Genomic DNA, 59,427 nt, shown 5'->3' with positions numbered 1-59,427 from the left:
TATTTTCAACACACGTGAGGTACCAAAGCCTAACAAGAAGCAAGGTTATCACATTGGCTAGGGGACATCAGTGCGGAGAGCTATCTTCCCATGCACAAATCCAGAAGCTCCTTATAAAGAAATCAACAGTATGCCCTCTAGTTTATACGAGTCTCCAGACACCAAAAAAACTTCAAGAGAAACAAGATTAGTGGGAGTCATTTAAATTTCAAAGACTTTAATATCTGTAAAGACGTTTTGGCATAAAGCCTGAAAATACACTTAAATGGTTTGTAAACTTGCTTGGCCTGTAACACTTGTTTGACGGCAGCAACCCAGCCTGTGAGGCAGGACCAAAGAGATACTGAAAATGAAAACCATCAGCCGAACACTAAGGCCTCTGGACAACCTCCTTCGAGTCCATTAATCCCAATAATTTGCCAACATTTTCCATTAATTTACCAACAAACATGACAGTTTGTTGGTGCACTGACCATGAACTGTAGTGCAGCTCTGCTTGTCTTACTAGCAACAGTGTGAGAGCCATCTGGAATAAATGGAATTTTACTCTTGAAATAGCTACCAACAATTTTCATTGCATCTTTACTAATTCAGAAAAGTGCAACACACTGAACAATTAAGATGTTACGTAAAATAACTTCCCTTTATTCAAATTAAATTATCATTTCTTTACTGTGTTCTACATTCTACAGATAAAACTTCTGTGCAAAATAGTTTATAAAATACGACAAAAGGCTTTTATTGTAAAAATAAAGTTTCTAGATATACAATTACTTTGCACTATTGACAAATATTGTACAGTATTTGACAATCAGTTTTAATATGTCACATTACTTAAATATATGAAGTCATGTAAACCAATGATCTTACTGATAAGCATTCCATTATTGGTACTTCAGCTTCTTGTGACTGGAACACTATTCTTTTCCCACACCTTACCCTAAGTACTGGTTTCGCTTACACACTCTCTATTCACCTTTGTGCACTTTAATAATGAAACTGGGCCTTGGAACAACTCAAGTTCCAGTGAAGGATAGAGCATGCACAATCAAATGGGAGGAAGTGAACACTAACTGGAATATGTGGTCTTAGTCTGGTAAATTAAAACAATTCCCCTAAAAGGTTGTGAATCGGTAACATGAACCCTCATTGATCCAACTCGCTTTCATTCTGCAAGGTCTTCATAGCTAAGCCCCACAGGGTCATACTGGAAAAGAATGGTCCCTCATTACTCCTATATGCAGTAGAAGATGCACGATTGCCCAGTGGGTCACCACAATGACCATCCAGGGTTGTCATTGATGAACGAATCATAGAAATATTATCAGACTGTAGAGGTTCTTCTGCAGGTGATACATCTACCTCTGTGTAAGTGAAAGGTGGCTGAGGAGTTTGTTGTGTCTGAGGTTTTGGGAGTTCAGCAGGATCCAGACTCAATTTCTGCTGGATTGTAGACTCCTGGTGTTGAATCATTGACCGCAACTTGCAATAAGATCCTGCAGAACTATCAAATTCATTAGCTGAATTTCCAGCTGGACGAACAGGAAATTTAACAGATACTGGTAACAAAGTAACAGACATTTCTTGGGCAAATGAGTCGGAACCCTGAGATTTCTCAAGATCAGAAGTTTCAATTGCCTGAGTAAATTCCTCTAGAGTATTTGATCCCTCATCACTGGACTTGCAGTGCATTTTCTTGTGCCGCCGCAGAACAGCAGAACGAGTGAAGCATTTGTTACAGGTCTCGCAGGTATAGGGCTTTTCTCCTGTATGAGTCCGCACATGTCTGCGTAGGTCACCAGACCCTGCAAAACACTTTCCTGAGAGACAGAAGTAATACTTTTAGATTTTGTTCCTCTCAATGTCAGTGCCATGAACATGTTTGATTAGAGGGAATATCAAGAGTTAAAACTACAGATCAATTCCTATTGTGTCATGTTCTCTGTCTACAACAGTCTCAGACTTCTTCCTTCTATTTTTAAAACTCAATTATTTGTACTTTTCTTCTTCTTGACCCAACTTGCTCTCCTGTATTTCCATATCCTTCCGTTTACAGTCTATAGTCTCAGAAATCCCCTCTAGCACTGGAATGCTGTGACAAGCGTTAGTAGCAACCGCTTTTCTCAGTTTGTCTCTGTCTTTGCTGAACTGAATCCCTTTGATCCCTACAGTAGCAGTCTGAGGAACATGGCATGTTGATGACATTTCAAAATACATTTTTCATAAAAGAACTGCACTACCTCAAATACACCTTACAATAATTCCCTCAGTACAGAGGTACTATTGTCAGATACTACAGGGATGGGTACTGTTATAAAAACTTAGCTGCATTGATAATGTAAACATAAAACCCATTTTGGCTATAGAATAATTTTCAGTGTTGCAATTTTATTATTGCTAGGAGCATTCAGGTACCATGAAAAACTATCAACTTCTTAACATGCAGTATTTACATATTTTCAAAATAAACAGAAGCCAGAGGTAAAATAACTCTTATAAAATTATAGACAGCAATATAGTAAGTGACTGAAATTGGACAAAGATACCAATGTCATAGTGCACCAGGAGAAAAGGATGTTTCTAATTTCTAAAATTGCTACCTTAATTATACACAGTGATTCTGAGATTTTACATTCTTCAAAATAGTATAATTTGATTTTATATAGTTTTGTCCATTTTAATGATTGTTTTAATGCTGTACTTTATGTGGACAGGTACCATGAAAATAAAATGTGTTATTTGAAAGCTTAGGAAATTGCAATTGATCTACTAGCCAGTCATTTAAATATATTCTTATTTTTTTGCCATTAAACTTTTGCATACAACTGTTTATATTAATCTCTAATTTTACAAAGCCCAGGATTTTCTGCATAGCCAATTATGCTACACTATCACTGGGTCAGCAGGTGTTGAATTTTTGCATATGGTGGACTATTTCTTAAGAGATGGATCCTCTTGTGGGTCATTTTTGCGCTCAGTCTAGATTTCACACCTTCTCTGTGGAAACCAGATGAACTGGCTAAAAGAAAAACTAATCAGAACAATATTAAAGTTTAAAGTAAGCCTATTTTAATGTGATGGGAGAAACTGCTTGTTTACGCTTACTCTAATTTGTATCTGCTGTTTGTTTCCTCTGACTGGGTGAAAGGCTTTACATTAGTTAAGACTCACCTTGTTGCCTCAAGACCCCCATGTCAAGACATACTCTAGTTAGGTGTTTTTATCCTGTGTGTTTGCTATCCCTCTCCAATGTTGGTGTTCTTTGAACATGACTGAACTTACACCAAAAGCAACAATAGTCACAGGCAGATAATTAAATACCATTGCAGGATGCTGAAAGGTGCTTGGGGTGTGAGAGATTAGATGATCAATAAAACCTCTGTAAACTCACAAGCAAAGATGAATCGCTATCAAAGACAGCAGCTTTGCAGACCACCAGGAAGTGGGATCCATCTGATACAATTTGAGAACTAATATTCTCAGCTATGACCCAGTTATGCTTTATAATTCAAAAGAGCCTTCCCTTTACAAATTAAAGTGAAGGACTAAAGGTTGCTTCCAGCTTTCACTAGGATTCAGTGAGAGCTCATTTGAATGTTGCAACCAAATGTTTAGGACAAAAGCACTAAGGCTGCTATTTCAACATACTTCTTTTGGAGGGAGGCTAAGCATGTCCTGGTGATAAGCAGAAAGTAAATCAAACCTCTGAAACAGCTATGATCAGTATTGCTGTTGAAAACCAGACTATAGGGTCTAGAAAGAAGATTCACCACTTTAAACAACATTCACTCTTCCAGATTCCTTTCTGTATTCTCCATTCAAAATTCACTTGTGATCTCATTTGTGCTCAGCCTAGCACTGTTTTAGGCTTAAAGAAAAAATAACTACCGCATAGGTGATAACAACAGGGCACTTCGTTGAAAAAGTAACATTTGTACCATCAATAATGTTAAAGTCCTATGTATGAGATGGTGTAAACAAGTAATAAAACCAAGCTGAAAACGATTTTAACCATCTGCTATGCCAAATAGAAGAGATCCAGGAAAGGGTATTTCAATCCAGTTTTACTTTGTCTATTTCCAAGTCATCAGTGAATAAGGTGAATTTCCACTAGCTTTTAAAAATAAATATGTATGTATTGTAAACCTTACTTACCACATGCTGAACAGCTGTATGGTCTTTCTCCTGTGTGCCTAATTCTGTGCTTTACTAACTTCCGTTGCATGTTAAATGACTTTCCACACTCATCGCAGGTGAATACTTTATCTGCTGTATGGGTCTTTTTGTGTTCCTTTAAGTTACTAAAGTTACTAAACCCTGGAAGAATGTAACAGACACTAAGATTAAGACGACTACTCACATTTCAATCATAAACCCTAAAGACAGAAAAAATTAATTCTAGCATACCTCTGCCACAGATATCACACAGATGAGGTTTTTCTCCAGAATGAATAATAATGTGACGCTGTACATCACCAGAAGCAGCAAACCTGGAACAGAATTTGGAAACTCAGTTAAAGTGTTTCTACATACCTACTACCTTCCATAGCTGTGTATCATATAGGGAGCAGCTGTTATGAATGCTTCATCAGCCTAGCAAATTCTAGAATGCTTAGAGGACTGTAGTCTGAAATATTAAAAACTCCTAACACTAGATGCTATTAAGGGGACATTGTCAGGTTCAAAATATTTTTTAAACAAACATAATGCCTTAAATTTCAAACATCTATTTTTAACAATCAAATTTATTTTTTGCCATTAATACTATTTCCTTAATTTTTGTATTTTGCCCAGCTTGAACAAAAATAGACAAGCCAGTTACAAGTTTGTGTATTTTCTGTCATGTGCTGAATGCAGCAATATTTGTGTTATAAAGACTTCAAGGAAATATTTAAAAAACTCAAATAAAAATAATGAAGACCTATCTATTGACAATAGCTTTTGTAAAATTTAACAAAACCCTAATCATTCTGAGTCTAAATCATGACAATGTATAGCTTTAAAGAAAAAGCACAGAACTGTGCGTACTTTGAGTCAACATTTCCAAAAGTTGTGTTACGTTAAATAGTTTAATTAGACATTGAATATTTTTAGTTAATTAAAAAGTTGCCAATGAACAGAAATCCAAATAAGACCATAAAGACTCACCAGAAGTGCTGATTTATGGGATACGGCACTAAAAATATATTTGCGTAAAGTAATTTAACCCATCATTCTGTACTTGCTTTTAATAAGCAATTCCTAATGTTAATCTCTTGTCATTTACCAGTATCCAATAAAGGCAGAAGTGCACAAAGAGTGATGGGCAAATAGATAATAGAAGCCTATGGTGGTATAAATCAACAGTCTACTCCTGATACCTAACCCTTGGCCTCTGAGTTGTTATAAGGGTTAAGAAAATGTTTTATTAATACAATCTTAAAACACTGACATACTAACTGTATAGGAGATTAACAACTGTACTAACCTTTTCCCACAGATTTCACAAATATATGGTTTTTCACCAGAGTGCCGACGTAAATGAGTCTGAAGGTTACCTGCCTGAAAAGATGGGAATAAATGGTTTAAAGAGGCCAGAACTAGCTAGTTGGTGTCTGTAGATGAAGAGGTGTAAAGAACAGAATCCAGAAGCTGGCTTTCAGTTCCTAATTTTAAAACGGTCAAGGTTATGCACCATTTGGAGAATGAAGAATTATGCTGTTTGATCAAGAAATACTGTTGTCTACACTAATAGCCAGCTATCTATCTATGCAGCTATAAATTGACAACAGCAAATTGGGAAACAGAAAAAAGAGCAAATTAAAAAAAAAAGAAAACAGAAGCCCAGATTCAAACAATTTGGAAACAAGCTACATCTGAAAGACTGATCCTGTTAAGTGTGAAAACCTAGAACAACAACCAGGATTACGGTCATGGGGAGATGCTTACTTACCAGTAATTAGATTTGTCTTAGTCTCCTTCTCTTCCCTATCCTACAAATAAAACACCACTACATCATGATGTATGACTTCACCTACCAGGAGGCAAAGAAAAATGGTCAGTTATTATCTACATATAATGTACTCAAGTCTGGGGGGAGGGATAGCTCAGTGGTTTGAGCACTGGCCTGCTAAACCCGGGGTTCTGAGTTCAATCCTTGAGGGGGCCATTTGGGATCAGGGCAAAAATTGGGGATTGGTCCTGCTCGGAGCAGGGGGTTGGACTAGATGACCTCCTGAGGTCCCTTCCAACCCTGGTATTCTATGATTCTATGAAAAGCCACAAATATTTACCCCCAACAAAAGGAGAAAGTAGGATAAGGAAGAGGAGAAGACTATGAACAAAACAAATTACTGGTAAGTAATTTTTCCTTGTACATCTTCCATCTTCCCTGTCCTGCAAGAGTCATGTTGGCATATCAAGCAAGGCAGATAAGAAGCCCAGAAGCATGAAGCACACTTCTTCCTAATAACTCTTTGGCCTAGGCTAAACCTAAAACTTAGGTCAACCTAACTACATCGCCCAGGGTGGGAAAAATTCACAGCATAGTTAAGCTGACCTAAGTCCTGGTGTAGAACCATTAGGTCGAGGGAAGACTTTCTGGAGGGATGGATTAACTACAGCAACAGAAAAACCCCTTATGTGCTGGAGCAAGTGTCTATACTGCAATGCTACAGCACCAAACCTGCAGGGCCATAGCTGTGTCACTGTAGCTGTAGTGTAGACACAGCCTTAGTAGTGAAGATCAGTGATGGCTCTGAATAGGTAATCAACTGTATATGCAAGACATAGACATGTTGGAGGGAGGAGCCCCAAACATTGTCCAGGAATGTTTTACTTGAGCCCAAGCTCCCTTGTTAACACTTGGCAGCCTTTTTGCAATTCTAGAACTGTTAAGGAAAGCAACTGCTTTGGCTTTATTTAAATATAGCTCGAGTAGGAAATGTAAGATACATCTCTCTTATTAAGTGTACAGAGATTCTGGATAATGACCTTTATTCAGTAACCTCCCCAGATAAGGAAAGATCAGAGAAACTGACCTCAAGGCACACACTCCTGACTCTCTCTCCTTGAAATCCTCATAGGCAATGATAGTAACTCTTGACAACCAAAGTTTATGGATATAACGTAAGGTGGTGAAAGGAACTATCAGGGGATTAAACAACAAAGAAAAGATGAAACTGATTACAAAGAACCCATACAAATGAAAAATGACCATGGATTGCACCCTGAAACAGCTTGCTTTTAACCATTTCAAAGTCTTTCAGAAAGAAATCAGATTGACCCTTATACTCTCAGTCAAAGAGTCAGAAGGCTGAAATCTATAACAGGAAAGGGAACTAGGACAGATGTTCTGGAGACTCACAGAGTCTATGAGCAGATCTCTGGAGCTCTGAGAACAATGGGCATCTCGACTAAGATAACTTCTCCTATGCATAACTTGACCATGTAGAACTGGGGTTTGGGAGAAGGGAGATTCTCCATGCAGAGGCACAACTTGGGAAGCTTGAAGTACACACATCACAGAAACGGCATAACCTCTGTTTCTGTTGTACCACAGAACAAACAGGAATATAGGGATTGTCTGCACTTGAAAGTCATTTCAGATTAAGGCAGAGTGTGAATTTAAAGCGCAATAGCTATTCTGGAATAGTTTCCCATTTGGACATTCTTATTTTAGAATAAAAGTATCCAGGGGGAGCTACTGAGGAATAGCTATTCTGGTTAATTTCCCTATGCAAATAAATCCATAATCCTTGACCCATCCCCTAAGGATGCCAGGACAATGAACTTATTATTACAAATTCTGATACCTTTGTTACAGGGGTAACGTGAAGCCTGGAGGAGGAAGATAACACTAACAAGGTCAGCTCCCAGACTGCTGCGCTGGGCATCACAGAATGGGGAAGAGATGGCCAGCCCTCTGTGGAGATAGAGGTGGTTAGGGACTATTTAGAAAAGCTGGACGTGCACAAGTCCATGGGGCCGGACGAGTTGCATCCGAGAGTGCTGAAGGAATTGGCGGCTGTGATTGCAGAGCCCTTGGCCATTATCTTTGAAAACTCGTGGCGAACGGGGGAAGTCCTGGATGACTGGAAAAAGGCTAATGTAGTGCCAATCTTTAAAAAAGGGAAGAAGGAGGATCCTGGGAACTACAGGCCAGTCAGCCTCACCTCAGTCCCTGGAAAAATCATGGAGCAGGTCCTCAAAGAATCAATCCTGAAGCACTTACATGAGAGGAAAGTGATCAGGAACAGTCAGCATGGATTCACCAAGGGAAGGTCATGCCTGACTAATCTAATCGCCTTTTATGATGAGATTACTGGTTCTGTGGATGAAGGGAAAGCAGTGGATGTATTGTTTCTTGACTTTAGCAAAGCTTTTGACACGGTCTCCCACAGTATTCTTGTCAGCAAGTTAAGGAAGTATGGGCTGGATGAATGCACTATAAGGTGGGTAGAAAGCTGGCTAGATTGTCGGGCTCAACGGGTAGTGATCAATGGCTCCATGTCTAGTTGGCAGCCGGTGTCAAGTGGAGTGCCCCAGGGGTTGGTCCTGGGGCCGGTTTTGTTCAATATCTTCATAAATGATCTGGAGGATGGTGTGGATTGCACTCTCAGCAAATTTGCGGATGATACTAAACTGGGAGGAGTGGTAGATACGCTGGAGGGGAGGGATAGGATACAGAAGGACCTAGACAAATTGGAGGATTGGGCCAAAAGAAACCTGATGAGGTTCAATAAGGATAAGTGCAGGGTCCTGCACTTAGGATGGAAGAATCCAATGCACCGCTACAGACTAGGGACCGAATGGCTAGGCAGCAGTTCTGCGGAAAAGGACCTAGGGGTGACAGTGGACGAGAAGCTGGATATGAGTCAGCAGTGTGCCCTTGTTGCCAAGAAGGCCAATGGCATTTTGGGATGTATAAGTAGGGGCATAGCGAGCAGATCGAGGGACGTGATCGTTCCCCTCTATTCGACACTGGTGAGGCCTCATCTGGAGTACTGTGTCCAGTTTTGGGCCCCACACTACAAGAAGGATGTGGATAAATTGGAGAGAGTCCAGCGAAGGGCAACAAAAATGATTAGGGGTCTAGAGCACATGACTTATGAGGAGAGGCTGAGGGAGCTGGGATTGTTTAGTCTGCAGAAGAGAAGAATGAGGGGGGATTTGATAGCTGCTTTCAACTACCTGAAAGGGGGTTCCAAAGAGGATGGCTCTAGACTGTTCTCAATGGTAGCAGATGACAGAACGAGGAGTAATGGTCTCAAGTTGCAATGGGGGAGGTTTAGATTGGATATTAGGAAAAACTTTTTCACTAAGAGGGTGGTGAAACACTGGAATGCGTTACCTAGGGAGGTGGTAGAATCTCCTTCCTTAGAGGTTTTTAAGGTCAGGCTTGACAAAGCCCTGGCTGGGATGATTTAACTGGGAATTGGTCCTGCTTCGAGCAGGGGGTTGGACTAGATGACCTTCTGGGGTCCCTTCCAACCCTGATATTCTATGATTCTATGATTCTAAGATAGAAGTACAGTAGAACACCAGAGTTATGAACAGAGCGGTCAACCACACACTTCATTTGGAACCAGAAGTACACAATCAGGCAGCAGCAGAGACCAAAAGAAAAAAGAAAAAAAGAAGAGCAAATACAGTACAGTACTGTGTTAAATGTAAACTACTAAAAAAATAATGGGAAAGTTTAAAAAAAAAAAGATTTGACAAGGTAAGGAAACTGTTTCTGTGCTTGTTTCATTTAAATTAAGATAGTTAAAAGCAGCATTTTTCTTCTGCATAGCAAAGTTTCAAAGCTGTATTAAGTGAATGTTCAGTTGTAAACTTTTGAAAGAACCATAACATTTTGTTCAGAGTTACGGACAACCTCCATTTCTAAGGTGTTCATAACTCTGAGGTTCTACTGTATATCATTGTCCTATCACCTTTGGCCTGATCCCTGGGCTTTAATTCTGCAAAGGAATAATATTGACTGGCTAGGAAGATGAGGGATAGGCGGAGACTGGGCCTTTCAGTGAAAGGGAGAGATATTAAAGATAATGGGATGGGATTTCTGAGCCTGACTGATCCTGGTTGCATTCCACACATTAACTCAGAAGAAGAAAAGGACGGTTGATTTGATCCTTTTACAAATCTTTGTGACCAAAACAATCTCAGGCTCAGGTGGCATGTCTTAGGGAGCAGACACTCACACAAAATGTCCTGAAAGAGACTCTGCCGAGAAAGGTACAGAAGAGACCTGCAATGTTATCCTTGATTGCAGAGAAGAGGTGTGGCAAAAAATCATGCAGGAAAGCAGCTGGTATACTGATAGTGAGGGGAAGACATATGCTGGGAGGCAAAGGGCCCTTTCTTCTCTCCAAAAGTCAAGGTTAGTGTAAAGTAGGTTCCTTTTGCTCATTTTCTTCCTATATCCAATCTCAATTTTTACTATTTTAATCTTCCATTTATTTCTAAGTACAAAAAACAATACTGATCCAGCATCTGCTATGCACTTGGAACTGCCATAGACGTCAATAGGAGTCCATGAACTGGACCGATGTAAGACTGGGCCCAAAAGCACAGCAGATGAAGGCTAGAGAGAACAGTGCTGTAGTCTCCCATACTTATAGGCTGTGACAACAGAGGAAAGTGGGAGGAACTAGTCATTATAAAGGCAGAAGTAAATTTTCTTTGCACCTTACTTCTTGGTAGGTGGAGTCTTACAACATGTGGTTATGGTATTGTATTTGCAGAATGGAGAGAGGAGAGAGATATGATAAGAAGACTGATACCTGGAATTTCACTATTTCACCCTTCATTTGCTAATATTCATCAGTACATTAAGCCAAGAACAACAGAATTTTAATCACTGCTTTTGTAAGTCACAACACGTTTTTGAGATGTTAACATAAGGAAAGAATAGGGAGGGAGGTAAATTCCACTTTATGAATAGGAAACTAGTTGTAGCACTTGGATTGCATTGTGGACATTATATTTTGCAAACATGCATACCCTGTATTATAATTAGTCTATCAGCACCTTCAGGAGATTAAGATAGGAGAGAAAAACTGTTTAAGAGTAGTTAAAATGAGAAATCATAGTTTGCAGTACCTTTTGTCGACAGATGGAAAATTAAAAGAATTCATTAAAAACAAAGTCTGTTACATGAAAAATGTTTTAAGTTTGTCATAGCTGTGATACATACTTTATTTACTGTTTCCTCTCCCCTCCCACAAATCCCCCTTCAATAACTTAAACTAGCCTTGCAAAATGCTACTCCGCTTGCCTGAAGCAAGAAACGTTTTATGGTAAAATAAACCAACCATTTTTTCTTATCCTCATCAACATGAAGGGCAGCAATACGTTCTTGCAGCTAGGCTGGTATATCTTCACAACAATTTTGAAAAGCTGCTTTTAATGGTTATACCCCTTCTGATACTTAGAATTTCAGTCTTCAACCAAAAAAAAAAAGTTTTTTCTATGGCTAATATGCACTCAAAGCTGTCCAAAATGACTGGACAAGCACAATTGAACACTGAATGTAGGGCCGGACCTCACACTTCAGTTATTAAATCTATCCCAGTATAAAACATGCACTTTACTGTTTCTCTCTCTCTCCCACCTCCTGCTCATCCCCCTCTTGTAAAGTGTAAGTATTCTGATATAAATATAGGGTATCTTATGACCAAATAAAATATGGAATAGAGTAAAACTGTGAGTACAGATAATAAATTACAATGAAAAGGTGGAGTCCTAAATTTTCAGAAGTGGTCTCCAGTATTGCTGATGCAGTTTTAGGGACAAAACAAACTGTATCCTTTTTAACAGCCTCCCTGATTGTACCTGTAAGTCAAGTAGTTAGGAGCCTGATATGTGCAAATGCAAGTGAATTTAACAGTACCTGCAACTTTGCAATTTAAATATTGGAAGTCAAGTTCAGGCGCAGATAAAATTCAAGGCCAGAATACCAGGAGGGAAAAAATCTGACTTTTATTTCCTAAGTAAACTTAAACTGGATTATTGTGTCAGGCTTTGGAACCATTTGAATTTCAGTTAAAAAGAAATTAGTCTGATTGTATTTATGCAATTATCAGCTACTCAATGTTTCGTATTTGGACCTCTGGAGAGGTCTGCATTGCTACATTTGGTGTATAGGAAGACTATAGGGTTTGCAACAAATTATATATCTGACTAAGAGGTATTTGCTTTAGAGCAGTGGTTCTCAACCTGTGGCCCAGTCAGCACAGAGCTGCAACCCATTTGACAATCTCAGGCCCAAACAGGTAGTATTGGATGCAGCCCACATAACACATTATGGGCCACATATGCGACCCATGATGGTAAATAGGTTGAGAACCATTGCTTTAGAGTATGTAAAAATAATAGTATGCAAGACTGACTCCACTGTTCCTATAAACACCACTCAAACTGTATTTCTAGATGAGGTACATATATATTTTAGGCCCCACATTGTTATAATTTGGCAGTGAATGTACTCTAGATTTTAAATATGCAGAGGACTTTTTTAAAAAAAATCTACATAACTAAGCACCCAATTGCTGAGAAAAAAGCATGAAAATTAAAGACAGATTGAGGGAGAGGTGATAGAACTGCTACATAAAAGTAAAAAGGCAGAAAACATCTTAAAGAAACCTAGAAAACTGTAATTTGTATTTTCAAAAGCCACCAAAGGTGGCTAAATCCTAAATTTAGGATTGTAACATTGGACAAAGCCATGTCATTTATATCACTGCAAACAGAACTAAGTTTACTTTTAGAATCAAAACATGGATGCATTTAGTTTAACTGTAAGTATCATAAAATAAAATATTCCCACCTGTGAGAAGTGTTTCCCACAAATGTTACATTCAAAAGGTTTCTCACCTAAAAGGAGAAAAGACAGAACATAGCATATCTAATAGTTTCAACAGAATACAAACGCTTTAAATTGGTATACTTTCCTCTAAAAGATATAATTTAGATACAACTTAAAGCCAAAAGGACACTTACCGAAGTAATTTAAAGAGAAAATTAAATAGGTATTGTGTTTCTGTCATTTACCTCTTAAAGGAGAATCTCTTTGAAATATAATTTATATTTCACAAACAAATTAGTAGTAAAAAATGGACACGAATAGAAATGTTCTTAACATTTACACTTTCTTCCTTGCAGCATAGGGGTGAGAATGAGAATTATAAATGCTTGAAGGAAATGTGGTAACTGTCAAATTAAGACAAAATTAAAAGGAGCACATCAGTTTTACACTTTTACACACACACACACACACACACACACACAACCCTGACCTACAGACTGAAGCTAATCATTCACAGAGAAATCAAGTGTGTGTGAGGTCTTGTACTCTCTCTTTGCAAGATTCTGTTCACTTGACAAATCAGCTCCGATTGGTCAGAGACCCTGGAAGCAATCTACAGCCAGTGACTTCTCACTAAAAATAAACTGCATTTAACTGCCTTTACTTTTGCCCTCTAACCCTTCACACTTAGTTGTCCTTTATAATAGGATCTGACAACTGACTTGAGCATTTTGGTCAATAAAGAGCTTTGATGTTTCTCAACCAGGTATAAACTGATATTTCAGTCTCTCTCAAAATTATTTTGTGTAAGAAGCTTGACAAATAGGGAAATCAGTCCAATACACTGTACTTTTTGAAATGTAATCCCATTACACTGATATTTAGCCACATTCTTCAGTTTTCTAGTCCAGAAACCTAGTTATCAGTTTGAATCAATGTATTCTCTTTTCCACCTATTCCATAGAATCACAGAATAGACTCATAGAATATCAGGGTTGGAAGGGACCTCAGGAGGTCATCTAATCCAGTCCCCTGCTCAAAGCAGGACCAATCCCCAACTAAATCATCCCAGCCAGGGCTTTGAAAAGCCTGACCTTAAAAACTTCTATAAGGACATTTAGTCACTAAATAGTTCTGCCATAGTTCTCCGTTTTAAAGGGTTTCCTAATTTTAGATAATGGGTAGTTTTCAAGACTGCATCTGTGATTTAGGAGCCTAAATCCCATTTTCAAAGTGACTAGGGCCAGATTATTAAAGATATTTAGCTGCCTAAAGATGCACTTAGGCATTTAGGGCTAGGCTTTTTAGGTGCCTAGAAAATCACTGTGATCCACAAAGCCTGGGTTAGGTGACTAGGCTCTCTATACAATGAATGGGGATAGATGCCTCAGAATGTGATTCACAATAAGCAGCATGCTAGGCAGCGTGGGGCAGCTCCTCCCCCAAGCAAGCCAGTGGGAGAAGGCAAGAGGAGGAGTGTTTGCTAAATCCTGCCAATCTCACAGAAACAGGCACTTAAGACTGGGCTGCTGGGAAGCTCTTCCCTTTGCTTGGGATTCTCAGCTGCAAACCCTCTCTTGAGATTAGGTACCTATGCTATTTTAGGAAGAAGCCCAGAGAGGGGAGGACTACATCCCTCATTATTTTTAACCCAGTGGATAGAGTACTCATCTGGGATATAGGAGAGCCTGCTTCAAGTCCCCTCCTCCACCTGAGGAGGAGAAGGGATCTGAACAGAGTTCTGCCACCTTTCAGGTCAGTGCCCTAACCACTGGGCTATAGGATATTCTGATGTACGGCCCCCTCAGTCTCAACTGCTGAAGCTGTTCCATTGTGGATAAATAATGAAAGCATCACTGATGGAAAAGGGGGAAAATAGGAGGGAGAGAGCATTAATATGACTGTGTATCCTAGTGGTTATAGCATTCACCTCTGAGACCCAGGATCCAATCCCTCTGCACCAATGACTTTTTAAAATTTATTTTTACACAATGGAACAGTTTCAGCAGGAGAGATTGAGGGAGCCACACATCTTTCATAGCCCTGAGAAGTAACAGACCCCCATTAAAATTCCTACTCCCCTCAGGTCGAGGGGGGGACTTGAACCAGGGGTCTCTGACACCCCAGTGAATACCCTAAAATTTATGAGGGAGGTCCTTCCTCCACCCACGGCTGTTTTGTGTAAGCTCACCTATTGTGTCCCGATCTAGTAGGTGAGTTCTGAGCACTTTTACCAGATTGGGCTCTGCAGGCAAATCCAGGAGAAGAATGCCTATTTTCCTCTGGTTTGAGACTAGCCCTGTGGCTCAGGCATCCAAATGCCTGGAGTGAGGCAGTAGCGCACATGCTCAGAAGCAGAAACACAGGTGCCTATGAAACTTTTAATTAAAAAAATTAGGCACTGAGCGAGTTTAGGTACCTCAGGTTTAGATGGCAACTGGGCAGGGGTTTGTGAGTCCCAGTGAGACCTGATTCCGGGATTCAAGCAACTAAAGTGGCCGTTAGTAACCCAGGTCCCTTTGTGAATCTCGCCCTTTCTGGAATTTTCAGAAGTGCCCAGGAACCTGACTTCCAGGGATTTCAATGAGCGTTAGTCATCTTGGCACTTCTGAAAATCCCACTAAGTACCTACACACCTTTAAAGGTCTAGCCCTTTGGTACCAGGGAATTGAAGACTCATTGAAAGTCAAAGGACTAAGGGACTTTTGAAACTTTCACCCTATACCTGGTTTCTGAACCATCACTGAAGTGGAAAAATAGTCTGTTATCCTTGTCTATCACTTCCCTAATTTTGCAGAACATCAGTCATACCGTCTGTGACCCTGAGAACCCGTCAATGGCAACTGGCAAAGGGCTCATTCACTGTTCTGTAACAATAACCCAGGACAGGCCTAACAAACTCACTACACCCAACAAACTGATTTCATAGTATTTATCCAAAGAGGGTCAAGGGAGGTATCTAATAAAAGCTTATGTCATACTGATCTTCATAATGATTGAGAGATAATATGTACGGATGACATTTAAGGAGCTGTGTGTATATACACAAGAAAATATATTTTAAAGTCTGAGTCAAAGCACGGTTGACAAGCAGATTTTGACCAGACAAAGGATGTACATTCAATCATTTGCCTTGGTTCACATGTAAAATAAGTATTGTATGTCAACACAATGGAAGCCCATCTGCATACAACATCATGGATGTGAATGCAACATGGAGCCAGTGCATCAGGGAATAAACCACAAAGGTCATCCTGACTCCGGGGATAAAACAATGAATATTGGGGATATAGAAGGCAAAAGGACCTTTTTCATCCTTCACAGAGGAAGTTAAAAGGGCAGCACGTTTTGCATTTATTAAAGGGAAATCCCAACCATGTTGGTTGGAGATGCTGTGAGCTTGCTTAGGGTGAGATTAACTATGTTAGACAAGAGTTTTAGCCTGTTGAAAGTTTAGACTTTGCGAAGCATGAAGTTATACTTTTTGTTTTATATGTAACCATTCTGTTTCCATTTGTTATCCTTACTCACTAGCTCTTAAATCTTACCCTTTGATAATAAACTTACTATTTTCACTATATCTCAGCATTGTGATATTATATTTGAGCTGATCTGCAGTTGAATCAAACAAGCTGATACGTGCACTGTTCCTTAGGGGGTAGCTTACCTTGTAATTTCTGAGAGCGTCAAATGGTTAAGGGCTGGATGCTGCAGGGGAATGCTTCAAGGGGATTTGGGGATTGGGATGCACCTACCGTAAACCTACAAGGCAAAGTAAGCGCTGGGAGAGCCCTGAAGAGATTGTTTCTGTGGCTCACAGACTGGTCGTGTCAAGGGAATTGATGTCCAGTTAAGTACAAGAAAATCTTCCTATCATTTTGAATACCCTGCTTCTAACACCCAAAAAGCTACACTGATTGTTAGCAGAGCTGTTGTATCTGACCTTGGTTGTCAAGAGGGCACTAAGAAACTACCTCTCTCCCTAGATACCCAGACTATAGAGGGATTTGTAGATTAATGTACCAACACCTAATGCCCTGAGTTGTACACACAAACAAATAGGAAGCAACCCATTACATGGAGCACAGGTGTAGTATGTTCAACAGAATTCACATCATTAAATAGATTGAGTCATAGAATACACATGACATAGGAAGATACTTAATAGGGTAAGCAAACAGACAGTATCAAATTCTCTTCCCTTTACACCCTGGTGTGTGTCCTCTTCCTTTGCCTTTCTGTTTAGTATACCTCCTACTGCTTTAGCCACCCACATGTCCTTGCTTTGTCTGTCTCAATTTCCTATTCCTGTGCGGCTATATCTCATTCCCAGCACCCCATTAACAGTTAAATGGGACAGAGCACTGAAGAATTACATGATGTACTTCCCACCTCCTCTCCCTCTTTTTAAAACTACATAACAGGAGAATGCTGCAGAAGTCAGACGATGCCATCCCACCCAGTAGCCTGCAGTAGCTATTTGAATTGACTACGAAAATACAACAATCTCTAGACAAATGTCACATGGAAGCATAAGCACAATTCTGCTATCTGGTGTTCTATTCATTTCTCGGGTTATTTTGAAAAACAAGAATTGGAGGAGCAAGGTTTCTGAAAACAACATGGAATTCCTGTGCACAACTTCAACTCCCGCACGTGAATTGCAGTGTACAGGACAGAACAGAAAACCTAATGGGATCAGTCTTGTTACATTTTATATAGTCAAGCTGAATATGTGTGCAGCTGAAACTGCAGTTAAAAACAGTATAGACTAGCTTGACTGCAGTTGGATTGTGTGTGAATACATGGATTTCAAACAGGAGTGGGACAGTAACACCATAAAGATTGCACGCAATGAATGTAAATAACCATGTAAATTTATTATTGCAACCCTGTCCTCCTTGGACCTCCCCCTGTTCAGTGTTCCTCACTGCATTGTGTCTAAAATGAAATTGTAAGATGTCAACCAGAGATCACGTTTTGTTTGCTCTATAAAGAACACAGGTCTCGCTGAATAAATAATAGTGTATTTCATGGAATGCTGAATTTACAATATACATTTTTCCACAAACAGTTTAAAGTGGTTTAGTAGATTGGTATGCCATATATTTTTTCTGCCCAGAGAAACCTATAAAGAATTAAAATCTAGTGTTTGGGAAACATCATTTTAAAAAAATACTCATGTGAGTGAGAGCTGTAACATGAACAACCGGAAAACCTCACAAAAACTGAATGAGACCTTTTGGAGTAGACCCTATGATGGAGAAAGTTCAAATTCTGTGCAATCTAACAATTTATGGAAATCTAAATTCCCATTACTAAAGACTATGATTTATAAAAGAAATGAATGCATGTTAAAACAAGGGCCGCATTTTCTTTGACTTTTGCGCAGAAAATGCACATTCACTTGTCAGATGATATTTATTTGGCGAGATGAACCCTTATGCATTTGTAAATTATGTCATTGGCTATTGGAATATAAAGGAAAAGGAGGGGCAGAAAACATCCATTAGCTGAGTCCCCACGAAAGACACCGTGGTAAATGATGGAAATTAATGGTATTGCTTGAATAGCTAAGCCAGTGGTCACCAACTGATCAATAGCGATTGACTGGTCAATCCATGCCCCTGCAGCGGGGGTGGGGGGGTGGGGGAGGCTCCACACTGCTCCTGCCTGCAAGCACCGCCCCCGCAGCTCCCATTGGCTAAGAACGGGGAGCTGTGGCCAATGGGAGCTGCAGGGGCGGCGCCTGCAGAGAGGGGCAGCACGCGGAGCCACGTGCCTCTCCCAGGGGCCGCAGAGGCACGTTGGCCCCTTCTGGGAGCGACATGGCTACGTGGTGCACTACTGGCTGGTGGGGGGGTGCGTGTGGGTGTGGCTTGGCTCATGATGGGGAGGAGGTGCCGATGTGCCTGAGTGGGGCTGGGGCAGGTAGGGAGCCTGCCTTAGCCCCACTGTGCCACCAACCGGGAGCCGCCTGAGATAAGTGCCCCCCCCTTCCGGCACCCTATACCCTATCCCTGAGCCCCCTCCCAGAACCAGCACCCCATACCGCCTCCTGCACCCCAACACTCTGCCCCAGCCCAGAGCCCCCTCCTGCACCCCAACTCCCTCCCAGAGCTTGCACCCCAGGCTCAGTCCAGAGCCCCCTCCCACACTGTGAGCCCCTCGGCCCCAGCCCAGAGCCCAAACCCCAAATCCCTGCCCAGTGAAAGTGAGTGAGGGTAGGGAAGAGCGAGCAACAGGAGAGAGGGGGATGGAGTGAGTGGAGCGGGGCTTCAGGGAAGGGGGGGGTATATCCTGGATTGCCCTTAAATTCAAAAAGTGATCTTTGAGTAAAAAGATTGGAGACCACTGAGCTAAGCTAAAGTTTTATAAAAGGTTTTTTGAATGAATTTACTGTAGTTCTACAACTTTATTTGTTGGGGACATTAAACATTCAGAGTGATGAGCTAAAAAGTTAGAGTGGGTTTATTTTTCACTGTGACAAAGAAATACTAAGCTGTGTTTTCTGTTTTTAGAAATCACTCTGTGCTCAATTTTAAAATGAAGTTATCTGAATGGATATTAGAAGTGTACAGTTAAATTGTTTAAACTCCCTCATTTTCTTTACAAAGTACATATGTCCACTAGGACCATAGTATCCACTAGAAATCTCGATAAACACTGTAACTATCTACCACAGTGTGTTTGGCAGTGTGCAAAAGAGAGGAAAAGTTCCTACCCCATATGATTTACAATGGTCTCAATTCAGTGTGAAATACTACAGAAAAAGGTACGTCTGCTGGAATTTACAGATTCTTTAACTACAAGTTTTCCCTCACCCACATCCATTTGTACTGACTTTTCTCCATACATCTATGCTTTGGGGGAGTTATACACTCTGGGTATAGAGCGCAAAAGGTGTCTCCTTTAAATGTGAGAAAAAATATGACGTTTACATTTAAATATTACAAAGTGTGCTTTTGAAGAAAACTTTAGAAAATTTAGTTGAGAGAATGAAGAATAAATTGAATCTAGAAGCGTTTCTCTATTCACTTAATATATTCCTGTAACTGTCTTTTTCCCTACATCGCTTCCCATAGAAAGTACATTTTTGAAAGTGAATCCCTATGAAACAACTGTCTTTGAACCAGGAGGAGGTCTGGATGTCATTTTCCTTTTTATCTCGTTATTAAATATTTGGTCTGCAAGCAGTAAATAACTGTACCTGTATGAGACCTTTTATGGAGCTCCAAATTGCTTGGATGTTTAAAAGCCTTTCCACATAATTCACAAGTATATTGCCTCTGTGACTGAAGAATCTGTGATTGCTCATCTTGTTCTGAAGGACCTTGAGGTCTTTCCATTTCAACAGTTTGTTCAAAACTCTCTGAACTCACAAGATCTTCGGTTTCTTTTTCTTCAACAGCATTAATATTTGTCATCTCCATGGTACTTTCATTTACACATTCAATTACCCTTGTTATACTGTTGTCATCTCTCTTAGGTTCAGACAATTGTTCTGCAGACTTCTGTGACCTTAGAAAATTCAGTTTTTTAAGGTGTATTGCCTTTTTTAACCGCATCTGTTTGGTAGGCTGCAAAGACGTGCTTTCCAAATCTTGGTCTGGAGCAGATTCATTCAAGGATTGAACCAGAAAGTTGGAGGGTAAGTGGTCAGAGGATTCTAAAATACATTCAGATTGATTGACAGTACAAGAATTGCTCTCTACTGTACTTAGTTCAGTAGATGTATTGAAAGCAAAGGATTGTTCTGTTATTCTCTCATGGTTGGAACACGCATTCTGCTTGTAGAACTGCTTGCTATAAAAGTTGCGCAGTTTATAATAATAATTTGGCTGTTTAAATGGAAGCTCTGTGCAATTACCATCTAGGGAGTCCTGTGTCTGTTTCTGTACATCACCTGAGGAAGTATGAAGATTAATAGATTGTGATCCATGGGAATGGTGGTCATCCAACACTTTACTCGCTTGTGCATCTGATGAGCATTCATGCAGTAAGTTAGTACCATAACTTTCATTCACACAGTTAGTCTCTGTAGCCAAAGTACTTTGCAAGGAGAACACACTACTGCAAGGCATGCTGGTAGGAGGCTCTACAGCTGTGGAGGATTTTAAAAAAGTGTGGCAAATGTTCAGCACATTTTGCACTTGCAGACATTGTGCAATATCCAACATAGCTTGTACATTGTCCTGGCTAAGATCAAGGTGCGAAGTGTACATGAAGTCCAAGATCTGGCCTATGCCACCTACGTTTTTAATGTCCAAGTGAAAGACATCATTCTTCTGGCCTGGAGAATTCTGAAATAGGGTCCTGATGAAATAAAGCATAACCCTTTATAATATACAAGCACATACACTGCTAGTTTGAAGAGCGTTTTTATAAAATATCTATCAAACACAATATCCTAACCAATGTTCCCTGTAATTTTTGACAGGCCGTGTGCGCAAAAAATTTCTTCTGTGCAAATTTTTCACAGGATGTGTGCGCAAAAAATTTCTTCTGTGCAAATTGTGCTTCTGTGCAAATTTTTGTGTGCGCAGTGTTTTGCCGTGTGCGCGTTTAGGATCTGTGTGCGCGTGCACACGCGCACAGCTTAGAGGGAACAGCGATCCTAACGCAATGTGAATCAATAACTCGATATGCAACATGCGGCTGAGAGACAGTTGCTCTGGTACTTATGATAAGACTTTTGAAACTGCTTGTAATTAGCCTAACTCTGCTTCCTTTGAAGCAAATGGGAGTTTTACTGTTGACTTCAACAGGAGCAGTTATGCCACTGTTGAGTGCTTTTGAAAATCTCACCCTACATTTGTAATATCTTATGTGCTTTAAATATCAACCTTAATGTTGATGTTAGTGGACTGTTTGTGCAGAAGTCGATAGATTGAGAAGGGGCCTTCCCCTTCCCTCCTGGCAAATAGAATGGGGAGCAAGAAAGGAAGCTCTACATTTAGCTAATCAAAATGAAAATAAAGATGGAACCCCACAGTTCGGAAAATCAAGGTGCTCCCCCTTCCAGCAACTAAGCCTTTCCCTCAGGATCTGCCAGTGAATCTCACTGGGGCTCATCCTTCTTAGAGCTCTGCCTAACAGGTAGGTTTAAGTGGCTGGTAAAATTTTCAAGCTGTGGCCATATCCATAGAATAAAATCACTTTATATGCATACTACCGAAGCCTACTGTAATTCTGTTTTTATTTTATTTGTGCTACGATGTTGAAAGGATCCTAAAGTAATTGGGAACCCAATGCCCATTGAAATTCAATGGGAGTTGGGCACCTAACTCCCTTAAATTCAAACTTGATGGCCAAAACTCTTTGGGCATGAGTCAAAGTTTATTTTTACAAAGTTACAGTTTATTACTGACAGTGCTTATGACACTATAACAGGTGGAGAAGCATCTGAACGTCAACTTTCCTTCCCCTCATAAAGTCACTATAAACTACCTTCTCCCAGTTATTGTTTTTATATATGTATTATTGGTAGCACAAGCTTTAGAGATGGTGAGAGAAGAAACAGGGTAAAAAAAACCCCAAAACCATACCAGACGATTCACTGACAGGCAAGGAAAATTTTGTTGCCCAGCATCCCAAGACAAGTGAATATTAGATGTTGCTTGCTGCAAGGGCTACTGACACACTTTAAAAAGTTTCAGATGCATTGACTAGCACATCAAGAAATTTCAGTGTGTGACTCTGTTCCAGATACAGATTCGGAAAGGCTAAAAAAAGAAAACTGTCCTCCAGCTCAGTTTCCTTTTAAGCACCAAGCAGCAAAAGGGGATGATCTGGTTGTCTGACACACTAAATCTCTCACCTGGCTCTGCTCACCACACTGCAATCCCATACTGCACTTTGGAAGGTCTAAATTAGCTGTTACCATTCAAGAAAGAGATCTTGGGAGTCACTGTGGATAGTTCTCTGAAAACATCCACTCAATGTGCAGTGGCAGTCAAAAAGCGAACAGAATGTTGGGAATCATTAAGAAAGGGATAGAGAATAAGACAGAAAATATATTGCCTCTATATAAATCCATGGTATGCCCACATCTTGAGTACTGCCTGCAGATGTGGTCGCCCCATCTCAAAAAAGATACAATGGAATGGAAAAGAGCAACACAAATGATTAGGAGTATGGAATGGCTTCCATATGGGGAGAGATTAATAAGACTGGGACTTTTCAGCTTGGAAAAGAGATGACGAAGGGGGGATATGATAGAGGTCTATAAAATCATGACCGGTGGGGAGAAAGTAAATAAGGAAGCATTATTTACTCCTTCTCATAACACAAGAACTAGGGGTCACCAAATGAAATTAATAGGCAGCAGGTTTAAAACAAACAAAAGGAAATATTTCTCCACACAACGCACAATCAACCTGTGGAAATCTTTGCCAGAGGATGCTGTGAAGGCCAAGACTATAACAGTGTTCAAAAAAGAAATAGATAAACTTATGGAGGATAGGTCCATCAATAGCTATTAGCCAGGATTGGCAGGGATGTGTCCCTAGCCTCTGTTTGCCAGAAGCTGGGAATGAGCAACAGGGAATAGACCACTTGATGATTACCTGTTCATTCCCTCAGGGGCACCTGGCATTGGCCACTGTTGGAAGACAGGATACTGAGCTAGATGGACCTTTGGTCTGACCCAGTATGGCCATTCTTATGAGGAGTATGCATTACTATTACAGTAACTCCTCACTTAACGTTGTAGTTATGTTCCTGAAAAATGAGACTTTATGCGAAACAATGTTAAGCGAATCCAATTTCCCCATAAGAATTAATGTAAATGGTGGGGTTAGGTTCCAGGGACATTTTTTCCCCAGACAAAAGATATTATATACATAATACAGTATAAGTTTTAAACAATTTTAAACAAACAGTTTAATATTGTACATAGCAATGAATGATGGTAAAGCTTGGCTGAGGTGGTACAGTAAGAAGTTGGAATATTTCCCAGGGAATGCCTTTCTGCTAAATGATGAACTAGCACTCGGCTGAGCCCTCAAGGGTCAATATGCTGTTGTTAATGTAGCCTCACACTCTACAAGGCAGCATGGACTGAGGCAGGAAACACAATAGATGCAGGGCAGTAGCTGCAAACACTTCCCTGCAAAAACTGAACATGATGATGAACCCACGCTATCCAGGTGGAGCGCACCACTCCCTCCTCCTGACAGCACATGCACGGCTGCACAGGCGCTGACTTTCCAAAGTGCTCGGGGGTGCGTGCATGAGTGAGAGAGAGAGAGAGAGACATGCATTGCCCCTGTAAGTACACTGAGTATGTTGCCCTTTTAAGTAGATCAGCCAGTTCAGACCGGAAGCAACAGCTTCCTGCAAGCTCCCCCAGTTCTGTCCCCAAGCCCTGTGACTGTCCCCTCCTCCACTTTGTGGAGAGGGGGTACGGAGCGGGGGAGGGGGCAGAACAGGGGAACATCCTGACATCAGCACCCCTCTCCCACCCTCCCTCAACAAGCTCCCAGGAGCAGCCCCAAGGCAGAGGGCAGGTCAGGAGCACCACGGCAGTGGGGGGAGGGCCACCTGAACTGCTGCTGGGCAGCTGCTGAGCCACATACCTTACAGGGAATTTAGGGGAGCTGCTGGCGGGGGGAGGAGGGGGGGGGGGTTCTAATCCCCACGAGGAGGGGTTGCTCTTCTAGAGAATCCTGCAAGCAGTGGACAAAGCAGGCAGCTGCCAAACAAGGTTACAAGGGAGCATTGCACAACTTTAAACAAGCATGTTCCCTAACTGATCAGCAACGTAACAACGGGACAACGTTAAGTGAGGAGTTACTGTACTATTTATTTGTACTGCAGTATTGGCAAGAGCCTCTAACCAGAGACTGGGGCCCCACTATGCTTGGCACTGTAAGTATATAATGAAGAGAGGATCTCAAAGAGCTTACTGGCCAAATATGTACAATTACAAAATAAATTAGGCAGACCATATTTTCTAATTAGACCAAATGTGAGATACAGATTATCTCTGGACAAGTAATCCAAGGTCCCCATAACTTTTAATTCCAGCCAGTGACTAGGCATTACTACTTTGTAACTAGCATAAAAGTTCTCTCCTCAGAGATTAAGACATCAGTTATATAGTATCCTGTTAATTCAATAAAAATATATTCCCAACTACATACCTGAAATACTGACTGAAAGCAGCCAATACATTTTTATGTGCTTTGAAGCAGACGCCTTTGACTACCAACATGCAGTCACAGAGAAGGCCTTGAATGCGCTGTTCATGTAGCTGCTGGAGAAGATGACAACTATGACTAGCAACAGTGTCCATGCTAGAATACCAGTTGATTACCTAAAATACAATAAGATAAAAATACTCTTGGGATTAAGTTTTAAATTAAATATTGTATTTGCAGAACAAATTTAAAATGACATTAAAAATTAATGTATTACTACTATTTTCCCTACCTCGCAAGGGAAACAGAGCTAATGCAGATGTCTAATAATATTTGCAAAAAGAAAAGGAGGACTTGTGGCACCTTAGAGACTAACCAATTTATTTGAGCATAAGCTTTCGTGAGCTACAGCTGAAGCTGTAGCTGTAGCTCACGAAAGCTTATGCTCAAATAAATTGGTTAGTCTCTAAGGTGCCACAAGTCCTCCTTTTCTTTTTGCGAATACAGACTAACACGGCTGTTACTCTGAAACCTAATAATATTTGGGCCATTTAAAGACAAATGAAAAAACTGTAGGTGATTAACGGCTGTAGCAGTACAGACACAGAAAGTTTTATTAAAGTCAATATTTCCTATTACAATGAGATTTTGCACAAATATCTAGTAATGGAGATGCTGCAAATAAACTGAACTTTGTAATCATACATTTTCTTTATTCACTTAAATATGTATTAGACTTTAGCAAGCAGAACACAGAACATCCACAAACTTAAAAGTAAATAGGCATTTTGTATTGGAAAAACTCAGTTTCTTAATTCTCCAAACACAGAATAGAAAATCCTGAAAAGACCAAATATATTTATATATATATCATTTCACTTATAGTTCTCAGATAGGTAAATTATAATAGTATTAGACAAATTCAGGACTCTCATTTGTACTGGGAAAAAAGTTTACATCATATTTAAAGTCTCTTCAAGCTGTTCACAAGACTGACCTGGAACAGAAAATATCTAACATTTGTTCCCAAATGAACAACTGTATATAATCTATGCTTTAACTTAATTTTTGCCCACGGGAAAGGAGAGGGAATCTCCCCCTTTCGCATGTTTTAAAAGTAGGAGAGGAGAAAAAATCCAATCTTTTAGGGGCTTCTCCTCATTACTGGATCTCGCAGTGAAAATTAATTGGGTCACCCACCAAAATAAATTTGCATATACGCCGCATCCGACAATTAAATTAGTTATCCATCACGTTCTCAGGACTACTAGGGGGCACCATCCTGGGACTTTTTTGACATGTCTCCTTTTAATGCATCCTAATTATATGCAGCTTCTCATCTGCTATTACAGGGATGGCCAAACTTACTGACCCTCCAAACCACATATGATAATCTTCAAGAGTTTGAGAGACAGGCACGCTTGCAAGGGCTCAGGGCTACAGCCCTGCAGCAGAGTGGGGGGGCTAGGGTCTTCTGCCCTGTGGGGATGGGGGATGTTGGAGCTTCAGCCCATGGGAGGCACCTCCCAGGGCTCGGGGTTTCAGTCCCGTTCCTTCTGTAGCCTCCAGCCCCAGCAGGTGTGCCCCGGGGGGGTTGAAGCCTTCAGCGCCAGCAGGCACCTCCCATGGGGCTGAAGCCCCTAGACTCCCCTCCCTGTTGGGCAAAAGCCCCTAGCCCCACCAAAGGACAGAAACCCCGAGCTCCCCCTCTTCCCCAGTCTGGTAGGCAGAGAAGGGGGACAGCATGAGGAACTACCCGAGCAGGACATTAAGTGTAAAAGAGTCGCGGTTTGGCCACCCCTGTGCTATTAAGAGGTATTACTTCATTGCACCTTTTGTTAAAATTCCTATAAGGATTCACCAAGTCACTAAAACTTACAAATGGTTCACTGAAAACCCCTTAAGCCTATAATAGTTCCTAAAACCTCTCCCTGCTCCAAAGGATCTTATAGTTTATTAAAGCAATCTGTGACCTTGGTGTGTGTGTGTTTAAGGACAGTGAGTGCAAGTGCCTCACTCCCCCAGGGGAAGGGAACCCAAAGGTTCTGCAAGCCACTGCCTTACCAGGAGTAATTTCAGCAGCATACTAGGCTTTGTTTTTCTTTTAAATGTTCATTAAAAGTCTCCATGAAGTCTGAACGTGGAAGGAAACAGCCTCAGGTATAACACAGGGGAAGGCAGACAGGGAAAGGGTTTGCTCCAATGTTAGCAGATAAGGAATATAAGAGGGACACTATCATCATGTGAATTCTCCCTTTAGCACTAGCTACAGGTTTAACATCAGTGTGTAGAAGTGAGGGAGGATCTGGTGTAATGTTAGTGGGTGTGGGGAGGAGGGTATACAAGGTTTATGCTAACCCCAATATTACCCCTAGCTACAAGTATACTATGAGGGGGAAGGACGTCACTCGCCTAATGTTAGTGAGTGGGGTAGAAAGATATGCAGTGGTTGTGCTAACCCCCAGATTAGCCCTACTTAGAGGGCTAACGTGAATGTGGGTGGGTGAGAAGGGCTGGTCTAATGTTGGAGGAGGGGGGACACGCAGGGGTTAGCTCCACATTAGCCCTCACTACACGTATAACGTGTAGGGAGTTGGTCTAATGTTGGTGTGCAGAGAACAATATATATACATGCTATATACCCCCAAGTCAGCCCTAGTTACACATATAATGTAGGGGACTGGTGTAATGTTGGGGACGAAGAAGGGAACATGCAGGAGTTATATACTAATCCCCAGATCAGCCCTAGTTACAGATATAACATGGGGGGCTGGTGCAATCTTGGAGGGGGTTATACTGACCCCAATATTACCCCCAGCTACAGGTATAACACAACGAGGAGTCCTTGTGGCACCTTAGAGACTAACAAATTTATTTGGGCATCCGCTCTCGTGGGCAGGACGGATGCTGCTCCAGCGCTGCCGGGTACGGGCAGCAGACTCCAGGGGCTAACTGCGGAAGCACTGACCCTGAGGAGCGCGGCCGGGCGGGGCCTGGCCCCGGCACCGGAGTAAGGCTCCCAGCACGTGAGGACGGGGATCTGCTCCTTTCCCTAGGGGGCCGCTCTAAGGTCTCCTCCCACCCAACCTTCCTACCGGCTCCGCCGGCTTCTCTCCTCCATCACCGCGGCCGCCCCATGCCACCTTGATCCCGATCGGGCCACTACCCTCCCGTCCCGGCACTTCCGGTGAAAGCACTTCCGCTTCCCCGTGGAGGAACCGGGGAGAAGACTGGAGGTGGCATGCGAGCCGGGAGGGAAGACGGCAGCGGGGACACCGAGGCGCACGTGCAGCGGGGGAAGGGAAACATGGTGACACCATCCGGAGCGCAGGCGCAGTTGGGGCGCGGCCGTACCTCTTGCTCAGTGGCGGCCGACTTGGGGGAGGCGAGGTGGTAGCCGCAGCACGTGCCGGGTGCGGGATTGGTCGTTGGAGGCGGTGGCGCAGCATTTAAAGTGAGTGGAGGGGGACTCGCCTCGGCCTGCGTGGTTCGGAGCGCCTCAGGCGCCTAGGCCGCGGTCTGAGGGGCGCTTGCCGGGCATGGGAAGCAGCTGCGAGCTCCGCGTCAGGCTGGGGCCTCCCCCGCATGGAAGCCGGCTGGAGCAGGCCGAGCCCCGGCTGTGAGGGGTGTGGCGGGGTCTGTGGCGCTCCGGGAGCCGCGCGCTGGCGGCACGAGCCCCTCAGAGGGGGGCGGGGGGAATAATGGCAGGGACTGGGAGGCGCGCGCTCTGCCGGGGGCCCCGCGGGGATCGGCCCGGCGTTCCCGCCACGTGGGCCGTGACCCATCCACTCTTCGCCTTCCTGCGCTGTACGATGGAGGCGGGACCGGTCGTGGTCGCGCTGTCGCTGCGAGGTGAGCGCAGCCTAGCCTACGGCTGGGAGTAGATCGCCGGCGGTAATGCTCAAGCCTGGGGTAGGCTTGAAACAGGGTGGCCTAGCTCCCTCGCAAGTCTGCCCTACAGCGCTATGTCGGTGCGGCAGCACGTCTGGTGAAGACGCGATATACCGATGGGAGAGAGTTCTTCCCGCAGCGTAACTACTCCACCTTCGCAAGAAGCGGAAGGTACATGGATGGGAGAGTGTCTCCTGACAGCCTAGCCCGGGTGTGGACAGTGTGAATCTTGCACCGCTGGGGGGGAGGGCTCTTCACACTGCAGAGGACTTGTCTAAATTTGCAATTTACAGCGCTGCAACTTTCTTGCTCGGAGGTGTGGGAAAAACACCCCAATGAGCGCAGCAAATTTCAGCGCTGCAAAGTGCCAGTGTAGACAGCGCTGGTAGCTATGTCCCCTCGTGGAGGTGCTTTTTTTAAAGCGTGGTAGTGCTTTAGCATTGCCAATGTAGACCAGCCCTGAATCGATCTTAATTATATTGATTTAGACTGTAGTGCACACCACCTGCCCTCAAGGTGTGATCATTTTTGTGCCCTGAAAGCTGTAGTAGGTCAACCTAACCCCCAGTGTAGATGAATTTAGGTCAACCGAATTCTTCTTAGCTACATTGAAAAACCCTTTGTGCCAATGTAGGAAGCATCAACACCACAGCACTGTAGCTGTGCTGCTGTGGTGTAGACATGCCCTAAATGAAAGAAATGGGTTCTACAAAAGGATCTGAAGAAGACCAAGGATGCCTGGCATGAGAGAGCCCTTCGTGAGAGCCAAATATGGGAGCGGATTTTTAAAAAGGCATGAAGGCAAGACTGGGAGAACTAAAATGAGAAAAGTGAGGTGGAGAGCAAGGGATGGTCAAGGCAGAGGGATAAAAACTTAAATTTTGAGTGAAAAGACTTTGATCTTTATGTAAAATGTGACCGGGAAATTGTGATAACAGCAGAAAGTCATGATGTAGTCAAAATGCCAGGAGAAGATGGTTTTTATCAGTACAAAGTTGCATAGATTAGAGTCCATGACTTTCCACTGTTCGGAATAGGGGAGGTTAAATTAATTCAGGTGTGAGACAATACCATGGTGTCTGAACCAGGATTTTAGCAGCAGAGACAAAGAGGAAGGGCATATTTCAGAAATCTTACAAAGAGAGAACAGCAAGATTTGGCAAGCACTTTAATGTGAGGAGAGAAGGAAAGGCAGGAATCTGAGGTAGTCTGAGTTTGTGACGTGCAGTTTTCAACCGAAAAACATCAAAATAATTATTTGAGTTGTGTATATACAAAGAAATATTTTTGCAATTAAAAATGAATGTTACATAAAAGCGCAATTAACGTGTGAATCTTATTCACATTTAAGTCTGTTTGATAGATTTGCTGTTGGTAGATTGATCCACGTGCACTTAATTTGTGTGGGTTGCTTATGTTTTTCTTAAATATAATTCTCATGCTTTTTCAGAGTTATGATATGAATTGCATTTTTTTTGTAGATTTCAATTTGAAAAAGAAGCAGTTGTAAGCACCTTTTGAGAAGAAACTATTTTGATCACTTCATCAAAATGGTAGTTTTTACCTGCAGTGCATGTGGAGAGTCTGTGAAGAAAGGGCAAGTTGAAAAACATGTAAACATTTGCAGAAACTGCCAGTGCCTTTCTTGCATGGATTGTGGCAAAGATTTCTGGTATGTTAATGATCTTGCACAATCAGCAGTGACCATAGAAAAGCTTCCTAGGATATGTTGGAGTTAAATTATTTTGTGAGGTATTCAGGGTTTCATTTAAAACCAAAAAAAAAAACCCAGACCAACAACTCTAGCTGTAACGTTGCGCAAATACCCTTTAAGTGTGAACCAAAACATGTGCTGTCCTGAGTTGGCAGTTGGTAGACCAGTGGTTTTCAAACTGTGGGCTGCTACCCAGTACTGGGTCACAGAATGTAAAGCACTGGGTTGCAGCGGCTCTGGTCAGCATTGCTAACCAGGCGGTTAAAAGTCCCGTCGGCGGTGCTGTCCAGCTAAGGCAGGCTAGTCCATACCTGTTCTGACACCGCGCTGTGCCCCGTAAGTGGCCAGCAGCAGGTCCAGCTCCTAGGTGGGGGGCATGAGGCTCCATGCGCTGCCCCCCGCCGCACTGGCTCTGCACTCCCATTGACCAAGGGCGGCGCCTGAGGTGAGAGCTGTGCTGAGCTGCTTGCACGCCTCTACCTAGGAGCAGGACCTGCTGCTGGCCGCTTCCGGGGCGCAGCGCAGTCCATGGCGCCAGGACAGGCAGGAACCCTACTGTGCTGCTGACTGGTAGCTGCCCAAGGTAAGCCTGTACCCCAATCCCCTGGGTCAGCTCTGAGCCCCCCAAACCAGGAGCCCCCTCCTGCACCCCAAACCCCTCATCCCTGGCCCCACCCCGGAACCAGCACCTAGAGCCCTGACCCCCTCCTGCACTCCAACCCACTGCCCCAGCCCTAAGCCCCCGGAGCCCTCTCCTGCACACCAAACCCCTGGTCCCACTGTGCACCCCAACCCTCTGCCCCAGCCCTGAGCCCCTTCCACGCTCCAAACCCCTCCTCTCCAGCTCCGCTGCGTCACGGGCATCAACAATTTTCTTCTACTGGATTGCCAGAAACAAAGTTTGAAAACCACTGTGGTAAACCATTCCAGTGGTTCTACTGCATAGCTTCTCCGAAGTAGTAGCAGAGTGAAAAGATTAATTTCACAGTTTCTCTTCAGAGCCTTAAATGCAGCCATGAAACTGACAAGAAATTATGCTAAAAACATATAAACACAACAGGGGCAGTTCTATTCTGATTGGTTCTAATTGTGGGGTAAGAGGGCCCAAAAATGAAGGCTTGGAAGGGAGAGAATAGCTCTCTGCAGGTTGAAGTGGGTTAGTTATTATATTGCTCCCTCATCTTTGGTATTTTGTTTGCTTTCCTTTTGTTAGTAATTTAAGTGTTACGGCATGTAGGTGCGCATTAAAACTTTTCAATCCCTATTATATGCTATAAACATCAAAGTTACCATTGTTACTCGTTGCAGCTATGAATTATAGTACTTTGAGCTTTTGATTATGGCAAAAATGTTGCTGATTGTTGCAGAATCAGTGTGACTGGAATACTTTTTACCAAAATTGCAGCAGCTCTCCCTGTAACTACCCAGATTCTTCAAAAATCCCCACTACAGTCTACCTTTCCAAATGCAAAAGTAGAAATTTTATCTAAATTAACAGGAAATAAAATTGTAGGTACAGACCAGTAGGCTCACTAGTGGTAGGATTATGTTTACATTATCAGCCCTATTTTTCAGTTATCAATAACTTGATCAGAAAAATGTCCTTAGACAGAACTTGGTAAACAATTCTGAAGTCCAGGAACCAGTTTCTTTAGAAGTGTTGTTTTTAATCTGTTTTTCCATTTTAGCACTAGTAGCCGCTACAGAATTCAGGCCCCATTCCACTTTGCTGAAGGGGGAAGAATGGCCCAATAGTTAGGGCATTAACCTAGAACGTGAACTGAAGCCAAGTCTCCCTTGCTCCTCCACAGACTTCCTGTGTAAACTTGGCCAAGTCACTTAGCCCGTCTCGGTTCCCAATCTGTAAAACAAGGATTAAATAATACGTCACAACCTCACAAGAGTGTTAAAGATTGTGAGGCACTCAGATGCTATGGTAGTGGGAGCCATATAGGTTCCTTAGATCTGAGCAGTGAGTGGTGCTCTCTAAATGGTTTTTAAACTCTGCCGAAGAGCAGAAAAATATTAATACTCTTCTTTAGAAATAGCTTTTCCACAATATGAGCAAAGGTAAATGTTAAATATAACAATTATATATGTAATTAGAGATGTATACTACTTTATACGTTTATATTTATTAAAGACCTAATTCTGCATTCTTTGCAAATCTTAACATCCATTGAAGTCAAGTGATATTTATCAAGCTCTAGACTGGCAGGAATTCAAGCAGTCCTAAAATACACATGTACTTTACTTCACTCATGTGAATAGTTCCACTGACTTCAATGGGGCCACTAACACAAGCAGAAGTGTACACATTTGTAAGCGTTAATAGGATTGGAAGCTAAATTTGTATTGTACAATTACAACTCAAGTTTCCCTGCTTATGAAGGTTGCCTTGTTTGAGAGACTGACTGTGACCTGTTAACTTTTGTTAATTGAAATGGAACACTGTTTACCGATTTTAAGTGTGGCTTATTAATGTTTAAGGGGTGATGATTATAAGAGCCATGTGAAATGTATAAGTGAAGATCAGAAATATGGTGGCAAGGGTTATGAAGCCAAAACTAACAAAGGAGATGTTAAACAACAGGAGTGGATCCAGGTAATACTTTAAAAAATATATGTATTTAATGTTTTCTTTCTGATAACTCAACTTCATTTCAGAAAACTTTATATACTAAAACATATGAATTCATATTGGGGAAAATAAATGTACAGATGCTTTATTTTAAATAGCAATGCATGTTCTGGAAAAAATGGCCTCAAATGAAGAGAAGAGCAGACAAGCCTGACACTCTAACATTAATGCATCTCACCAGCTGAGGCATCAGAACTTCAGGTGCTGTCCTTGCTCCTGTGCTGGACATTGTAAATGTTAACATGCTCTTCCCCTGCAGGGAGTGTGTCCATCTATTGTGACCCTGCTTGCTTTTTAGGGAGCTGAATCTGATTTTCTCTAGTGGGGTGGTTGCTGTAAATTGAGGAAAAGGAGAAAAAAGTGACAACCAAAAATTGAGAGGATTCTTGAGGTTTCTAAGAGGGTTTTAGAGATCTCTTTATCTCAGCCTTGAATGAATGTATGAAGTAGAGAATTGTAAGTATTTATGTAAATAATCCCATTGTCTCTCTCATATTCATTTATATATATATATATATATATATATATATATATATATATATATATATATATATATATATAATATATATATATATATAATAAAAAAATTGAGATTGTATTGTAATCAGTAATACAGGTCTTGAACTGGATTTGTAACCTTGTTTCTTCCACCTCTATAGCAACATCATTGACAATGGTCATTTGAATTACTTCAAAAATTATCAACCGTAAACTAAGGGCTTGTCTATGCAAACATTTAATTCTCAGCAATGCAAAATGTGAATCTACTCAACAATAACCTGCTGTGCACTACGGGTATGTCTACATTGCACCTGGGAGTATACTTCCTAGCAGGGGCAGATGAATGTGTGCACTAACTCTACTTGAGCTAGCATGCTAAAAACAGGAGCATGGCTGCAGCAGTTCAGGCTAGCTACCCAAGTACAATCACAGCCTGAGCTGCTGCCCTTCCCAGAGTGGCCACACTGCTCTTTTTCCACTCTGAGGAAGCACACAGCCTTCTACAATGTAGACTTCACATAGGCTAAGTATTTGTGTGGACCATGCTGACATGTACTAACAGTTCCTTAAGTATGTTCTGATCTCCCCTGCTTTGCAACAGAAGTAGATCAAAGCACACTAAGAAACTGTGAGCAGGCACTTAGTATGTGGCAGGGTACATTCACACCCTAGCTTGTTGCAAGCTAAGTGTTTGTGTAGACAAGCCTTAAAACCACTATCCTGCAGAGCACTGAAACTAGTACCTAACTTTAAGTATTTATGTAATCCCATTTACTTGAATGGGATTACAGATATCATTGAAGTTATTTTAGTATTTGAGTGAATAGCTAGAACAGGGCCTGAATTCTGTAGTGGATGGTAGTGTGAAGATGGGCACTAGATTGTACCACATACTTACTGTTTAAGTTACAAAAAAGTAGCATAGCTTTACAGTGCCTCCCTGTTTATCTGGTGGTCCCGAGAGATGCACAAAACCTTTGGGGAAGAACCCATGAGCTGTCTAGTGTCTATTGGTTATGCTTTGACAAACCTGCACACTGGGTTTCCAAATTAAAAGACCACTACTCCCCTTCTTTTAAGAGGCTGTGAAATTCTGGAGTGCTTTATGAAGAAACAATCAGCTAGCATTCTCTTCTAGTACAACTCACAGGGTATAACTAAACTTTAGTGTAACAAAGTTCTCCGGTGTTATGCTACTTGTCCTACTTCTAGATATTTTAAATTTGAGATGATGGCTGAGCTGATTTTTTTTCTTTCTCTCTCACCAGTGCATGATCTGAAAGCAAAGATGAGCTATATAGTGTGTACATTTAGTATATAAGTAGTGGAATAGCTTAATTTCATTTTTTCAAACTTAGTGCATCAGTTGTTTCAGCTTAGCTGTAAAGTATGTAAATAATTCATATCACTTTGTGATTTCCCCCCCCCCCCCCCGGTGAATTTTAGAACAAGAAACTCAATAATTGGTATTTCTTGTGCACTTTTTGTAGTACTATAGCACTTTCAGAATTGACTGTATAATTTGTCTAAATATAAAGATGGCAAATAGTAGACTGTACGCTAAATGTTTTGCAGATGTTATTTATTCAAGGTACTCTGTATTTCTGATCTCACCTTGCATCTGACTTTGCTAGTTAACTCCGTGCTCCTTTGACAAGTTATTCGGCTTCTTTCTTGCAGAAGATTCATGAAGTATTGAAGAAGCCAAACATTAGCCCCAAAGTGAGAAACATCTTAGAGCAAATGCACACCTATGATAATATTCCAAGAAAAAAGGTCAAATTTCAGGTATGATTTTAATGGGACAAGTAGTGGATTTGAAATGAGGACTAATGGATTATACGGTCATATGTGCCACTAACTTCTGTTACCTGAGACAAGTTGCTTAACCTGTCTGTACATCTGTATAATTGGCAGGTGGGGAAGAATAACTGTCTGTCTGAGACTCAATTAATATTTATAGAGCATTGATCTTTGGATGAAAGGCCTTCTGTTTAATAATAATTTAGATAAAAATTACATAGTCGGACATTTTGGAGAAATTGTTGGGTTGGAGGCCTGCAAGTGCAAATTCCCCCTCTGTAAGTCTGTCCCCTCAAACCACACACTTTAATATTTCTCCATTTGCTGTTTCTGCCAACTTCCACATCCGCAAACACACCTCAAAAAATTGTAGTGATCTTTCTGCTAGACATTGGTCCTGCCAGAAACTCATTGCTGTTCAGGGCTCTAACTTATATTCCTCCAGATGACACCTTATTGAGCTGCCACTAGATAACTATGCCAGGTTTCACACATTTTATATAGCGTCCACAAAGAATAGCAGACATGTCTGGGATAAGTGAGCATGTTTCTCCTACTCCATGTCTCAGTTTGTGTGGCTGATAATGGACAATACATATGTTCAGGAAACGGAAGCTGTGATGAAACTTCTTGAACTATTGCAGAAGAGGTGAACATTTGAGTAGCTTTCTGAGGAATTAATGATTTCAGGTGAATTGAATAGTATTGCCTGGGAACATTGCAATGTAGTATACCAAAGCTATAGCGATCAAAAACTTAAACAATGCAATGTCACTTCATTTGTTCCAGGAAAGGACTACTGAAATAGTACATTGCAATGAGGCCACTTTTTGGCCACACCATTAAAGCTATCTCTTTAAACCAAAAAACCCTGCTTCTACTGATTTCTCATATCAAAATAAATTTGCTGCTGCACTTTCCTCTGCAGCAGGAACTCCGAAACAGCTCCAACAATTCTCTAAACAGATACATGTGAAGCTTATTTGCATTTTAATAATCTGCAAACTAAGGAAATGACCTTGGAGTGTGCTCATTTGTCCCATATTTCAAATGGCTTCAGTGAGCCTGAATGTTATCTCACTTAATAAACAATTACAGGGTTTAAGGGGATGTTAGCACAATTGGCAGTTCCTACTCAGAAGACTGGAACTAATTCATGACTTGGACAAGAATTTTGGGCGGCTATTGATGTGCTCAGTTAGAGGCATGGATGGCATGTGGCATATTATAATAGATGCAAATAATATGCAAAATTAAAGCAGTAGCACAAAGGTGAGAATGAACCTTTTAGCCTGCTGACCACTGTAACAGCTGACTCCTTGAATTCATCAGTTTGTGGTCATATGGTGTTGGAATTATTAAATTTGAAATTAATACAGTAACTCCTCACTTAACGTTGTGGTTATGTTCCTGAAAAATGCAACTTTAAGTGTAACGATGTTAAACAAATCCAATTTTCCTATAAGATTTAATGTAAATGTGGGGGGTTAGGTTCCAAGGACATGGGGGTGGGGGGGCAGATACAAGGCATGATATACTGTATAGTGGTTGGGAAGTACTCCTGGCTTACCCCACACAGGCACAGCCCACTGCAGGCAAGGACACTAGGAAGCACCTTTGCAGTAGCGGTGGCAGCTTACCCAGAGTTGAACAGGCTCCAACTTTGCTGGGGGATGCTCCAGGCCTGCCTCTTCCCGTCCCCTCCCCACTCCACTCCAGGCCCAAGTCTTCCCACCTCTGCTCCGGAGCACGCCGCATCCCCTCTCCTTCCTACCCCTCCCTCCCAGAAAGTCCTAAGCACCACCAAACAGCTGTTTGGCAGTGGGGGAAGCGCTGGGAGGGAGGCGGAGAAGAGTAACTTGTGCAATGCTCCCTTGTAAAGTTGCTGCTCTTCCACAAAATCTTACAAGCAGTGGACAGAGCAGGCAGCCAAACGACGTTAAAAGGGAGCATTGCACAACTTTAAACGAACTTGTTCCCTAACTGAGCAGCGATGTAACTTTGAAACAAGGTTAAGCGGAAGGACGTTAAGTGAGGAGTTACTGTATGGGAAATCACCAGACACCAATTTAACCATAAATTCTTTTATTAAATCCAAAGGCAAAATAGTACTTTATGCAGTTGCTCCAAACATGCTGAAAAGCCTAAATAACAGACCATTTGCTACATCCAAATAGTAACAAAACATTTATAAGCATTTGATCAAGATACTTACAAATGGGCTAAACCCCAGGGTGCTCAAAGCCATATTGGTCAGCTCCAGCATGGTCAGGCAGGTATTAGCAATGAACCCTTAAAGAGTTGACTTTCTTTATACCCTTCACAAATGTCATTGCCATTTACTGACTTCAGCTAAAAACCAATTGGAGACAATTCACCCATATTTCTAGTCTTAATCCAGACAAGGTTTACAACTTCCTTTCTTCCCAAGGCCTTTCTTCCGCTCCTTACTGTCCAACAGTTTTTCTCATTGCCCCTGGGTTCACACTGGTGTGTGGGTTGGGGAAGGGCCATGTTGGATCACTTTAAGATTTTTTGTGTTTTTTTTTTTTTTTTTTAAATCTGCAGTCACCCATATCAATCAGGGGCCTTCTTTTCACTTATCCCATTAGTTATTCTTTGAACCATACATTCTCCCTACTTTATTCCTTTTGGCCTTATAACTCATTATTTTGAAAGCCTTTCTTCTAACTTGCTAGTCATGGCCTTTCTTTACAACACCCATACATTTCCTTAACCAAACTTAAGTTAATTTTAATTCTTTAATTTTATACTTATCCTACATATGGTTAAAAAGTTAAAATTGAATGCCTGTCACTTCTCATTTCTTTTTCTGCACAGAATTGGATGGTGAACAGCTTGAACGTTGACAATAGTGCTCTGCAGGACCAGGTGTGGGAGATCTTTTCTGAAACAACCAGCAACGTAAGTCTAATCAAAGCCACAAAATCTTTCAGTACAAATACAACAATAGGGCAACAGAGTGGAGAACTTTCAAGACTCCTATTGGGGTCACTAAGTACTATATATTAGGGAAGGGTCATTGCTGGTGTCCAAAGATAAATGGAGAGTACATGAGACCAAATTCTTGCTAATCTATGGCAGAATATATTGCTGATGCAGCATAGCTGGGGTATTCACAACAACCTATGAAGGTAAGCTATAGGCAGTGACAGCATCATGGCGGTAGGAAGGTTATGTGTAAACTTCTTATCCCAGATTGCTTTTTCTAGTAAGGAACAGAAAATCCACTTTCTGATCATTGCTACCCCAGTCCGACATCTGTGTCCAATAATATTTTTGAATATTTTTTCCATTGTAACAGAAAAGTATGTATATTGTCTCATTATCCACCCATTGGAGTGTTTTATTAACTCATTTTATAAGTGCAACTTAAAACTATTTTTCAATAGAAAAATCCAATTTTAATTAAATATAAATCTTATCTAATGCATTTTAAGATTAATAATTCTGTTCCCAGACACACAGCTTCATTAAGATGAATTTAAGGTTAAGTATATCAATACTGTAAGGGTAAAACATCAAAGGTGTGTCTCTCAACTGTCCCCCTGTCAAGTGTTTTAAACCTAGGAAATTCAGAGTTAAGGTTACACTTAAGATATCCAAACATATTAAGAAATCTTAAGTTAAGACAACCAAGCAACTCTAACTCTGCCCTGTAGTGATGTCATGCAATAATTGTCAAGTATGATTAAGGCATTTTTACTGTTTGTGGTCCCAGCTATTCCGTTTGTTTGGTTTTTTCCCCCTTTGTGGCCTCACTGCAGGGCAGTAGTAAGTTTGTTACTCAAAGTGTAAATGTTGTAAGTTGGGAGAGTACGTGCTCGTGTTTTCATGCAAAACACAATGGTGAATCCATGCTTTAGGTACAAAATGGAACTTGGTCTTGCTTATGGAATTGTAACCAGCAACTTTCAACAATTTAAAAAAAAAAAAAAAATTTTTATCTATGTGAGCTGGATGCTCCCAGTTTGTTTTAATATTCTGATTTGCTTAGCTGTTGCCAACACCTTCTGTCTCTCATAGAGAAGTACCTTAACCTGTTCACTATTATATTTTAATTTAGGAACTACCCTCTGCCTGGACTTGCCTAGCTCCCTGTTACTGCTTGCCTCAGCTTCAGAGCACTCCCATCTCCCTAGAAATGTTGCTATTGCACTGAAATTAAGTTTATCATGTTAGAACTTCTAAAATAATGAATAAACTAATATATATTGCAAATGCCCACTTCATTCTTCTAAAAACAAAATTTAAGTGGAATAACAAATGACAAGCATGCATGTGTTGTAAATTTTAACATCTCAGATGGGACAGTTAGAGTAAGGCATGTCCTTTAGTCTTCAACTGAGATGCATTATCTCCATCAAGTAATGCTATTCCTCAATAATTGATCGTGGTGTGTGTGGTTTTTTTTTATTCAGAGCATAACATCACCCCTTCCTCTTCTTCCTTCCCCCCTCCCTTCCCCAATAATGCAGTAGATCTGGGTGGCATTACCAAAAGTAGTATGTGGAAGACATTTTTATTACAGTATTATTTTCTTTTAACAAAAGGGGCCAAGCAAAAAAGAACTAGAGAAACCATTGCAGAAAGTAGGAAGCCAGCCTGTAAAAAGTGAAGCAAACCCATTGTCTGCAGAAAAAAATGAAATGACGGCTGATAAACTTGAGAAGAAAAAGAGTAAGAGAGAACGAAAAGAAGAAAGACAAAAGAACAAAAAGACAGAGAAAAAAGAAGTGAAAGTAGAAAGCCAACGAGAGAACTCGGAAAATAAAAAAGGCAAAAAGCCTAAGAAAGAAAAGGAAGGTACTGAGAATGAAAATGAGGAAACTTCCAAAAGTAGTAATGCAGAAAGGAAGAAGAAAAAGCATGAGAGGAATAATACAGCTCAGCTGGAAATAAATGGAAATGGTAATCATAATGAAGAAAAACAAACACATACAAAGAAACACAAACGTAAACATCCAGAAGGTATATATCTAGCTCACATTCCATGCAGTTTTTAGTAAAGGCTGTTTTCTTCTTGGCATCTTGAAAACTCAGTAACCTGCTTTGGTAGAATCTTTACAACACCTATCACTTATAAATTTTTTTTTTAAAGTATACAATGCAACTTAAAAAAACATTGTAATGTGATGCAAGGTTTATTTTTTTATTTCAAAATCAGGAAAAATATTACAGCAAACTCCAATGCCAAGAATAGAAACTTTTTAATTGCATTATTTTTTAGTAATTTAAATTTTTTAATATTTCCTCATATTTATCTCTTATCTCCCCCTTCTCTAGAAGAACCTTACACCACAACAAAAAGAATGAAATATATAAAAACATCTGCAACCATGGAAACTGAAGAAATTGGGGGTGCAGATAAAGGTATCTTCAAACTTAAAGTGGAAGTTTAGACCTCTATATTTAGTAAGATAGTTATTTGCTTATGAAATCACTCATTAAGTGCTGCTATTCACTTAGGGCAAAACGTTGATTTGTCAAAACTCTGAGCAAAGGGCTGCCCCAGGAGAAGGCCGTGAACCAGATTGTGACTAAAGGCTTGTTTTCACTACCGGGGTGGGTCGACCTAAGTTACACTATTCCAACTACATGAATAACATAGCTGGAGTTGACGCAGCTTATGTCGATTTACCCCAGTGTCTTCACTGTGTTGCATTGACGGGAGATGTTCTCTGGTTGACTTATCTTACCCTTCTGGGGGAACACCAGAGTCCACCATATAGCACTCTGCTGTCAATTTAATGGGTCTTCACTAGACCCGCTAAATTGATGCGGCCACAATTGATGTAGCGGGTGTCAATCTCCCCGGTATTGAAGACAAGCCCTCAGTCTGTTTCATACCTTGCTCCAGGGGAAGTAATCTCTGTGAAGGTGATGATACCTGGTGCAGACTATTTCCCCTGATTTGTTTGTTCAGTTGTACTGGCCGCTCTCCACAGCACCCACTTCCACCCACCCACTCTCTAGGAATGAGTAACAGCCCCCCCTTCTCCCCCCCACAGAGGCTGCTCTCACTCTTGTGTTCCTACATACAATATGGATAGCAGCACAGAGGAGTAAGAGGGTGGCATGTCTTGCACCCGCTTAGTCCTTCACATGACATGACATAGCTGGGTCACAAATTGGCCTTTATTGCTATTTTTAGCTAGTGGTATTTGACACCCAGGATATGTATAATGAATCTTTTATTGAGCCCATGTAATTTGGGGATAGTTTTTTCAAATTTAGAAATAATTGTGTTAAATTTGCCACCTGTGTTTTTGGAAAAAGAAGGGGGGGGGGGAACAACAAAGGAGCTGAGATAAATTAGATCTACTGATGAAAAGCACAATATAATTTAAGGGCTCAGTTTCTCCCTTTCCCAGGATGGTGTCTTGTCACTTGTTCTTCCTTCCTCAGCTGGTGTGCTAATGCAACAGCACCCACCTTGGTCAGACCGAGCATTGCACAGAATCCGCTTAGTCTGGCGGGGCAGTCAGTCAGCATCTCTTGCTTAAGACCTGGTTGGCTCTGGAAAATTAAGTGGATTTAACTACATTGCTTGGGGTGTGAAAAATCCACAACCCTGAGAGACACAGTTAAGCCAACCTAACCCCCAGTGTCAACAGAACTAGATCAATGCAAAAATTCTTCTGTCAACCTAGCTGTTGCCTCCTGGGGAGGTGGATTACCTATGTTGATGGGAGAACCCCTCCCGTTGGCATAGGTAATGGCTATGCTGAAGTGCTGCATCTGTGCTGCTGTAGCATTTAGTGTAGACAAGGCCTGAGTCTGTATGGTAGGCCCATTCTGGGCTGTGAAGGGTGTTTGTTTCAGTCCTGCTGGGGTTTATGGGTTTCCTCCTTTATCCTTGGCAGAGTTCACTGGTCCCTGTCCTCAGCAGATCTGGAAACTACTTTTGGCTGTTAAGTTTCTGAGGGACTGGTAAGGGAACCCAGGCCCACCCACTCCACTGCATTCCAGCTCAGGATCTGTAAACCAGGCAGGTGGAATCAGGCCTTGGCAACTCCTCCTGCTGCGCTGAGCTTCCTACCTCCCTAGGTTCTGTAGGCTTCTACAGCCTGTGTATCCAGTCATCCCTTCTCTGTGTGGCTTCGCACCAACTTTCCAGCAGGACTTTCCTTCTCCAGCTTGCTTGCCTCTCTGCTTCTCAGCTCTTTTATTCACCCAGCTGCTATGAGGCTGCCAATCAGCACTGGCTGGTGATTGCTACATTAACTTCTTGGTTGCCAGGCCAGCATGGGGTCTGTACACCCCATTACAGTAGCTAACCTGAGGAACAACTTGCTTGATCCTTGTGCCAGGGTGGTGATGCTGCTGCAGGTGCAATAATAAGGCAAGGATAATGGAACTGGACAATTGTTCTGTGATTAGTTTTAGCTAGAACATGTGATGAAAAGATGACTTAGAAATATAGAAGATATGTAATACCATTATGTTTTAAACGATATTATAGGTAAATTCAACTGGAAGGGAACTATCAAAGCTGTTCTGAAGCAAGCCCCAAACAATGAAATTTCAATAAAAAAACTAAGAAAAAAGGTATAGTAGAGTCTTCATTTTTAAAACCCCTTTTAGTTTGTGAAATAGGTAGTTTGTTTATGTAGGATAGTTTTAAAAGAAGATTTTAAGTATATAGTCCTATGCCATTGAATGTGAACTGGTTAATTAGTAAATCATATAAAAATTCAAAAATGTGTGATTTAAGGAGTTTGGTTTTTTTTTGTTTTTTTTTTTTTTTTAAATTGGAGACCCCCAATCCAGTAAAACACCATCTAAGGACATACTTAAGTTTGCAATTTCAGCTTTGAGTTGTAGGTATTAATAGATTTCTTGCTGGATTTTAATTAAGCAATGTTATTGAATTGAGACGTGTGTGCATTTTAGTGTGGAATGTTTCAGTAAAAAAAGTGGAAATCATTCCTATTAACTTGAACTATTTTATTTCCTTTTGTGTAGGTTTTAGCCCAATATGCAGTAGTTGGTGAACATCATAAATCACAAGAGGATCTTCTAGTCATATTTAATAAGAAAGTGAACAATAATCCCAAATTCAAGGTTTTAAAGGAAAAAGTTAAACTCATGAAATAGAAAATGAGTGTTTTCATAATGCTCAAGTTTTACAATTGCAGACTGTCCAAATTCTCCTATCATGTACACAAACGCAGCTTTCACTGACTTCAGTAGATGCTGAGTATGTATCACAGCATAATTTAACTGTAATTCTATTCCTGGATTCCCCACTCCTTTTCTTCCCTACACTGATATGTACAACTGAAAATTTGGGAATGGTTGCATATGTTTTCAGAAATTTTGTTTTTACAGAAAATATATTTTTGGTAGAACTTTTAACAGACAATGGAAAAATTGCTGCCCATTCTATTAAAATCTTTTTCATGTTACTGAATTTATGCAGGTGTGAATTTCTTTATTAAGACCCAGGTTATATTGCACCTTCGCAGGAAGCGGTACAATTGCAAACTTGATGACGGATTAATAGAACACATAATGAGAATATTTTGTGTTATAAGAAGCAAAATGTTTTGGTCCAAAACTAATGGTATATACTGCAGATCATACGTGCTAATATTTTAGCATCCTGTTTTGTCATAAAAGGAATAATTGAGATTTGTCTGTCAAATCATTATCCATTTTGTTTAATTTCCTAATGAACACTAAATGAGAATACATACCTTTTTATATAAACAAAGTTAAAACCGTTCATATTTCATTACTATAAATATTTGGTTAGAAGCCAAGTAAAGCGTGTGGTTTTTGTTTTTTAAATGTGTGGGCTATTGCCTCAATTGGAAATTTGACAATTAAATACTGATGATAATGCCAGTTTATCAAATTGGGGAAATTTTCCCCAATTTTATCTATCCTTATTTGTGCTTTTAGAATAATTAATAATACTACCTGCAATTTTAATTAGTGCATTATTCAACTGGAAGGTGTTATGAATATTTCTGTGACTTCCAAGTAGTAAGGGATCTAGAAATGTGGAGAGTAGAGATGGTGATAAGATGGAATTTGTTTAGGGAGTATTACTTGAAGTAATAGAATAAAGTTTCAGGCTGTCACATAATACCCCCATTATCTGGAAATATCTAGTACCATGGAATAGCAAGGGGAGTGGTGAAAACTGTTTACAGTCATTTTAAACTGGCCTGGAGCATATTGGTTTGGCAGCTGACAAGATTATCTCCTAGGGTTTTAGGATCTCTGAGAAGCTGTAAATGTACAGTTTATTTGTTCCCCAATTAAAATACGTAAACCTACATAAATATTTCAATTTATTTAAAGCTGTAGCTATGAAATTGAGCTGTCTGAATACTGGGTTCCATTTGTTCAAATATCTTTACTTTTGTTTTGATACACAATCTTCAGATCTGTACCTTAGTCATCTGTCAATGAAGACAGAAGTGCTTCAGAGATGGGTGATGAAAATGGTCTAGAGGCATGGAGTAACTTTCATGCAAGAAGCCATTTAAAAGATTGGGATTGTTTAGTTCAGAGAAAGTGACAAATGAAAGAGGTCATGAGAGAGGCATACAAAATAGTGAATTAGAATAGAAAGGTAAAATCAGGCCTCTTTACTCTTCATACAAGCACAATAAGACAGTCAATGAAATTGAAAGTAGTAGATTTTCACAAATCATGAGTGCAAGAATTTGATTTTAAAATAGAATTTATACCTTGATATGGATAATTAGAAAGGATTAAAAAAAATTCAGTGAGATCAATGAGTGGTGCAAGTGCTCAACACCCTTGAACATCATGCCCTGTCTGTTAAGGTATAATCCTAAATATAGTTGTGTACTTAGGGTTGAAAACTTTCCTCATGTCTCAAGGAGGAAGTTTACTAAATCTAACCTATAAATCCTGATTTTCATCTCCCTATTTTGAAGATGGGATCTAAATTTAATTTTCAGGCTTGCACAACAACACTTTTTGAACACTTACAGTGTGAAGATCCCTTCTGTCTGTTAAAAGTTGTCAGTCTTAGGCTATGTTTACACTGCCAGGTTAAGACGTGAATAACATCCCTTAGGTTGAGTTACCATGGGGTCTCTAAATAGGGGGTAGACAGGAGAAAATCTCCCGTTGACTTACTCTACCCCTGACAAGAAGAGTAAGGTATAGGGGTCGACTGGAGAGCGATCTGCAGTTGATTTGGCAGGTCTTTACTAGATTCCCCCAAGTCAACCGCTGGGGGATTGATCTCAGCACACCAATCCCCACTGTAGTGTAGATCTGCCCTTAGTTAAAAGAATCTTGGAAATACCCCTACTCATGATGGGGGGGGGGGGGGGGGAGAATCATGCTCCTCCTTTCACTGTTGTAATGTTGAAAATATCCCCTTGCGTCATTAAATTAAACTACATCTCTTGCAACAGTCTTTCTTTCTACCTCAATTTTAAAGAAAGTAGTAGTATAGCTCTACCATGCACCACTTCCCTCTCCTTTCTCCCTTTGGTGGCTGCCTTTACCACTTCAGGTGGGATTGGGAGTTGCTCACCACAGACAAGTGGGTTTTGGAGATCATCTTCATAGGGAATGCCATCTTTACTACTCTTCCACCGACCAACCCCAGGCATCCTCTCTCATGAGAGCTTGCTTCATCAAGGAATGGACTCTCCTATGGTTTGATTCTACAGAACCAGTTCCCATGCCCTACAGAAGAAGGCACTTTTATTTAAGGTACTTCCTGGTACTAAAAAAGAATAGTGGTTGGAAACCCATCCTAGATTTGAGGCTACTCAACACTTATATGAAGGCACAGAAATTCAAAATGTTGACACTAGTGGTGATTATTCCATCACTAGCTCAAGGGGATTGGTTTTCAACCCTTGACCTTCAGGACTCATATTTCCATGTGATCCACCTATCTCTCAAACAATTCCTACATTTTACTGTTGGCCAGGACCACTTTCAGTACAGGGTGTTCCCTTTTGGCTTGTCATCTTCCTAAAGGGCCTTTTTAAAGATCATGTTAGCAGCAGCACAGCTCCCCAGGAAAGGTATTTTAGTGTTCCCTTACCTGGATGATTGACTCCTGAAGGATTGCTCCCTAGAACTAACTTCACAGGCAACTTTGAAGCCTTACATCTGTTCCTCAAATTAGGCCTACAATTAAACATTCAAAAATTCACTTTTACCCCTGTGCAAAACAGAATTCATGGGAGTGCATCTCAGTTTAGTAATGAAAAGAGTCTACCTTCCACTGCATAGGTTTGTGGCCCTTTTCATCATAGCCAATACCATCTAACTCAGCCCGCAAACCCCAGTCAAGCACTGTCTTCAATTGTTGTGACACTTGGCAGCTGGTACCTTTGTCACAGACCACTCAGAGTCTGAATGTGATGCCTTCAAGGGTGGCTTAGGACCATTTATTCATCAAACAGTTTAAATATACTACTTTCCATACTCGCCTGCCTAAAGGAATCCCTCAGTTGATGGAAAGACCATCAGAATTTTTGCACAGGAGTCTCATGTGCACATCCTTCCCCCATGGTCGTCATAATGACAGATGCCTTCCTACTAGTGTGGGGAGCACATCAGAATGCTCCTACAGCTCTGGGCAAATGGATGTCGCAAGAGACCATGCTATACATGAATCTCTTTGAACTCATAGCAATCAGATACATCTGTCTCCAGTTTCTACCACTAATCAGGGGCAAGTACATAAACATCAGGATGAATAACATGTTCTGCATGTATTATATCACTGAGCTAGGAGGAGCAACCTCTGCATCGAGGTTGTCAAGCTTTGGAATTGGTGCATTGCAATCAGGTCATCATCACAGCACGTATCTTCGAGGGGTTCAAAATGTGAACATAGATACACTACATATTCCAGCAATGGGGCACCCCCTCGACTACTCTTGGGGGGATTCTGCATGACTGTGTGTCTGCAGAAAACTGTCTCCCTGCAGAATGTCTATGCTTCCCTGCAGAAAATGGCAAGGAAGCTGCACAGGGGGAGGGGGGGAACCATGGGCAGTTTTTTTGGAGGGCTTTGTCCTCCTCCAAACAGAGGTGAGACATGGAGGGGGCACATGGGTTACGTGCCACTCCTCCCCTCCCCCTCATTTCTTTAAGCACAGAGCTGCCCAGCTGAAGGAGACTGCTTCTGGGCTCTGCTGACTCTGCAGCTGAACATCACCTCCTGGGTCCTAGTGCCAGTCAAGCTCCGCTTCTGTGTGCTTGGAGCCTTCCTGTTTTCTGTACAATTGAGTGCCCTCGGTGGGGCTGAGTAAGGTGGGGCGGGGGCGGGGGTGTTACCAGAAGATTTGGAATCAATTCTACTACCTTATCTAATTCGGTAATCAAGGTGGTTGCCTGCCCTAAAGGAGTTTCCAGGGAAAGCTGCAGCTAGCTAATGTTCCCTTGAAAGGACGTGGCTACAGCCCTCTTATCAAAAATAGGGAAGCAAGCAGTAAATACTTTGAAAACAAAAATAATATTTAATTGCAAGTAAGTGGTTACAGTAAAAGAGTAGAGATAGACAGAATCGGGTTACAGTTAAAAGGGGAATGAAGCAGCATGGCAAATAAAGACAGCACTACAATAACAATTTCAATTTAACTCTGTGGCATATGACAATCTAACAGTCGAATCATTCACTTAATACTCTATATACCTTATAACAATCAAACATGTAACAATATATTAATTAAACATTCAATATTAAATATTTAAAACTAAGCATCTAGTAAGCGCTGGCCTGGCAATTACTAAATGGGTAGGAAGAGATTTCACTCAGACCACAAGCATCCAGCTTTATTGACACTTGGAACCCACACATGTCAGGAACAAACAGGTAAACAGAAAGATTAGGCTTACAGGAAACTTCTCTCTAATCCCTCTGAGATGGCCTTTGGTCCTTCTGCTCTGTCTGGATGCTCGGGAGCGTGGTTGGCGGGTGGTGGCGGGCAGCAGCAATGCCGTGGTGTGGCTCCAGCGGCTGCCTGCTTCCACCGAGGTGACGTTCCTCCTCAGAGAGCAGACAGGGAAGCCTGCTTGGCTGCTGCTGAGGTGGCCTCCTGCTGGCTGGGGGGCAGAAATAGCCGTTGTCAGGGGCAACCTCGGAACCCTGGGTGGACTGCTGTTACTGCTGCAAGAGCTGCTTGAGAAGGATGCTAGCGAGCGGGGGTTGCAGGGCTACTGTGCCATGTGCCTGGGATGGAAAGGCCGTTAGGTACTGACAGAAGCCGTTGCTATGGCTTGTGGTGCTGCTGCAGTAGTAGCTGCTTTGTGAGCGATGGCTGCTAGTGAGCGTTGTCTGAGGCTCACGAGCGCCGTCGACGCTTGTGATGGTGAGTAGCTACTACTCTGCTGCTGTCAGGAAATAGCTTTCTTACCCAGCAGGCTTACACTGCCGCAGCTCTGTGAGCGTTTTCTCTCTTCCAGCTGTCCGGCAGCTTTCCACTCGCCTTCAGGTTCCTGTCCTCCATAAGGTTTTAGCCTGCTGGCTGTCGCCTTTATATACAATTTTCAGCTTATTGGCTGAATTATGATAATAAATGGTAGCTAATCAGCTTTCAAGTATTTGCATATGCTAATTTATGTCACAGGCACTGATGTGACACACAAGCTCAGCCAATCAGCCTCGATATATTAGCATATGCTAATTGTATACTAATTAGTCATATATACTAGCAGCTTGGCCTCCTCCCATAGACTTCTATGGGATTAATGTATTCCTATGGAGCTTTTCAACTGACTTTTGGATGAACCCTAGCTACTTCCTGTTTGAAAGCCCCATGTATTCCTATGGGCTACAATGTATCTCTATGGGATTTTGCTGAGTCATTCCCCACAGGAAGTGGAATATACCATTGCATCATAGGAAGTGAAGTTATTACATCATATGCAATAGATCCCTAAGTGCCCTACAAATGGGATCTCCCACTATATTACATCACCCTATAGCTGCCATTACTAGATTTTCTAATTTAAACTATTCTTAATTTTTATTTAATTACACGTTTATTCCTAAAACTAATTACTGTTCTGAGCATTCTAAAGGGTCTTAATACTATCACCACTCATTTTATGTCTGATTAAGCCAATTATATTTTTTTCTAATTTTAAACCCTTTCTCATGTTTTTTTTGCAAATTTCCAATTTAAAGTATTGTAAGGCATTTCAGGCAACTGAGGCAAAATATCTGCTGACAGTGGGGGAAATGGGGGAAGGAGGGTGAGGGGGTGGGAGGAAGAGGCAGTGGGGAATGAAGGGGGAGTGGAATAGGGCAGGGGAATATGGGAGTGAGGGTAGGGGGATGGAGAAGAAAAGAGGAAGCGGGAGATCAGCCTGCGGCATCCCCTCCACAGCAGCTGGGACTCCCCCATTAAGCAGGCCCATCAAACCTTCACCCTGACAAACCCTACACCTGGACCACTCTGACGAGCCTCCCACACCCAAACTCCCATCCCACTGATCCCCAATCAGCTGCACCTGGACCACCACATCAAGCCCCACTCCCCCAGCACCTGCCCCCCGCACTGAATCCCCCACCTCCCCACACCAAGCCCCATCTCCCCACACCCAGACCCCCCCACACACTGAGCCCCAACCATCTTCACCTGGAGCCCCTGCAGAGACCCATTTCCCCTGCACCCAGAACCCCCCATGAGCTCCTGTGCATCCAGATCTCCCACTGAGCCACCCGCACCCAGATTGCCCCACACAGAAACCTCTCACCCCACACCTGAATCCCCCCACACTAAGTCCCTCCACACTTGGATCCTGCTGGGCTGAGCCTACCCACCGACACCTGATGCGCCTGGCGCAGAGGGGCAGGGAACTGGGTGTTTCTGGGACAGGCCCTGCTCTTGTCCTGTGTCTGGGTCAGGTGCAGCCTCACTGCCAAGTCCCTGTACCAAAGGAGGTGGGGGCTTCAGGGTGATCTCCCACATCAATGCAGCCAGTGGCCTGTGCTCCCCACTGTCATGCAGGAGCCGCATTTATTTATTGACAAATAAAATTAGCAAAATTTTAAAATATTGTGCTCATAATTTTAAATTCTTTGGTGCAGAATTTTATATTTTTTGGCACAGAATTCCCTCAGGAGTACCAGATAGACTTGTTCGCCATAGCAATAAACAAAAAATGTGCCCACTTTTGCTCCAGAGGCAGGGTGAGTCACTAATCTCTGGGGGATGCCTTTCACCTTCATTGGTTGTCAGATCTACTGTACGTGTTCTCACTGACTCCTGTAATAGTCACAGTTTACTCAAAATAAAAAAGGACAAAGCCAGAATCATTCTAATAGTTCCAACCTGGTCCCAACAAATATGGTTTCTTTACCTGATAAAGCTGGCTGTTTGCTCACCAATCACTTTCCAGGACACTCCTCATCTCCTCACCCAGGAAAGTGGGAAGATTCTTCATCCCAGTCTTGAGGTAGAACCCCTTTACATTGGGACCAAGAAGAAATGCACCTCCATTTAGCCCAGTGACATTGTCTAGTGGAGTCTTTCCTGCTGTTAGAGAGAATGTCTTGTACAGTCGAGGAGCATGCCCATTCTAGATGGATGCCCATCCAAATACCACACCCTGAGATGGAGCAGATATGGAGTGGGGTGTTTGATTCTGCCACCGTGCTGGGTTAGGAGATAAGGGAAGTTCGGGATGGGAATCAGAGGATGGAACGACATGTGGAGGAGGTTGGAGAACCAGAATTGTCTGAGCCAGAAAGGGGTGATGAGGATGACCATCACCCTGTCATGTCAGATTTTGTGGAGTGCTTGAGATAGGAGCAGCAGTGGAGGAAATGCATAGTTGAGTTGGTCTGACCATGAAAACGGGAGAGCATTGCCCTGGGAATGATAATCGAGGGCTCCTCTGGAGAAGTACAATTTGCTGTTGGTCTGAGAAGTGAATAGGTCTCTGGTTGGGGTCTCCCATTGTTCAAAGATGTTGCATAGCACTGTATCATGAAGCTCCCACTCATGGTCAGTCACAAAATGTCTGCTGAGCAAGTCTGCAAGAACATTCTGCATCCCTGGAATACAGGTTGTGGGTAAGGTGATTTGATGTTTGATGCACCAGTTCCAGAGATTGACCACTTCTGTGCAGATCTAGCGTCCTCCTTGTTTGTTGATATAGAAAACTGTTGTGGTGTTGTCTGACATGATCAGGACATGATGAGATCAAATGAGTGGGAGAAAGGATTCGCACATCTCTTAATCTGCTCAAAGTTCCACGATATTGATATGCATCTTGAATTCTCAAAGTGTCCAGCTGCTTTGTGCCATGCAGTCATCCATATGGTTTCCCAGCCTACCAGGGACACATCAGTGATGATAAATTTGCTTGGAGAGGAGGGAAGAAAGGGAATTCCTATGCATATGTGATGTGGGTCTGCCCACCTTAGAAAAGACAACAGTACCTTGGTCAGGACTGTCCACCTGAGGATCATAGAGTGACAGCTCAGAGCCATGTCTGAAGGCAGTGAAGGTTAAGTATCGCAAAAGTGGTCACAGAGGTGCACAAAGCCGTGTGGCCCAGAAGAGACAGGGAAGTCACGACTGGTACATGTGGATGGTTCATTATGTGAGCTATGATAGCGTTCATTGCCTGAAGTCTGTCTGTCTGATATGATAGTGTTTATGATAGCCCCAATGAAGTCTAGCAACTGTGTGGGGTTGAGGATTGATTTCTTGATGTTGATGCTGTCTCCCAGTGGAGTGAGGACTTGAGTAACATGGAGGTTGATGCGAGGGCCTCTTGGCAGGCTTGGCTGTCAGGAGTCAGTTGTCAAGGTACAAAAAAACAAGTAGACCATAATGCTTGATGTGAGCTGCTACTACAGAAAATACTTCGAAATCTCTGGGAGTGGTAGCTATTCTGAAGGAAGTACCTGGTATTGGAAATGGTCAGCATTCACCGTAAATCTGAGAAAAAGTCTGTGGACAGGATGAATGTTGACTTGGAAGTAAACATCCTTCATATCGAGAGCCATGAACAACATGTCTTTTTCTAGGGATGGAATTATCGCTGCCAACATGACCATGCAAAACTTTAGTTTATGTATGAAGTGACTGAGGTGGCGGAGGTCAAGAATTGGTCTCTAACTGCCTTTTTTCTTGGAGATCAGAACGTAAATTGAATAGAACCCTGTTCCTTGATATTCTAGAAGAATGTGTTCTATTGCTCCCCGATGCAATAAGGAGTTCACTTGGTAGGTGAGGATACTGTTGTGAGAGTGGTCCCTTAAGGCAGACGGCGGGGGGGAGGTTTGGAGGAGGTAGCATGACAAACTTGATCATATAGCTGTGGTGGATGATATTCAGCACCCATTTTCTGTTATTGCATTTGGTGCTAAGCGACCCCTAAAGGGAGTGGAGGGGTCGCGAGGTCTTAGGCTCTGTGGTTGGTGGCTCTCAAGCTCTTGCCAAAAATACCTTTTGGTCCGAGGCAGGGCTTGACATGAGGAAGACAGTGAGGGGAGATCAGGGAAGCGAGATCTCTGAGTCTGGTAAGGCAAAGACCTCTTGAGATTCAGCTACTGATCTGGATCTTCCTGCTATGAGGGGCATTCTTTCCTCCATCGGCACTGCACTGAGAACTTCCCTGGTATGAGCAGTTGTGGGGTACCAGTGAAGGCAGTACCAGTGGTTCAGTGCCCAGGACAGCTGGATCCCATAGTTTCTCGGTCTTCTTCTCATGTCTGTTGTACTTGGAATGTGCTCTGTCCCCTTAGGCTGAGCTAATGGAGGGAGGGCCCATTTTCTTGGATTTAGAGGAATAATAAGCCCATGCTTTTGGGAGTGCTTCCAAACTTCCCAACTAGGCCCCACCATGAGGTCAGTGGAGTGGTTGCACCGGACTCAGACAGGAAGATTGAAGTGTTCTCCCACTGGCTTTCAGAGGACCCAACCACATCACCCACACCATCAGAGGCTCATTCACCTGCATGTCTACTAATGTTATATGTGCCATCATATGCCAGCAATGCCCCTCTCCCATGTACATTGGCCAAACCGGACAGTCCCTATGTAAAAGAATAAATGGACACAAATCGGACATCAGGAATGGTAACACACAAAAGCCAGTGGGAGAACACTTCAATCTTCCTGGACATTCTATAACAGATTTGAAAGTAGCTATACTTGAACAAAAAAACTTCAGAAACACACTTCAAAGAGAAACAGCAGAACTAAAATTCATTTGCAAATTTAACCCCATTAATTTGGACTTGAATAGGGACTGGGAGTGGCTGGCTCATTACAGAAGCAGCTTTGCCTCTCCTGGAATTGACACCTTCTCAACTATTGTTGGGAGTGGACTACATCCACCCTGATCGAATTGGTCCTGTCAGCATTGGTTCTCCACTTGTGAGGTAACTCCCTTCTCTTCATGTGTCAGTATATTTATGTCTGCATCTGTAACTTTAACTCCATGCATGTGAAGAAGTGAGGTTTTTACCCACGAAAGCTGATGCTCAAATAAATCGGTTAGTTTTTAAGGTGCCACCGGACTCCTTGTTGTTTTTGTGGATACAGTCTAACACGGCTACCCCCTGATCCTTAAAATATACTAGTTTGTCTTCATTAAATTTCCCTTTGTTGTTCTCTGGCATTTGCTCAATGCTGAAACTTACCGGAAAGAATTCTTGAAACTTGTTTCTATTGTGACCTGAGGCCACAATATGGAAAAGTTTGAGAATCACTGCAGGGAAGTGTTTATAAAAACATTTTGCTCCCTTGTCTTTTAAATCAACAGTCATGAGGTTTCTTGTAACCTTAGATTTTATTTTTCAAAAAATCTAAATGTTGGGCTGTCAGCGTCTCTTTATAACAAGCTAACATGGAGCACTAAGGTACAGGAAACCTCTGTAGTGAGAAGCTCAGGTGTCTCCTTATGCTATATCAGTGAGGCTATGTTTTAGTCATGGGTATTTTTAGTAAAAGTCATGGACAGCTCACGGGCAGTAAACAAAAATTTATGGCCCATCACCTGTCCATGACTTGTACTATCTGCCTCTGACTAAATCTTGCGGGAGGCAGCCCGGGGGTGCCATGTGTGCCCGGGGGTGGGGGTCCCGAGTGCACCGCCGGTACTGGGGGGCAGCCCGGGACCCCATTGATGCTGGGGGGAATGGGCAGTGATGCGTGGCCTGGAATCCCTGCTGGTGCTGGGGTTCGGGGGGCTGGCGGGGCTGGCAGGCTCCCTACCTGGCTCCACATCTCCTTGGAAGTGGCAACATCCCCATCTGTGACTTCCATGACAAACTTGAAGACTTATATATCATGTATTGAACAGCACAATCTGTCTTCATTGTTAAAGATATTTTAATTATTACTGTTATTATTTTTCTTTCCAAAAATTGTATTGGAATTCTAATCTCAAACCCTAACTGGTATTTCTTTGCAAACTGCTGTGTTTTTTTCCCTTTAAATCTAGCAGGGGGAGGGAGTTTGTAAATGTAATAGACATTTAAGTAGGCAGTTTAATCATTGAAAGGAAAAAGCTTCAAAGGATGCACATATACTTCTTCTCAACACTGAGCTATACTGCAGTATAAGTGTAGTTCATTTTTTCCTTCCCCCATTGAAAAATGATCCTTCCACCTGGTGCTATAATCTGATTGCTTCAGTATAATGTATTCAGACCCTAATATGACTAGTGATTATACATGCTGACCACTGAATACAGAGTCTCAATACATCATTTCATTCAGACACTTGTTAAGCTGCAACACTCTCCCTTATGAAGGAAATCAGAGACCAGATATTAAACTTAGTGTAAGATAAGCAAAAAAAAAGGCATATTGTTCTATATATTAAGCTTTACTCACAGGTTACCAGATCTCACAATGTATTCAACATTTATCCCTTTCTTCTCCCAATTAAGCTTTCAAGAAAAACAAGAATAAGTCCTCTAACTTTCTTTTCTGCTCTGTCAGCCAAGGAAAGCATATTATGTTTCTCATTAGTACTTTTACAGGAAGCGTTACTTTATATTGAATTCTAAATTTCACTTGGGCTAGAAGTCTTAGTAGTAGCTTCTTTCTTGATATGTAGGTGCAGTTGAGAAAGTATCTTATTGCTTTTATATGCTGATAGAGTTCAATTGAAGCATCTCAAAAGTTTTTGCTTAAATTGGGTCATTTTAAAATAGTTTTTTTTCAAGACTCTACGTCACAGAGCTTAATAGCTTTTCCAGCAAACATACATTCTCTTACTTTATTGTACTTTTTGTGTAAAGGTAATGTTATAAATTAAAAGAAAACAAAAAACCCTGCAGCATTTGTGCTATAAATCTGCTGTTAGATTATGAACAGAATTATTTATCCTGGGGTTAATTTCTTTAAGTAGACTTTTAACTGTTTTGTCCTTAAATATATATTTGTGCTTTCATCCCTCTTTGTCTTATTGAATTTTTTGGTACTAAACCCATCTGTTGCTGATCAGCTGATTTCTAAAGGCAGAGGGTTCTCCCCCTAAATTAGAGCTAGTATATAGCCATACCATTGAATCACTATGACCTAAATTCTGCTCATTTGAGGTGACAGCGTGGGTCTCCAGAGACATAAGTTCAGTTCCCTGCTCTACCATAGATTTATTCTGTGAAGGGAAAGTCACTTAGGGCTAGATTCACAAAGGCAGTTAAAATCTGGGATGTAGGCACCTAATCTCAGTTTTGGGCTCCAGTGCAAGCCACAAAACTTCTACCAAACTCTTAGGTGCCTACACTCACTGTGCACCTAATTTTAGGGTAAAAGTTCCCATGGCACCTATTTTTCTTCCTCTGTGCATACATCACTCTAGGTGTTCAGATTCCTATTTTCAACCTAAGCCCCAGAGCAATTCATGAACTAGGATTGTTTCTGTGACTTTCTAGGAGCCTAAAAGTTAGCCATTGCAATGCTCAGCTTCATATCACCTAAATCCCTTTGTGAATTTAGCTCGTCTCTCTGTGCCTCAGTTCCCCATCTGTAAAAAATGGGGGGAATAGAACTTCCTACCACACAGGGATGCTGTGAGGATAAATTCATTAAAAGATACTATAATGAGGGTCATATAAGAATGTGAGATGGATGGAAACACTGTTTAGGGAGGAAGTTGCTTTAACTTAGTCTTTTGTGAAACTGGGAACATAAAATATCATATGTCACTTGATACAGAAGAGTTGCTATTGCATACAGCTATGCTAACATAATTCATCATATGTATTGCAAATGTAAGGTGGCAGGTTCCTAGCCCTTTATTTACTATCACCTTCATCCTCACTGGTGATTTAATGCTGTGTCCGTGAGTGCAGACAATCTATTTAGGATGTTGGGGAAAAAAAGTCTAGGCTGTGATTATATACTATGTCAGAGATGAACTGTGCACTAAGCAGACAAAATTATTGATGGCTTCAAAAATGCCTGCCCTACTTCTGCTAAGAACAGAATCACATTTGTGCCATGTTTACACTACCAATTTGTGTTGACAAAAGTGATGTCGACACCCAAAAGTTGACATAATAAAAATCACTATTTCATGTTCAGACTTGCTCCCTCTGTCAGCAGATCGAATCCACAGTGTGGACACCATCATCGACAGTGTGAGCAGTGCACTGTGGGTACCTATCCCACAGTCCTTCTGTCGCTAGGTGCTGTGGGACGACGGAGTGGATTGCGGCACATCTTGGGACGGTGCTAAATGTCCCGTGATGCATTACTTTGTGTCCCAGCACTCCATGGGTTTCCAGCTTTCTTTCACGGTATTTTTTCAACAGCCCTTCTTTGCTGTGCACCCCAGCATCTTTATGAAAAGGGATGGATCCCACACTGCTTTCCTATGCTCTGTTAACTGTCATGAAGACATCGCGGATGGCAGTGCAGTTAATCGTGAAGTTCCTAACTGAAGACTTGCAGGCGCCCGACATTCTGTGTGATATGGAAAGGAGCAACTTTAGATTGCTTTTGGCATTCACAAAGCAGATGCATAGGGTAGACCCGTTGCTTTTGGGCTCGTGAAACAAGCACTGAATGGTGGGATCGTATCATCATGCAGGTGTGGGATGATGAGCAATGGCTACAGAACTTTTGGATGCGGAAAGCCACCTTCCTGGAACTGTGCGCAGAGCTTGCCCCAGACTCGTCGCACAAGGACACCAGAATGAGAGCTGCCCTCTCGGTAGAGAAGCATGTGGCAATTGCTGTGTGGAAGCTGGCAAGTCCAGACTGCTACTGGTTGGTCGTGAATCAATTTGGAGTGAGGAAGTAGACCGTTGGGGCTGCATTAATGCAAGTGTGCAGGGCAATAAATTGCATCCTGCTACAAAGAACCATGACTCTGGGAAACGTGTGTGAAATAGTGGACAGCTTTGCAGAAATGGGTTTCCTTAACTGGAAGGGCGATAGGTGGCACAAATACTCCAATTTTGGCACCAGACCACCTTGCGATGGAGTACATCAATAGGAAGGGGTACTTATCCATGGTGTTGCAGGTGCTTGTGGATCACCGTGGGCATTTTACTTACATCAACACTGGGTGGTCTGGGAAGGTGCATGACTCATGCATCTTCAGGAACACTAGCCTATACAGAAAGCTGAAAGCGGGGACTTTCTTTCCTAACCAGAGGATTAGAGTGGGGGGTGTTGAAATGCCCATAGTGATCCCGGGGGGCCCTGCGTACCCCTTACAGCCATGGCTCATGCAACCTTACACGGGACACCTGAACAGCGGTAGGGAGCGGTTCAACAACAGGATGCCGGATGACAGTTGAATGTACCTTTGGCAGTTCAAAGGCACGCTGGCAATGCCTTTAGGCAGGTTGGACCTCACTGAGGATAACATTCCTATGGTCATAGCTGCGTGCTGTATGTTGCATAATCTCTGTGAAGCTAAGGGTAAAAGGTTTGCTCAGGGATGGAATGCTGAGGGAGACCGGTTGGCCGCTGATTTTGAGCGGCCAGATACCAGGGCTGTCAGAGGAGCCCAGAGGGGGCTATTCAAATCAGGGAGGCTTTGAGGCAGCACTTTGACAATGACCACCAGTAACATATCTCTGTCTGAGTTGCTTCAATGTTACATGACATGTAGTTTTCCTAGGGGGTAATGGTGACATTTGGGGCCTTATATTCCTGTAATAAAGTGATTAAAATGCCTGTGCATGTCTTGGCAGTGCCTGCAATCTCACCTTGTAGGAAAAAAAACAAACATACTCACCATTATAAAAGTTTGCTTTTATTGCACAAGAAACAGCACACACAGACACACAAATGCCTGGCGGGAAAGGAGCAACCAGGGAAGGGCAGACTTTCACAGCTGTGTGTAGGTCCAGCTATCATTGCAAAAGTTGTCCGAGGGGATGGAATGAAGGGGAAACTGAGAAGTCCCGGACAGTGGAAAGGAATGTGCGGGCAGAGTTTTGGGAGAGGGCATGGAAGAGTTCTGAATGTGCTGCAGTGGAGGCTGGGCACTGATCTGCTCAGTCTACAGCATTATTAAGGACTTCAGCATCTGCGTTTGCTCCTCCATTACGTCAGTCATCTGCTACGTAGCATCCTTAACAAACGGATGATTCTCTTTTCTGTCCTGCCGTTCGGCTTGCCAGCAGTCCTTTCGTTCCCTTTTTTCTGCATTGGAGCACTGCAGGATCCCCCGGAACATGTCTTCTTTGCTGTGTCTTGGGCGCTTTCTTATCTGGCAGAGACGCTTAGCCGGGGTGCATGGGGTGTTCCTGAAGGCCACATCTGCTGAAGCACAGGGGACAATGCACAGCAGCGGGATTGTTAACTTCACACACAGCATTGAAACATTTCTGTTAAACACACCTTTTGCAACATTGCCATCACTTTCTCACTCACCCTCGCCAGGCACACATCTCTGCGAACACCCAAAACATGGTGAGTGTTGGGGGCGCACCACAAGGGGAAAAGAGAGCACATACTCTTAGTAAGGGT

At 42.0% G+C, this 59,427-nt stretch overlaps 2 protein-coding genes and 1 long non-coding RNA gene across 6 annotated transcripts; 1 reads left to right on the top strand and 2 right to left on the bottom strand.

Moving 5' to 3' along the window:
- Window positions 1–289: 289 nt before the first annotated feature.
- ZBTB49 (zinc finger and BTB domain containing 49) lies at window positions 290–35,410 on the bottom strand. 3 transcript variants are annotated; one of them, XM_074951678.1, is made up of 8 exons: window positions 35,295–35,410; window positions 24,937–25,109; window positions 20,001–21,106; window positions 12,812–12,858; window positions 5,468–5,541; window positions 4,408–4,490; window positions 4,156–4,317; window positions 290–1,820 (listed from the first exon to the last, which is right to left on the bottom strand). In XM_074951678.1, the coding sequence occupies exons 1-8, from the start codon at window positions 35,367–35,369 to the stop codon at window positions 1,147–1,149; spliced, it is 2,394 nt and encodes a 797-aa protein (XP_074807779.1). In that variant the 5' UTR covers window positions 35,370–35,410; the 3' UTR covers window positions 290–1,146. The 3 variants fall into 3 exon arrangements, with proteins under 3 accessions (XP_074807779.1, XP_074807780.1, XP_074807781.1); XM_074951679.1 differs by lacking the exon at window positions 35,295–35,410 and adding an exon at window positions 28,029–28,128; XM_074951680.1 differs by lacking the exon at window positions 35,295–35,410 and having other exon boundaries at window positions 20,001–20,696; window positions 24,937–25,098.
- On the top strand, window positions 28,231–43,890 carry LYAR (Ly1 antibody reactive). Of its 2 annotated transcripts, none has more exons than XM_074951681.1 (9): window positions 28,231–28,387; window positions 30,306–30,496; window positions 33,029–33,143; window positions 35,361–35,468; window positions 38,325–38,408; window positions 40,058–40,475; window positions 40,791–40,877; window positions 42,970–43,055; window positions 43,473–43,889. In XM_074951681.1, exons 2-9 carry the CDS (start codon window positions 30,375–30,377, stop codon window positions 43,602–43,604), a joined length of 1,152 nt encoding a protein of 383 aa, XP_074807782.1. In that variant the 5' UTR covers window positions 28,231–28,387; window positions 30,306–30,374; the 3' UTR covers window positions 43,605–43,889. The 2 variants fall into 2 exon arrangements, with proteins under 2 accessions (XP_074807782.1, XP_074807784.1); XM_074951683.1 differs by lacking the exon at window positions 28,231–28,387 and adding an exon at window positions 28,980–28,995 and having other exon boundaries at window positions 43,473–43,890.
- LOC141986780 (uncharacterized) lies at window positions 41,834–49,269 on the bottom strand. The gene is made up of 3 exons (XR_012639359.1): window positions 48,363–49,269; window positions 46,558–46,643; window positions 41,834–42,023 (listed from the first exon to the last, which is right to left on the bottom strand). It is a non-coding gene; the product is annotated as an uncharacterized LOC141986780 (long non-coding RNA).
- Window positions 49,270–59,427: the final 10,158 nt, after the last annotated feature.

The sequence above is a fragment of the Natator depressus genome, chromosome 4 (assembly GCF_965152275.1).
Source record: "Natator depressus isolate rNatDep1 chromosome 4, rNatDep2.hap1, whole genome shotgun sequence".
NCBI classification, from domain to species: Eukaryota; Metazoa; Chordata; order Testudines; family Cheloniidae; genus Natator; species Natator depressus.
The sequence above is the reverse complement of the archived record's forward strand: the minus strand, read 5'-3'. Positions and strand labels throughout refer to the sequence as shown.

Excerpts from the sequence above, each read along its gene's own strand:
- ZBTB49 (XM_074951678.1), bottom strand. The coding sequence starts at position 35,369 with ATGAATCTTCTGCAAGAAAGAAGCCGAATAACTTGTCAAAGGAGCACG. Across the intron at positions 25,110-35,294 it reads CTAGCAAAGTCAGATGCAAG|GTAATCAACTGGTATTCTAG; the intron begins GTGAGATCAGAA and ends ATTGTATTTTAG. Across the intron at positions 12,859-20,000 it reads CCATAAAAGGTCTCATACAG|GTGAGAAACCTTTTGAATGT; the intron begins GTACAGTTATTT and ends TTCTCCTTTTAG.
- LYAR (XM_074951683.1), top strand. The coding sequence starts at position 30,375 with ATGGTAGTTTTTACCTGCAGTGCATGTGGAGAGTCTGTGAAGAAAGGG. Across the intron at positions 33,144-35,360 it reads AACAACAGGAGTGGATCCAG|AAGATTCATGAAGTATTGAA; the intron begins GTAATACTTTAA and ends TCTTTCTTGCAG. Across the intron at positions 35,469-38,324 it reads GAAAAAAGGTCAAATTTCAG|AATTGGATGGTGAACAGCTT; the intron begins GTATGATTTTAA and ends TTTTCTGCACAG.